The 72,089-nt window shown below is 32.8% G+C and overlaps 1 protein-coding gene across 2 annotated transcripts; it reads right to left on the bottom strand.

Moving 5' to 3' along the window:
- Positions 1-14,890: 14,890 nt before the first annotated feature.
- On the bottom strand, positions 14,891-65,272 carry LOC111700109 (uncharacterized). 2 transcript variants are annotated; one of them, XM_023470928.1, is made up of 44 exons: positions 65,148-65,272; positions 64,461-64,508; positions 61,986-62,065; positions 61,340-61,405; positions 61,150-61,236; positions 59,374-59,447; positions 58,101-58,182; positions 56,145-56,222; positions 52,925-53,006; positions 52,544-52,621; positions 51,823-51,918; positions 49,864-49,947; positions 49,196-49,268; positions 46,909-47,008; positions 44,921-44,995; positions 44,586-44,669; positions 44,168-44,262; positions 43,707-43,765; positions 42,703-42,736; positions 41,981-42,070; positions 41,770-41,833; positions 39,021-39,106; positions 38,523-38,546; positions 37,773-37,796; positions 37,371-37,453; positions 35,952-36,100; positions 35,443-35,548; positions 33,817-33,859; positions 33,479-33,542; positions 32,965-33,028; positions 31,803-31,872; positions 31,188-31,374; positions 30,713-30,811; positions 28,937-29,064; positions 26,257-26,355; positions 24,784-24,896; positions 22,549-22,676; positions 21,891-21,970; positions 20,097-20,173; positions 19,924-20,020; positions 19,260-19,310; positions 18,585-18,846; positions 17,976-18,054; positions 14,891-16,909 (listed from the first exon to the last, which is right to left on the bottom strand). In XM_023470928.1, the coding sequence occupies exons 3-44, from the start codon at positions 62,055-62,057 to the stop codon at positions 16,878-16,880; spliced, it is 3,618 nt and encodes a 1,205-aa protein (XP_023326696.1). In that variant the 5' UTR covers positions 62,058-62,065; positions 64,461-64,508; positions 65,148-65,272; the 3' UTR covers positions 14,891-16,877. The 2 variants fall into 2 exon arrangements, with proteins under 2 accessions (XP_023326696.1, XP_023326697.1); XM_023470929.1 differs by lacking the exons at positions 14,891-16,909; positions 17,976-18,054; positions 18,585-18,846 and adding an exon at positions 18,883-19,039.
- Between the last annotated feature and the right edge of the window lie 6,817 nt (positions 65,273-72,089).

The raw sequence follows: 72,089 nt of genomic DNA, 5'->3' as shown, positions 1-72,089 counted from the left end.
CTAACACGAGGGTTTACCATGATGTACACTGATAGCCAGAAACCTCTTAAATAGGAAGACGACTTTTAGGCTCAAGTTATGACTTTAAATAGTCCAATAAGCATAAAACACGGAAATTGTTCAGTGTAAACAGATAAATTTTACTTAAACAGTGACTTCTTAAGTGTCTAGTATAACTATTTGCTTTGTAACAACATCAAATACACTTATTGCTATAGTATCGTCTTCCTATTGCAATAGTATCGTCTTCCTATTCTACAGTTTTCTGAGTATCACTGTTATCTTCCAAAACGAGGCCCCATAAAACTGTGGATAAGCTATGTATATTTGATGTTGTGATAATGAATGGAATTTTTAAATGGAATTGGTCTTCGATCACTGCACAATAACTGTATGTATTTCATGTCAATTGGAATATTTAAAATCATAATTTGAAATGGAAATAGCTGCACATCATACAATACAGCCAGCTCATATAGTTAAAGAAGGAATTATCCATTTATTGCATTTTGGTCATAGGAAACTTTTATGTGAATTATCAAAATTATCAAAATTTAATGCTGTTATCCTCCTGCAGATACTAAACGAACACTGATGCATCTATTCTTGTGTTTCGCTACCAGCGAATACATGTACCTTGTGACTTTCTGTGATGGTTTGTCGTAACCTTTTCTCCCTCTTCTCACACTCATTATGAATCCAGGCAAGAGTTCAGGAATATATTTCAGCGGTTCAACTAGGAAAAACACAACTAGAACTCCATATTCTTTTTACTTTTTATATATTTTTTTAACAGGAAAAAGCCCTTTTAAACGCAAAGACATGAACAAGATGAAAAATAAAATACAAATACTGTTAAATTAATCAAAATAGGGCTAAAAAAACCTGTACGTTTACTTTACAGAACAAATACAATATATATTTTAATAAATCTAGCGTAGCTTACCATATTGAGCCTCCACATCAAGTCACATTTCGATTTAACAGACAGTNGTTTCCACTGATATTTCATGTTTTTTTGTCAACAGATCTGCAAGATTTAAGGTTCCATCTATGTGCATCAAGGGGTTTTCTTTAGCTCCTGTAGTCCATTCAAACAATCTCAATATTGTCATCACTCTATTGTACACGAATAACCTGAGTTTAATAGCTTGATTGCTGCACCAACTTAAAGCTATTGTAGAATCAGTTACATAAATAATCTCTCCAACCTCCTGGCCCAGTGCAGCTTTAATCATGAACGCTAATTCTGAACAGAGTAAAATTGCAGATAATTCATTCCTTGGGATGGTTTCCTTCATCATCTTAGATTTTGCTGCAAGTAATGAACATGACCAAATCCCTGGGCTTAATTCTTTCCCTGCATACACTGCCGCTCCACCTGCAAACTCAGCTGCATCTGCTAAACATATTAACCTTATTTTATAGGATGATCTGCCTTATCCCGGTAAACAAAACCTCGGTATTGTTATATTGGGTAGCTCTACATATCCTTTTAAGATCTCTCTCCATTGAGCCTGGTCTTGCTCAGGTAGTACTTCCTCCCAATCCTTCCCTTTCAAGGTCCTGGTTAATAACTTCATCTGTAGCTTCACAGGTTCAAAAAAACCGCACGGATCAAAAAATTCAGAAATTTTACCCACTATCAGGCTCCGGGTTAGTTTTACACCAGATAAAAGCTTCTCTGCATCGGTTATTGTTCTTATAGGTTCCAGGTTTGGTTTCCTCTCGCCTCTGCTCTTCTTGTTCAGGTTTAGTTCTCCCAATCCCGGTGATAAATCATCTTTCTCAGGGTCCCATTTATAACCCAACAACTTCATATATTCTCCGTCAGGACTCGCACTCTCCGAAGGTTTCTCTCCACTCCTCACAATGAACTTCAGAGAGAACCCTCCCATCTTCAAAACCTCTACCACTGCATTTATTTGATCCTCTCTTGATTTCTCAGTCTCTGCCCCTGAGAGTATATCATCCACATACCTATTCTCTCTCAGGGTTTTGTATGCATCTGGAAAATCTTGCGCCATCATTTCTGTTAGCTTATCTAATGCAAATCCTGCCTGACCTCCTGTGCTCACAATCCCATACCATGCCTGAACCATGACCCAAACCTCCGGCTCTCTATCCTGGTTCAATTCTTCTCCGTACAAAAACAATGAATAGGGCAATGAGGGATCATCAAGTATCAATTGGTTATACAGTTTACTAATATCCGAGCTCCATACATGCTCCGTGCACCTACATCTGATCATGATGGAGAAGATTGATCCCATTCTATTCTCACCCTTCGCCAGTATTTCGTTGAACTTTGTCATTGTAGGGTCCACCACCATCCTGACAGGCGTTGTTACTGAATCCATTTTCATAACCAGCCTCCATGGATTATAGTGTTGAAAAGGAGCCATCTCCACAACCTTTCTCTTTGCTGGGTCCATCCTGTCCAGTTTAACCATAAACCCCTTATCCACCAGGTCTTTGTGAACCTTCCTCATCCCTTCCTTCACCATCTCTGATTTTCTGCACTGAGTTTTGTATACTTTCAAAGCTTGTAGGTAATTGTTGGGATTCTTGTGTACAGCAGATAAATAGTCTACAGGATCCTTTAAGAATGGATAATTTACAACTACTCTTCTCCTTTCTAAATCTATATTTACACTCTCTTCAATAAACTGTTGCTCCCTTGCTTCTCTTAAAGATATTGCAGTCTTTTTGCTGGATGTTTTGCAGGTTAGACATTTTGCACACTCTGCACATCGAAATCCAGCTCTGTCTTCAGCTTCTTCGTCATCCAGCGCATTCCTGAATTTAGCAATAGGAACATGAGCCTTATGAGAGCTATAACTTGGATCCTTTGGAGCATTGAGATCCTCATACCTGGGAGTATCACACTCAGCTATGACATCATTCAATTTCTCCGCAGGATCCCCCGACTCAGGAATCAAAGAACTAACAACCATCTCTGCCCGTCTATTGTCAATCAGAGCATTGGATTCTTCGCATTTGGGAGCATAATGCTCAACCTCAGAACAATCCAATTTCTCAACATTACCAACAATGTTCGGATCCCATCCAATTATCCCTTCATCTTGAGCATTAGGACCAACGTACTTAGGCTGTAAACATTCCCCTGCAGTGAAACTCAATTCTTCATCAAGCAAACTAACTGTATGTCCTCTGCTCTGTACAGTCATCCTTGCATCCCTTATCTCATCATCATCCAGATCAGTCAGAGCATTGAGATCCTCTCCACTAAGAGCTACACGCCCTTGAGCAGGATCATGCAATTTCTCATCATAAAAAAATTCTGTTTTCAAATTCTTAAATTTCTCCAAGGTTGCTCTAGCACTGTGGAATTTACAACCAGAATCATCCATCAGATCCAGTAACTTTTCATGATCATCCAAGGATTCCTCAAACTGTTCTGGTATCATCCCATTGGATTCCAGAATATCATCTTCATTAATGGGATATGGATTTACTGTCAGACCTAATCCTCTGTTTGTTGTAATCGAATAATACCTAGCTTCTCTGTGTTCAAAAATCTCATCATCTATTTGATTTCTTATCAGAAAAACTGCATTTGACATACCCGTTTTCAGTCCCTCATCCGACTTGGTGAAGGATTTGTGTGGGCCAGCAAATATTAATCTAGAACCATAAATATCCTTGAAGGGGCTGAGGTACACAGCAATCCCTGATGGTAGAATCTTGACCAGAGCCGGATCCAACTTAGTGTTTTTAATCCCTAGCAACAGGTGAACTTTGGACCCTCCAACCCTTGGAGGGAGCAATACATCCTTCTCTTTATCTCCAGCTTGATCCCTATATTCCTGACAAATATCGGACAAATCATAAGTCCCAAACCCTGCTGTTACATCATCCATGCCTACACATACTACCTCATGATACTCTCCTCTGTCTCCAGGTCCTAGGTTGAACCTGAAGGTTCCATGATCTGATCTAACCTTATTCCCTCCTACCACAGTAAGACTGGTTGGAGCACTGGAAACTCGCTGCAATCCTTCTCTCTCAGCTAGGGATCCGTCAATGATGTGAATATTTGCTCCACGATCGAAAAATATCAGCGCCTCTGAGTTCCCAATCTTGACAGTTTGCATCAGATAACACGAATGCTCAAGGATCTCTGGGACAATAAGCTCTGATGGTACCTGGATATTTTCTCCAGTCTCTGAATCTATAGATGGTGCAGGTTTGTCAATAAAATCCTCCTGAACCCAACCCAATGCATTGACTCCTGGATCCATTGAGAAGACTTGATAAGTGTAATTTGCTGCAAACTTGATTGATGAGTCCACTACGGTTGTTCCAAGCTTGCCTAGATACTTCTCCAGGTCCTTTTTCATGTCAGAGAATGGAGCTCTGAGGTTTGCATGCTCCCTCTTTCTGCAGAACAAAATACTCAAAGGGGCTAGTTTGTTTGCTAAAGCCCATGGAGCACAACCTTGACACTTCAGTGTATCAGGTATCTTGGTATCAAGTCCACATCTCTTAGTTGAGCATACATCCTTGGGTTTAAGGCAGGTATAACAAACCTTTCCTTTTTCCATCCTACTCCATCTCTCCATTGGATTGAAGGAAAAAAACTCTGCACATGTAGTCATCTCATGTTGGTGTCCCTTCTTCTACTCCAGGGTCTTTCTCAGTATCAGAACTATTTCCTTCCTCCACTTTATGAACAGATTTGGGTTTGATAGATTTAGGAGATCTTGGAGAACGAGGTTTGAAGTCTCCACTTGGTTTCTCCAGGTCTCTCGATCCCTCACTCTTATTCCTCTCAATGATACACAAGTCCTTGAATATCTTGTATGCTTCTTTCCCTACTGGATTCTTGTAATCTAGACCAGCCTTTGTCATCTCCGTGATCCAATCAGCATGGGTTTGGTTTGGAAGGACCAGAGATAAACTAGATAAAGTTGATCTTGAGAATAAGCAAGCTTCTAAATCTCCTTTATCTATGCCACTTACTTTGCTCAGTCTCTCTAGTCTCTGCAATGCTCCGGAAACATAAGCAAAAAAACTGAACAATGCATTACTGTTATTGCTACTAGGTTTAGGTTTCCTACTCAGATCTCTTAATATGTTGCTAACAATCCTGGACACCCCACCATAATTGCATATCAACCAGGATCTCATCTCACTATAGGAGTCCGACAAATTAATTAATTTACTCTTAATTTCTTCCGACAGATGATGATTGTAAAGACGATTAGCTTTCTGCACCGAATTACCCCAGCCCAGATATGCAATCTCAGCCGCTTCTAAGAACTCATAGACTGTAACCTTTGCATTGTCTGAAAATACACCAACATCCGCTGCATCTCCCTTTGAAGTATTGATACTATGAACCTCTGCCTTGTTGTACAATTCTTCAACCTTAAGACACCAGTTCTCCGCACGATCCATTAATTCATCCATCAATCCACAGTACTCAGAATCCATACCAGAGAACTTGACATACTTCTGGAGAGATTTTTGCATATTCCCTACAGCAGCATGCACAGCAGGTACATCTACAGTTTTGAGCTTCTTGATAAGAGATATATCTGAACCTACTGCACTCAACTCGTTCAACATGATTTGGTTCAGCTGTTTCTCTGTTCTCTCTATTCCCTTCCTTACAATATCTCGCTCATGCTTGATGGACACAGAGGGCTCCTGGTTCCTGATTGGAGGGTCAATCATCATACCAGCCTGAGAAATATCCAGTATTTGACCCGATAGGTCCGCAACAACGCTTCTCAAACTCTCAGTTACACGATGATTTAGTCCCACAGATCCTCTGATCTCCTCAATGTCACATCTCATACTTTCCACAGCTAATCCCGGGGAACTATCGTTTATAACATTTAGCAAGGAATCAACAATCTCTCTGGGGATCTCTTCATTAGTCTTTGAAGTAGCATGAATAAACCAGTTTTGGACCATTTCTATCTTCTCCTCAAGCAGCTCTTCGAATTTGCATAGGTTTGCATCCATTCTATCTAATCTCTGTTCATCAGTTTTCAACCTATGCCAGACCTCAGTAGTATTAGATTTAAGAACCTCTACATCCTCTTCAAGCTTCTTAAATGAAGTTTGGAATTCTTGCAATTCTATAATTTTCCTGATCACACTCTCTAGTTTCTCCTCCATTGTATCCTGCTTAGCCCTCATAGATAATAACCAAGGATTAAGACCTTCAGACGAGTTATCCATCCCCTGTACAGCTTCTAAGCGGACCCTACTACTATGTTGATAGGTCCGTGGTTGGTTTATCAGACTACCGGGGTCAGGTTGTATCCTAATGGAGTTTGACCCTCTTGGCATTTCCGATCCGCCATTATCATCTGCCAGTACAAGAGAAGTACGCCCTCTATCAGAACCCAGAGCATGTTGGATTGAGTTGATTACATCCCCATTGGTGGTTGGCTGATTCATCAGGCTACTGGGGTCAAGTACCACTCTGGTGGACCTTGGCCCACTCGGCATTCCCGATTCACTTCTGTCACTGTCACCCAGGGCTAGAACTCTGTACTCTATTCAAGCCTGGAGCAGGCCTGACTGGTGGATTCACGAAACCAGGTTCATCTTGAAACACAATATCTTGATTGAAACTTCTTGCCGATGAAGGAATATTATCGTAGGGGTTAACTTCATGGGTGACCCATCCTCATTCAGACTGAAGGATGCAGGATTAGATCTGGCTTCTGTCAACTGCAAGGCAACTCTCCTGATGGTATTCAATTTGTCCTTCAGACTCGCATACTCATCTGCTAAAAAGAAGTCCCCCCTCACTGATAAAACATTATTAACCCTCTGCTCAATTCTTGCAGCAAATGTATTATGTTGACCCTCAATAATATCTATTGTCTGAGCTGACATGCTAGTAATCTGGCCCCATTTATAAATTTCAACCTTCAATTGATTAAACTCATCTCTAAATTTCCTATCCATTAAGCTAAAATCCCCTCTAGCCCTCGTACGGATTCTAGGTTCTGTACGCATCCCCCTGTGATCCCGATAAGTATCATCAATAAATCCCGTGGTATTAATATGAGGAGTTTAAGGTACTACTTAGGACCCCCCCCCTCCCCTTCTGAGGTAGATCTCCTCCGACTTGAGCCCGGCATTCTGTATAATAATAACCAGAGTCACTCCCCCTGATGATTAAATTCCTATTATCCTTTATAATCTTTCCGAACTTAAGCCGGCAAACATAACGGAATTAGGAAGTAAGCTCAAGTATCAATATCTCAAATCTTGGATGAATTTTATTTATACTATAAACAAGTTCTTAGAAACCGGCTTCTGGAAACTTCTGTCCGCTCACAGTACGAAGACTCAGGGGTACTTCAGAATCTCTTCAGCGCAACCACACAGGGGCCATCATCTTTATAGAACATTACATACGTGACGTGGTCGCGTAACAATTATATTCATATTGTTATATTCATATTGTTATATTCATATTGTTTTATTCATATTGATTATATTCATATTGTTATATTCATATTGATTATATTCATATTGTTATATTCATATTGTTATATTCATATTGTTATATTCATATTGTTATATTCATATTGATTATATTCATATTGTTATATTCATATTGTTATATTCGTATTGTTATATTCATATTGTTATATTCATATTGATTACATTTATATTGATTATATTCATATTGTTATATTCATATTGATTATATTCATATTATTGTATTCATCTATATATAAATTTGGCTTGTCTGTTTGGGTGTTTGTTTGTTTGTCTGTTCGTCTGTCTGTCTGTTTGTATCCAATAAACGTCAAAACGGCTGAACCGATCGGGCCCAAATTTTTTGTGGGACATCTAGGGAACCCAGGGAAGGTTTATGAATGATTGAAATTTTAAATATTTGTCTCAATCAAAATTCGATCGTCATTAAATTTTTTAAAATTTTGAAAATCCACGAAAATTTTTGTGAAAATCCGCGAATTTTTTTTGTTTTGTTTTACGATGTACACAAAGAGAACATCTTCACAATTAATTTAGAAGATGGGCGCGAAGATCTCTCTAAGGCTAGTATTATTATGTTCATCTATATATAAATTTGGCTTGTCTGTCTGTTTGTTTGTCTGTTTGTTTGTATCCAAATAAACGTCAAAACGGCTGAACTGATCGGGTCCAAACTTTGTTTGGGACGTCACGTGACCACAGGGAATGATCAAAATTTTAAAAATTTGTGTTTAAAAGTTTTTTATTTTTGTAAAATTTTGAAAATGTGCGAAAAAATATTATGAAATCCGCAAATTTTTTTGTTTTTTGTTTTATGCTATACAAAGAGAAGATGCTCATAGATAAAGCCACAATTAAAAGTTGAAATAGAAGATAAAAGCCTAGTCTATATATAAATTTAGCTTGTCTGTCTTGGTGTCTGTCTGTTTGTTTGTATCCAATAAACGTCAAAACGGCTGAACCGATCGGGCCCAAATTTTGTGTGGGCCCTCATGTGACCCCAGGGAAGGTTTATGAAAGATCAAAATTTTAAAAATTTGTGTTTAAAACTAAATAATATAAAGTAGTAATCTCTGTTTGTTCGTTTGTATGCCTGTTTATAACTCACGGATCACTTGACCGATTTGCCTCAAACTTTGATCGGGAAGCCGGCAGAATCACGTTAATGTTCCCTCAGTTCCCTGAGTTCCCAGGAAACTATATTTGTAACTATGAATATCTCTTTGTTAGTTTGTATCCCATAAACGCCAAAACGGCTGAACCGATCAGGACCACATTTTTTGTGGCAACTCACATTACCCAATGGAAGGTTTAAGAATGGTTATAGATGAACAATTCTTTTTCGAAAAACATGCTCGAAAAGGAAGCCTTTCATTTACAAATATACTTTCAAAAACGTCGAAATGGCTGAACCGATTAGTTTTGGGTTCAATGTTTGTGTGGGATCTGACATGGTGCCAGCTAGAGTGGTATTTGTCAGGTCAGGGTTTTGGAAATAATAATTAAGAAAAATTGGTAGGAGATATGTAGATCAAAGCACTATCATGGGGGTCATGAAGCTTCCTTTAGGTTCGTGAGCAATATCATAGAATCGGAGAGAATAATATTTATTAATGAATGTATAGAGAATAGAAAAGAATTGAACTGTATTGGATATATATTTACATATAGTCTATAATGATAAAATTCAATATTTTGTTGCTAATATGATTTAGAATTTAAGCTAACTCAAGATTATTTAACTTTCTTTTAGATCCTGTTTACGCAAAATCTTATTGTTTATTGTTCTTTCTGAGTAAGCTGGTAGAGTTCAATTTACCCATAGATTTTTTATCTGAATCCCCCATTTACCCCCCTTCATAATGTCTTATTCTAAATAGGGAAATTACGGGGATATATCTCCGTAATAGTAAACAAAGAACATGAAAATTGACATAAACCATGAATATTTAAATTTATGTTTATGTTCCACTGTTATTATACTAAACCCCCAATTCAATTATTCTTTCCGGTCTTTAGTAAATCTTTGATCCTATTACTACTATATTCCTTGTACAGTTTTGTTCCTATTAACCCTCTGTTTCTTGCACTCTTCTGTTTCTATTACTCCTCTGTTCCTTGTACACTTCTGTGTCTATTACTCCTCTGTTCCTTGCACTCTTCTGTTTCTATTACTCCTCTGTTCCCTGTACTCATCTGTTTCTATTACTCCTCTGTTCCTTGTTCACTTCTGTTCCTATTACTCCTCTGTTCCTTGCACTCCTCTGTTTCTATTACTGCTCTGTTCCTTGTACACTTCTGTTCCTATTACTTCTCTGTTCCTTGTACTCCTATGTTTCTATTACTCCTCTGTTCCTATTACTCCTCTGTTTCTATTACTCCTCTGTTCCTATTACTCCTCTGTTACTGATACTCCCCTGTTCCTGTAACTCCCCTGTTCCTGATACTCCTCTGTTCCTTGTACTCCTCTGTTATTGTAAATATATACATATACGCATAGAACATATATTGTGTTTTTACTTTATATCGTAAATATATACATATACGTCACTCCGAGTCCATTAGCGCTTGATCAAATCAGGGTTCAGTCATGTGTTTGTTGTCTATTCTGAACCAATAGAAATAATATGGCGCAAATATCTATCTTTCTATCTATCTCATTATCCAATTAGCGATATTAATCCTTCAATCGGTGCTATCAGTAAATGGAAATATTCACTTCTACTGAAACGTAGAGAAAATGTATCGTATTTTTACTTTATATCGTAAATATATACATCTCTACGTACAGATACATGTCGTATTCTATCTTTTTACCGTAAATATATTGATTATTTACACATATAGAAATAAATATTGTACAGCTTAATATTGTATATATACATAAATAAGAGAAAATATGGTTTATTAATCCTAGTTCTTATTTTGACCACTAGGCGTCGCATAATTTTGTTTTAGATTTTGCACTGAGCAATGATACACACGCACTAAATAATAAATATTATAATCTTAACAATTTTCTAAAAAGTTGAATAAAACCCTGTAAGTCTATCTTTCCGGGCAGTAATATTTTTCAATAGTTCAATTCATCTGGGCCCGATCGGTTCAGCCGTTTTGACGTTTATTGGATACAAACAGACAAACAAACAAACAGACAGACAAGCCAAATTTATATATAGATATATATATATATATACAATTTACAATTTACAATACAATATATTTATAAATATATTTTTATACATATATTGTATATATATTTGGTATATTGTATTTTAACTTTCTATTGTAAATATATACTTTTGTTCGTATATATAATTCTTATAAATATTTATGTATAAAGTAGTAACTGGTTCAGATTTAGGATTCCCAAGCAATGGTTTAATTTACTGTCACTTACTACCTGGTCATAAAGACCAGTACTTAAAATTGATGACATAGATTATGAACTTTTGTAAAGTTGATAATACTAATTTAATATATATATGTAACGTGAAAGAGAACAATTGATTTGTTTTATTAATATAAAATTTCAAAGGAAAATGTGTTTATTATATTGAAGTGCAAATTATAGATCTTAATTAATTTATTAGAGTTAAAAATGTGATATCAATGTTAAGCAATAATTTTTGAAACGTAATCTTGCAGAGTTTTTCTTTGAAACACAAGTTAACTGACGTATTGTGAGACACCTAGCGGCCAAAATTGGAACTTGGACTCTGTGGGCCTGGTTGAGAAATTACAAAAGATCAGAGAAAACATGAGATAAAACAGAGGAAACAGGAGAGAAATAAGAAGAACCAGGAGAATTTTCTCCGGCATAAGAATTTCCCTTAAAGGAACTGGTTCATTTGGTGTACCATCCCGTTTTGCCTGGTATAATCTGTATGAAGACGACTTAAGCAAAGACGATATAGGATATAAAACAGTAAACGTAAATATATGTATAATGTCTGGTTTCATAATTGACCAATGATCATTTCACATAGACTCTATGCCTTTCACTTTACAAACGATGATTTTCCGTTTTAACTATAAATCAAATGATTTTTTTATTCAACTTATTCATTATAAAGTTTATTTTTTATTTAATATAAAACTAATGAACACAACAAACAACATGACAAAATATTATATAATCTAATAATTTTACAATTTTATAGTTAACATGTAAGTCGGCTGGTTTGAAGGCTCACTGCTCCTGTATCTTTTCTTTTATTAAGTCCAACCTGGATTGTACCAAGATTGTACTGCCACCACAGTTCTCTACTTAGTAGCCTTTCTTCTTTTTGTACACTTTCAAGAAAAATTACTTTTAGAAAAGTAATTGGCTTAAACTTTTCTACCCTAGGGTGTTGAAGGGCAGCATGTTGAGATATAGATATATTATCTGTATATATATATACTAGGCTAATTTTACCATGCATAGTTACTAATAAACACTTTATATCGACGTACTTCAAAAACGGATAAGTTTGTTATAGCTAAATTCGGAACTATGAATTCAGAACAGATACGCCAGGCATAGGAACCCACATAACAACCCGACTGGACCAGATATCGTAGATTTTACGCAGACCCCGTCGACGCTATCAAAATTTTAAAAAGGAATTTTTTTTAAATATGTTGAAACCCGATATTAGACACCTCCATTTCCCCCCATATTCCTCACCCCCCTTCCCTTTTTGGTCCAGGGACGTAATAAACTTTGTTTTAGCGCAGCTCATTTTGCTCCTCCCCCCAGCCCCCAACCCCTCTTATAAGCTAAGAATTTTTAAGGGCAGATATTTACGCATTTGTGACTCGCTAGGGAATGACACATATGGCAAGATTTTGACCCCCCACTTTGAATTTAAGCCTCGTAAAAGCTGCTGCAGCTGTTTTAACTTCCTCCCCCCCCCCTCCACATTTAGCTGTCAGAACTTTGACAGATCCCTTCCTCCCTCCATATACATTTATATTTTAACTTCATGAGATAGGCACAGTTCCAAATATTACCACAAGAGGTCTCTTGAGTTGAAAGTAAAATTGAATTATATACAGAAAATAAAACTGTTATTGTTTTAAACAAAATTACATTTCACAGAATTAGATATTTGTGTTGTATCATGTGTAAATCGCTAACAATACTGTAACATGTGTAATAGTCCCATTCTCAAAGTTATGATATAAAGATAAAAATATCCAGTAGATCACAAATGTTAAAGTGTGAACTTGGTAAGTACGTCAGTTAACTACATTTACTTAATGCTTGAACCATAAAGTTACCATAAAGTTTGAAAGGAATGTTTAAATGGCTCCGATGGATTTAGCTACAAAATTTTGCTGTCAATCTGCGAAGCTGTCGTTCCAAGCTGCTCACTTCAATACCGTGAGAAACCTGAAACTACATGGGGGATGTGAATTTGATACCTAGACAAAATATGAGGTGCGGCGAAAAACGAGTTGAAATCGTAACAATTAGACGAGGTTTGCTTAAGAAAGAGGTGCGCTCTTTTACATGGCTGAGACGTAGCTCTCCAAGAAGAAAAGAACGCTCTCGGGAAGTGTACTGCAGTTTTAGGAAATAGAAAAACAAATTCAGATCGATTTGTTTACAATTAAGGAAACTGAGCGTACACTTTTTGTAAACAAGACCCACAATGGGGTATCTCTGGTACTTGTATGCTTGATGGGTAGCAGTCAAAGAGAATAGAATATATATTAGAGGGGAATTTAGCGAATCTCTCGGTATGAATTTTTTCAGTCCCTTTCAGCCTGAAAGGGAGTTCAAAGTGTACAAATCATGTAAATGTTCACAAATTATATGCAGTAGAGTACATTAATACAGTATGTTCCCTGGACTATATCATTTCAATTTCAAATTTTTTAAAACTGTTAAATAAACTTTATAATGAATTTGGTGAATAAAAAACATCATTTGATTTATAGTTATAACGGAAAATCATGTTTTTTGTAAAGTGAAAGGCATAGAGTCTATGTGAAATGATCATTGGTCAATTATGAAACCAGCCTATTTCATAATTTGGTTTTCTTTTAATATTAATTTTAGATTTTCTATAAAATGATATTCCAGGGCCCTAAAGGTTATATAGCATAAATAAGTGATGTACACCTGCAGTATGAAAACAGTACAACAAAATGGCCGTTTTACACTTTTTTCTAGTAAATTCCCCTCTAATATATATTCTATTCTCTTTGGTAGCAGTGTAACAAAAACAATAAATAATTAGATTGAACAAATTTTCAGACAAATTTATTTGATTTCAGGTACAGAACATTGATACAAAATGTGTATAAAATTATTACACTCTTTTATATTTAACAAAGACGACATTAAGATATTTTTCTGATTTGATTAAAGTTATACATGATAGGCAATGATACATCATAGATAGTTTCAAAAATACATAATCAAAATATAACACACATAATGAATTTGACAATGTAATATTACACAAATATTTAGTGGTTATAACTTTGTTTCTTGGAAATAGATTCTAGTGTGCAATAGATGGCAACGCAAAATTTGTACACTCTCAGTACAGTTGTATTCTGACGTCACAGGTGTCAATTCAGTTTTTGTGTTCAGCAAAATTATTATTAATAGTGATTATTTTAGAAAATAGTGTTTATCTTACAGTAAAATAAGTGCAATTTCATGTGTTCTATATTTTCTGTTTTATGTAATCTCGGGGGACAAGTCAACTAATGTGAGAAAATTTCGTTTTCCTTGTTTATTCGACACTTGTGACGTCGTGCATAATTGGTCCATTTCTCTGTTGCCCTCTATTGTACTTGATACAGTGTAACCCTTAATAACGAATACATCGGAAGAATTCATCAAATGTCGTCTTGACAATTTTTCAATGAGTTTAATACTATATTACGTAATTTTCATTATTTGCGAAAATAAATAAATAGCCATGAATATGCGGAAACAGTTGTAAAGAGTTCCATATAATCATTTAATTAAAAAACTAAATATCTGCAACATTCCATTATCAGAAAGTGAAGAATACGACATTTGAGGAGTTCTTTCGATGTATTCGTTATTAAGGGTTTCACTGTATAATCTTTTTTGTTTACTGGAAATTATAAAATTTTTTGTTAATTTTCGAAAAAATGCACATTTTTTTCCTATTTTCCCCCAAAATAGCCTTCTTTCTTTCATTGCATTCCATGAAGTTTATAAAACTATGAAAGATTTTTTTTGAGAACATAGTTCTTTTGCATTGATTAATAAAATTTCATAAAAATATATTTTTTTTCTGATAAACAAGCTCTTTATCAAGTCTACTCTTTCAATTTTAAGCTCGATTATATGAAGTAGAGTTTGCTTTAGAAGTAAGGAAATATTTTTGATTCACAGATTTTTAAAGTTCTTTTTTTTTCGGGGGGGGGGGGCAGTAAATTACAAAAAAATCTTAAGTTTTCCTGTAATACAAATAAAAGCTCAGTTTTTTCCTTGCTTGTTTCTGTTGTGAAAATTCATTTTTCTATTATTACATAGTCTTTATCATTGACATTTAAAAAGTTAAATCGTTTATAGCATTAAGAATAAATGAACATATTTTTTTCTGGTAAAATGAATATATCTATTTTGTATTATGAAGGGTCCAATATAAGATATATTTATCTGGTAAAATAAATATATCTATTATGTATTCTGAAGGATCCAATACAGGATATATTTATTTGTATATGGAGTATACATTCTTATATTTCTATACTGAAAACAAATATATATATATATTGTGGAAATATGAAATATAAGAAAAGTAACAAGATTTTTCTATATTTTTCACTTCTTAGAAAAAGGAATGGTTTCAGTAGAACTTTTGAAAATAGGATCGTTAACAGTTTTAAAACTGATAAAAAATACATAATTTTAGTTAGATTATAAGTATTATTATGCATTATAACAATGCAATTTCACAGTGAAACCAGACAAATTTTGATTTAACTATCTATAGATTAATAACAACACAGATAGAACACTAGATGTCGTCTTTTCAAGATTTAGGAGGTTTTTCCTTTTACAATATCCGTGAGGCAAACGCCCAAAGGGATTACGCGCATTCTGCATACAAAGCCAAGACAGAGTGAGAGTCTGTTCTACGCCAGGTGCGTGTAACTCCTTTGGGCTTCTGGCACAAGGTAAAATTGTGAACGAAAAACCCCTTAATCTTGAAAAGACTAAATCTGGTGTTCTATCTGTATTGTTATTAATCTATGAACCTATCACTCAGGAGTTAGCAGACATTAAGAAATTTTGCCACAAACTCTGATTTTCTAATTCTATATCTTAGCACCACAATCTCGTAGATATTATATCTTAGCACCACAATCTCGTAGATCTTAGCACCACAATCTCGTAGATCTTATATGTTTCTCAAACTATAAATTCTGTTTTAACAAAGTTAGAAATATCAAAGGTTAACAACATCAGGTTGCAAAGATATAAGAATAAGCAAATTTGAGTTCGTGGCATAAACTTAATTCCTTAGATTTAAGAATTAAGATGATAGAAAATGTCGTGATTGCATTTGTTCAAGAACTTTTAGAGATTGTTTATTTTTTTAATTTTCTCAAACTATGTGTTCAAAACTCAAAACTCAAAATGCAATTACAACATTTCTTTATCAATTTACACTGGCAACTTTTGTGTTGGATAGTCATAATCTCAATCCCTTGATTTCAATATCCGCTGCGGGCACTTTTAATTTGATGATCTATAAAAAAGTACCTTTCCTTGTCTCTTCATCTTAGTTATTTCTCTATCCCTTGATCAGAGCTCCCTTCAGCCTTTGACTGGGTACGATCATCATGCTGGATATCGAAAACAGATTAAATTAATCTGCAGATTAACAAAAGATCGAGATTAAGCATTGATCTTAATATCCACAATACAAAAGTTTCCAGGTCTGTATGAATGTGTGGAATAGATTTCTTCATATTTCTAGAGAACTTGACATCATAGGCCTTCATCTGTATTCTATATATTTCTCTAATTACTTATTTTCTGGTAATTACTTTACAAGGAATAAGAGTAACTAGAACAGGGAGAAAGGGTATAGGGGGGGGGGGGGTAATACTTGAAGAAAACTAAATGTACTTTGCACTGTACATAACAGATAAACTATACATTTACGTACAGTATGTAAAAACATCAATTATTTTTCTTATATAATTAGTTTAAATAATATCAGAATATTTTTTGATATATTGACTATAGAACCGGGCTCATATAGAAGCTAGGAATGTCTGTTATCTGAATATTTCTTGATATATTGACTGTAGAACCGCGCTTATATAGAAGCTCGGGCATCCTGCCTGTTAGCTGAATATTTCTTGATCTATTGACTGTAGAACCAGGCTTATATAGAAGCTAGGGCATCCTGCCTGTTATCTGAAAAATAAATATAAAATTTTAAAATCACAAAATTTTTAAAAAAAAATTAGACAGAATATAATATCAAATATGAGACAATTTTTTTTTTAAATAGTAGACATGAATATGACACCAAAAATGTTCTTATTTAAAAACACATTTTCTAAAAAAAGTATGTTTTTCTTCCGGTTCTAAGATTTACCATATTTCAAATCTAGGATGGCTCTGTAAATGGTGCAAACAAAAGCCTTGTATCATGGTCAATGGTCATTTTATGCAAGATAAAAGTTTAGAAAATATTTTGTGTACATAACCAGAGAACTCTAAAATAGGAAGACGACTTTTTAAAATAAAGTTATAGGTTTTAAAAGTTCAATAAACAAAAAGTCACAGAAATTGTTCAGTGTAAACAGACCCATTTTAACTAAATTGATTTTTTATTAAGTGTCTAATGTATCGCTAGGACGTCACCTTCCTATTCTATTGTTTTCTGAGTTTGTTCATTGTCATAAGAGAAAACTTAAAGATAACAAAACTTTAAAATGTGGAGTCTTTTAACAGTAAAAAAATAGAAACTGTTGGCGTAACTTCAAGGACCTTTTGGGAGTATGGACGATAGAGTAATTCGTGTGTTAATCTCTAAAATTGTATTTAAATTAGCGGAAAACTGCAGAGTGTACGCTAGCGAACTGTAAGAACTCAAAACAGCTGACTATAACTCGAGAATCCTGAACATTCTACAATTTAACCCAGAACTCTGGAGACACCGCAAGAATTTATAAAATGTCGTTTTCAAAATCTACTGATAATGAAATGTTGCAGATATTTTTTTTTAAAAACTATTCCCACATATTTCATGGCAATTTATTTATTTCTAAAATCACTGAGATTTGGTATAATAGCATAACACCCATTAAAAAAATGTCAAGTCAAAGTTTTCTTAAGTTTTTTTATGTTTCCGAAGTTCTGGATTAAACTGTTTGTCCAGCATGATAATAAAAAATTTGAATGAAACTATTAATTTCACAAAAAGCATGCATCTTGAAGTATCGCGTACAGACCCTTTATAGTTAACGATATTTACCTATAAATATATATCCTGGAGGTACATAACTACTGGGTTGGTCCTGCTCTCGTAATAATGGTTCACGTACACCCAGCGACTAAAGTACAGTACCGTACATTAAATATAGTTTTCAAGTGTACACAAAAAAATTAGATATTTTCTAGATTTTTAAAAATATGTAATCATTGTATGTAAACATTTTTAAGATCTACAGAGGGAGGATTTATGTACACTTTAAGACATTCAAAATACAAAAATCAAAATCTGTTAAAAAATTTCAAATCTGAGTTCCAAGAATGGTCGAGATGAGTTCTGGCTAACCACGAAGAAACAAAGAAGAAATATGAGTTTTAGGAATTTAGTTAAATCCAAATTAATTAAATTCTTAAAACTATTCGCAAATAAACTTAATAACCGGGCTCACAGTTTTAGTAATGATGATAATAATACAATAAATATGATAATGAAAATAATATTATATGAAAAAATGTATTTCAGGAAAGTATACCATTTTATTACGACACCTATTTTATGCCGTTTTATATAATGTTTCATAATTTGAAATTAAAGTTTTTTCTTCATAAGAATTTGAAGGTTTATGAAAAGTAACAAATCAATGATATTCACCTCTGCTAGTCGACCATTTCCTAGATAAGGTGGAGGCCGGGGAGCATGCATTGGGGAGTACTGAGAAGCCTGCGCTGAAGCATGCATTGGAGAGTATGCTCCACTCCCGTATCCTGCATCCTCAGGAGTGGGAGTACTATGACCGGGAGTGTTAAGATGGTTTGAAAACTGCGTGGTCAGCTGACCGTTCCCTTGGAGCTGTTTGGATGCGTTTAAGTTGTTGATTAATTGATTCATCCCAACAGGTTGGTCTTTACCCTTCCTAGAATATTAACAGGTTGGTCTTTACCATTCCTAGAATATTAACAGGTTGGTCTTTACCCTTCCTAGATTATAAACAGGTTGGTCTTTACACTTCCTAGAATATAAACAGGTTGGTATTTACTCTTTCTAGAATATAAACAGGTTGGTCTTTATCCTTCTTAGAATTATAAACAGGTTGGTCTTTACCCTTCCTAGAATATAAGCTGGTTGGTCTTTATCCTTCCAAGAATATTAACAGGTTGGTCTTTACCCGTCATTACATTTTTTGTTGTTGTTACAAACTATTAAGGAAAAGGATAGAAAAAAGGACAAATAAAATTGCATGTACAGGAAGTAATCTCAGAATGACTTTTTAAAAATTTAATTAATTTTCATAAAAAATTATTTTAAATTCGTATCTCTATTTTCTACCTCACATTAATTCCATTTGACTTCTTCTGCTGATTTGAAGACCCAGCCGCCCTAGGATAATGATTTGTTATTAGAAGCCGAAAAATGGCGCTAGAAAATTTGGTTTTGGATTATTACTGAAAGAAAATGGCGGGAGAAAATTTGGTTTGGTTTATTCAAAATCTTAAATTGTGGGAAAACATTTGGTTTAGTTAATTCAAAATCTGAAATGGCGGGAAAACGTTTGGTTTGGTTTATTAAAAATCAAAGATAGTTAGAAAATATTTGGTTTGGTTCATTCAAAATCTAAAATGGTTGGACACTATTTGGTTTGAGTAATTCAAAATCAACATGGCTGGACAAATTTTAGTTTGGTTTATTAAAAATCTAAAATGGTTGGTCAATATTTGGTTTGGTTTATTCAAAATCAAAATGGCGGAGGTAAACCTTTTATTTTCAAACCAAGATTATTTGATTTAACAGAATACATTGTTCAAAATGTCTAGGGTCTACAATATTGGGTTACAAAGAGATTGGGATTGAAAAATTTCCTTGAGTGATGATTATTGTCGAGACACCCTGTAAAGTGAAATACCTTGTTGTGATGATTGTTGTCGAGACACCCTGTAAAGTGTAATACCTTGTGGTGATGATTATTGTCAAGACAACCTGTAAAGTGTAATACCTTGTGGACGGAAGAAGCTCTAAAGAGTCTGTTCTCTCAATTGCAACAGAAGCTAAAGGAACATCTATGCAAGGACTGACAAGACGAGGGGTATTCCCTGGAAAAATGTGTATATTAATTTAATCAATTAATCTTTTAATAAAGATCAATAAAAACATGATGAGTAATATTACCTAATAATTCTACAATTTCAGCCGCTGTTGGACGTTTAGTAGGTTCAATTCTCCAGCAAAGTTTTAGCAGATTTTCTCTAAAAAAACATGAAAATATTTAACAAGATTATTTTTTTTTATGTTTACTGAGCCGGCGATTAAAAAACTTCAAGAAAATACGACTCAGGTCTAAACTGTTATTGGGCCTTATTTACGGCTTAAGCTTTCGGATTTAAGTTGCATCTAATTTTCCACAGAGTTGAGTTCATAAAACCGGTTTAATATTGTATTTGGCGGATTTTCGTGGTTAGAATTGTCGCATTGTCGTGTCGCATTTTTACATTGTCGAGCATAAGATCTCGAAGCTGTCAATTCACATGACACAAGCTGTCGTCAGAGTTGGGTCTTAGATTGGGTTTTAAATTATACGACCCAAGCCGAAACTTTTAAATCTCGAGCTCTGGTCGTCTGATATAGTTATAATTATATATATCAACACAATACTAACAATATCTTTTCCCAGTTTTCTTTTTAAACAATTTTACACACAAGGACTATCATTATATACACATAAACATCTAAAAAATTGTAAATTTACAAGCCTTAGAGGGCGCTTCGCGCCCATCTTCTAAATTAATTGTGAACATGTTCTCTTTGTGTACATCGTAAAACAAAACAAAAATAATTCGCGGATTTTCACAAAAAATTTCGTGGATTTTCAAAATTTTAAAAAATTTAATGAAGATCGAATTTTGATGTAGACAAATATTTGAAATTTTGATCATTCATAAACCTTCCCTGGGATCCTTTAGATGTCCCACAAAAAATTTGGGCCCGATCGGTTCAGCCGTTTTGACGTTTATTGGATACAAACAGACAGAAAGACAGACAGACAAGCCAAATTTATGTATAGATTAAGATTATTAAGTTTTCATTTCCAAATATTTTTTCAACTTTGTGGTTTGACCAAAGGTTGTTTATTATGGTTATTTATTCTCGATGCGCTCCAATATACAGAAAATGTCGTCTCCTTAGTTATGGAAAGTAAAATCAGTAAATGGCGTCAGCGAGTGCAGGGACTAGTGACGTCATTCACGGATTTTACGGGGCAGTTACCATTTTCTGTTGCGCGCAATGCTCCTTGAAATTCCAAAACAGAGAGAGTGGGATTGAATTTTGTAGATCCAGAAAAATAATATCTGTGAGATGCCTGCGTAGAGACTGGCAGCTGGTGGGGTCTTAAATGTAAGACATGTGGTCGCAGCGCTCGGCCCCCTAGCCTGTCCTAGCCGCAGCGCTCGGCCCAGAAAGTGTCATAACTTAACCTAACCCGTGGCCGCAGCGCTCGGCCCAGAAAGTGTCTTAACCTAACCTAACCCTAAATAAATACTAATTTAATTATTTTTCTGGATCTACAAAATGTAATCCCCCTCTCTCTGTTTTGGAATTTCACGGAGCATTACGCGCAACATAGAATGGCAACTCCCATTTTAAAGGTCCATTACTCAGGAGACGACATTTTCCGTATATTGAAGAGAATCGAGAGTAATTAAGCAAATTTTGAAAAACAACCTTGACTTATTATAAATAATTTACAGTTTGAAATACCAAAGGTCTACGAACGAACCATCAAACAAAATTATTCTATTACAAAAGAAACTGTGTAAAAGCTTTCTTTTAGATATTTTTGAAATCCAAAAATCTTGATATTTCAGTTCCAAAACATAAAATCTTAGTTTTCATATATAAAGAATATTAATGCCATTTTTATTATTTAAAAATAGATATTTAAGAAAAATAAAAACAAAAACTTACAACTGAGTTTTGATACCGGATGGAACAGTTAGAGTTATTCCAGATTTAACTTGTTCAAGAACCTGGTTGTTAGATAACCCCTTAAATAAAAATAAAAATAAAAATAAAAAAATATAAAAAGTATTTGTCACTCACTCAATATTTCTTAGCTCTATATCTTTGCAACCATTTATATTTCACACTACAGCAAGAATTGATTTAGTAGCATTCAAAGTTTGAAATATCAAAGGTCATTAGGTTGCCAAGTTATAAGGATTAGAAAATTCGAGTTTTCAATTTCTTTATAGTTTTTTGTTAGATTATTCTAACAGTTTGAATTATGGTTTAAATTCTGTTAGATATATCTTAAGAATAATTAAATGGTGCTTTGAATCTGCTACAGTGTTTTAACATATTGTCACATTGTTTTTTTTAAGGTTTTAACAGGTTTAATTAGATTATTCTAAAATTTTGTACAATTATTCTAACATTTTCTTCAATTATTCTAACATTTTGTGCAATTATTCTAACTTTTTCTTCAATTATTCTAACATTTTGTACAATTATTCTAAAATTTTGATCCATTATTCTAACATTTTGTTCCAATTATTCTCACATTTTGTTAAACCATCTTAACATTTTTGAAAATTATGTTATAATTTTGTAATAAAGTTTGTACCTGGAATGGAAAACTTCCAAATGTAATAATTTCGTAAAGAAGAACTCCAAAACTCCAAATATCGGAGCTAGGAGTGAACAAACCGTCTGCCAGGCTCTCAGGAGACATCCATCGGACCGGGAGCATTCCTAATCAGGGCTTTGATAAATCCACAGAATTAATTCAGAAATTGAGAAATTTTGTTAAATTTTCGAATGAAAATTTGCGAAAATCAATTTTCTGGTTAAAGGAATTGATTCTTTGCCACAAATTCAGTTTTTGTAAAGCCTATACCTTTGCAACATTATGATGTAAACCTTTGATATTTCAAACTTACATTATTTGATCTAATAGCATTCTACGACATTGAGTTGTAACGAAATTAGAAAATCAGAGTTTGTGACAAAAACTTAATTACTTTAAGACATTAAGAGTTGAAAAAGATTATCAAAAACTTGTATTTAAATTTTATTAGCCCAGATTAATTCAACAGAAAAAGAAAATAAAAAGTACCAAATCTACATTTTAATAGAAAATTTCAGTCAACCTAATTATAAAAGTTCCTTTAAACAATTAAACATGATTCAACATCCATTAAACCTATATCTAACAAAAATATATTTGTTTTGTAACTAATAAAACAAGACATTCGTATATATATCTGTTGCCTATAGCCGGCCAAACGACTGGACCGATTGGGCTGACATTTTTTGTGGACACTTAGGGGGGGGGCGTTATAGGCTAAAAGAATCGATTTTGTTAATATTTTTTTCTTGAAATTAAAAAAAATTCTTTCTTTTTTTCACGGGCAACGCCGGGCCCTTCATCTAGTATCTAATAAAACTACCGGAATTTGTCCATGAATATTTAGAAACATTAAATTCTTCCAATAAAAACTCTTAAAGGGACTATCAGCGTATATCAAGTGAAAATTATACATAATGCATCATTGTTTAAAATTTTGAAAACCGATTATTTTTAATTGTAGTTTCGCTGCAAAAAAGACTTGCGCATTTCTAGTACAGGGAAAAAAAGAAATGATCAGAATGAAATTCTTTTAAACCAGGAAAAACGATACTTTATCGATGAGAAAGTCCCTATAAAGTCCATATAAGAAAGTCCCCTATAAAAAAGTCCCCTATAAGAAAGTTCCATATAAGAAAGTCCCCTTTCAGAAAATGCCCTATCAGAAAGTCGCTATCAAAAAGTCTCCTATAAGAAAGCCCCTATAATAAAGTCCCCTACCAGAAAGTCCCTATAATAAAGTCTTAGATTGACTTTGAGTCGAGTTCTAAGTAAACATCTCTGTTTTGAGAAAATACAATGGAACTTTTTAATGAGTTTCTCTCAAAGCTTTCACAATAAAGAACACGTCTGTTGTTTCCACACTTTTCCATTAATACGTACTTTTAAAGAATAATATGTACTTTTATTAATACTGCGTACTTTAAATTAGTACATCTATACACATGCCCAGGGTGGATAGAAAAAATTATTTAAGTAAAAGATTTAAGGTTGAAACAAATTCCCTAATGCAGGTCCAATATAAAATTAAAATACATCTTCACATGGGTTTCAAAAGATCCGTATTAAGAAACACTGAATTCTGAAATTTTGATAATTAAACAAATTAGAGGCCAAAAAACTGTAACATTTGAGACCAAAATATTGGCAGAATCCGATATTTATTTTGGCCACATATCAAGCAATTTTGAAAATTGAAAATATTTAGATGCCTTTATGAACATATATTTTGGATTTTTAATTGTGAAGGTTTTTTTTTGTATTTTGAATGTTTTAATATTAATGTAACTTCTATAACTTGTTAGAACCAACCTTTTGTATATGATGAATTGAGTCTTTGCCGCAAACTCAGATTTTTTAATCTCTATATATATCTTTTCAACCCAATATCGTAGACCTTAGATATTTGAAACTCTGAAATATCGAGGTGTAACCATTAGGTTGCAAAGATATAGGGTTTAGAAAAGAAAATTTCAGTTTGTTGCAAAGACTTCATTAATTTTTTTTGCAGGTTAGATCGGAAGATATATTATATCCATGTGAAAGAGGGGGGGGGGGATATTGAAATTGTGAGAATACGTTTAAGCCTAGAGTATGTTTGAACTTAATAGAAAATCTTATCTTGAAATTGAAATCTATGTTGAGTTAGGTTCCGATCTATACACAAACTATTCCAAACTTAAACTATTCAAAACTATTTCCAATCTTGTAAGATGAGGGGGGAGGGGGTACCTCTTCTACTGAATCTGTAGTAATCGCTCTCGAACATGGCTCGCGTCATTCCAAAATCCGCGAGTTTGACAGCTCGCGAACCGTTCACCAAACAGTTTCGACACGCGACATCCCTAGAAATATCTTGTTAGCAATTGTAACTTTATTTATATTAATAGGCTATCTTCTATTATAATTGAACATTATTTCTTTGTATAAATTGTAACAACAAAAACAAAACAAAAAGGTTAGCGGATTCTATGAAAATGGGGTCATGTGAGGTCCCACACAAAATTTGGGCCGGATCTGTTCAGAAATTTTTGACGTTTATTGGATTCAAACAAACAGACAGACAAATAGACAAGTTAAATATAAATTATATTATTTTAAAAGAAATTCATCAAATTTGGTATATGCCTCCTTTATGCAAAATATATATATATATATATATATATATATATACTGTTCTTTAAACATGTTTTGATTGACATGATTCCTCTTATGCTTTCAAACAAATTTGAGTTTGAAATACATTTCCCGAACTGTTTATTCAAAGTATAAATATTTTCCGAATTGTTAATTCAAAGTATAAACATTTTCCGAATTGTTGATTCAAAGTATAAATATTTTCCGAATTGTTTATTCAAAATATAAACATTTTTCATATTGTTTAAAAAAAATATTTTTTATACTGTTTTGAAAAAATTCGAAAAGAAATTCTATTTAGGGTAGAAAATCTCTTCCATTTAACTTTTTTTAAAAACTCGGTGATGGTGATGGACCGAACCTCTGTAGAATAAAAAAATAGATGTTAGTTCCACATTTATTGAAAATATATTTCGGTCTGGGTTGACCCTCGTCATTGTTTTATTTAAACGTAATGAGTTTCTATGTCTTACATTAAACACTTAAAATCTAATCTATAAATGGAATTGGAAATATAATTGAACATTTTTCTTTTTTGAATATTATTCATTTGGTGGCTAATATTCATTTTACACTTTTGTATTGTATTTTTTAATTGTACTGGAATCCAGAAACAGAACCCGAGTTTCCCGAATGGAATAAGAAACATTCGTTTTTCTAAATATCCCAAGGGAAAGATCTGACACCTTCTGTTTTGATTCGAAATATTATTCCATAAAGTGAGTTTTGTATTTTCTTATTATTTCTGTTTCTTGCATTAATATTTAAACAAAAAGAGGAAATCAAAAGAAGGAAACTCGAAACTCTGATTCACTGTAAGCCTCGACTTTAACGCGTGTCGCAACACCTTGGGCTTTAATTTTACCTCACCAAGTCACTTAAATTTTTATGTAGCCCTAGACATATACATTCTGTAGCTGCAAAGTTTCTAGCTAAAGTTTAAAAGGAATAATTAGCTAAATACTATAGCTCTATTTTTGCGATATATTTATAGTTTGCAGTACATTCTCTGCTGAATTTCTGTTTATGCTAGTTTCAAATACTACTGTACATACAGTGTGTACATACCTGTGTACATATTTGAGATCTGCTAGGTAGGCCAGCCCACGGGCAATATCAAGAGCCATGCTGGTCAACCGACGGTTTGACACTTCATCTAACTCCTCCCTGAAAGAAAATATACTAGGTTGAGAACCTGGTGTCCAGGGGGTACTCATAGTTACTCCCGCCGTGTATTTTTTCTATTAAAGTGGACCCACTCAACCTAGAATCTAAAAACCAAAAGCTAAACATATTCCCATGGTTCTCTCGCGAAATCAAACTGAACATTTGAGGCCAATTAGTCAAGGGTTCATGAGTTATGATCGGACAGATAAACTAAGATTAAAACTTTAGGTTCACCACTGTAAATGGTCTATAATATAATTAATAAAAAAATAACATTCCAGCTTGGAAACCCAGAAAATTCTTGCTTTAATTATAGAAATGCCCTTTTTCATATTTTTGGTAATTTGATAAATATGTCCTTATTCAGGGCATTAACATATTTGAATCTCTATAGCTAACGTTTATAAACCTCAGACATCAAAGAGTTATTGTCCAGAAATATTTAACAATTTTAGAAAAATGACCAATTCTCAGAACACCCTTTATATTCGTACTTCCATCACTTTAAATATGGATGTTGTTTGTTTTGAATATTGATCAGTTTAACAGATTTCAAGGGATATAATACTTTTAAAAAATATACACTGTTTAAACAGATTATCTGCGTACTCTTTCCAAAGAGGGTTTCTTAGATGTAGGGAGGGGGGTGAAAGAAATAACATATTTTTCTGATAAAATTCACGAAATCTACAAATAACTAAAAATAGTCCTGGATTATTTTAGGACATCTTTTAAAGTAAACAAATTGGTTTTGTCAAGAGTTCCTAATTTCCAATATTGGAATTATATTCATACAATCTTTGCTCTTTTTTCTATAGTGGTGTTAATGACAACCAACTTTTAAATATTTATTTTATTGGTAACATCCTGCATTTTTGAGACATTACAGCTTTTCCTGATGGATGTTATTTTCTTCCAAATTTTCAATTTCCGCCAATAAAGACTTCATTCTATAGACTTAAGATTTTTTAGGAGATCCGAGGTAGACTTTCAATTTAAGTCTACATCTTCCTAGAAATCTACCTCCTAGAAATCTACCTCCAAGAAATCTACCTCCTAGAAATCTACTTCCTAGAAATCTACCTCCTAGAAATCTACCTCCTAGAAATCTACCTCCTAGAAATCTACTTCCTAGAAATCTACTTTCTAGAAATCTACCTCCTAGAACCTCCTAGAATATACCTCCTAAAAATCTACCTGCTAGAAATATACCTCCTAGAAATCTACCTCCTAGAAATCTACCTCCTAGAAATCTACTTCCTAGAAATCTACTTTCTAGAAATCTACCTCCTAGAAATCTACCTCCTAGAATATACCTCCTAAAAATCTACCTGCTAGAAATATACCTCCTAAAAATAAACCTCCTAGAAATCTACTTCCTAGAAATCTACCTCCTAGAAATCTACCTCCTAGAAATCTACCACCTAGAAATCTACCTCCGTGAAATCTACCTCGTAGAAACCTACCTCCTAGAAATCTACTTCCTAGAAATCTACCTCCTAGAAATCTACTTCCTAGAAATCTACTTCCTAGAAATCTACCTCCTAGAAATCTACCTCCTAGAATCTACCTCCTAGAAATCAACCTCCTAGAAAATTATGAAAAAGGTAGAATTAGAAAATTGTAAGACATGGTTATAAATAATAAATTGAAATCGGAAGATTTCTAATACAGGGTGTCCCACGAAACATGAAACAGTAAATAGTTTAGAATGTCTCCATAATATGTGTTAAATTCTTTAATACCAAAGACAATAATACAAGTATTATATAGGAGTCATATTATAGTAAAATTAATTTCCAATAAAATATGCTTGAGCAAAAGATTTTTTAAACGATATAAACTGCAAACAGCCTTTAATATCTAATACAGTGCATAAAAGACGACATTCAAAACTATTTACCAACTGTCATATTTCTTGGGACACCCAGTAATTAGTGAATATATATATATATATACGTCAATATATATATAATAATGAAGTATGTTCAGTGTACAATGTACATGAGGTCACGTTTCTAACCTTTTAGCTCACTGTAAATTCTGTTAAAATGATGTATGTGGAGTCTCTAAAAAACGGTGTGTTTAGTTTTTTAGCCCTCTAAATGGGGGTGGGGGGGGTCTGGTTTACCTTACAAAGTAGGCCAAGTATTCGAAAATATGCCCAGTCTCTTTTTTAAAGATTTAAAAAATAATTAGATATAACTTTATTTTTACGTTTTTTTACAACAGAATAAAATAAATTGTGGATTTAAAAAGATTTCACATAAAAAGATGTAAGATTTTTTTAAAAAATCAGGTAAATTTTTCTCTTCCAGTAAGTTTAATGTAATAGATGAGTCTGTGACCTATAAGTCTGTGACCGATGAGTCTCTGACCTATAAGTATGTGACCAATGAGTTTGTAACCGACCTGTGACTGATGAGTCTGTTACCGTTGAGTCTGTCACCTGTAACTATGTCACCGACGAGTCTATGACCGATGAGTCTGTGACTGATTGACAGATGAGTCTGTGACCGATAAGTCTGTGACCAATGAGTCTGTTACCAATGAGTCTGTGACTGATGTGTCTATGACTGACCTGTTCCTCTCATTGACAAGATGCCTGCGGGCAAGAAGGTAGGTCTTGAGGTCACCGTACAGCATGTACTCCATCACAGTGTACACGGGTTCATTCCTTGTACATACCCCCAGTAGCTTCACTATATTCTAAACATCAAGAATATTAATGTGTGAAGTAAGGTGTCCACAGTGTACAAAGTGTACAATGTACTATAACCGTGTACAAAGTGTACAAATGTACTATAACAGTGTTCAATTTACAAAGCACTATATATCACATGTATACATTGTGCGATAAGGAAAGTTAATTGCAGCATTAAATTTTGACAATTTTTATAATTCACATAATAGTTTTCTATGACCAGAATATTTCATTGATTTTTTATGTGAAAGATGGATCCCATGTCAGGCTTCGACATCCCTCTTGTGTTTACATTACCACCCAGAGACAGTACACGGCAGTACAAAAGATTCGTACACCTCTAAAAAATAACTTTCCTTGCATTATAACCTTGGTGCGATATACCTATAGCTCACCTGGCTCTTTATAATATGTAGTACAGTATATGCAATACCCATACTGTATGTTAAACAATATACATAGGACAGATTAAATATATATTTTTACAAGTACAACGTCGGTACAAGTATTAGATACACATTAAACAATTAAATGAAAAGACAATTTTACCGAAAGACATTTTGAGTACAATTCAGTTATACTCAGGAAACTGTGAAATAGGAAGACGACATTTTACAAACATTATGTGTATTGATGTTGATATATACAGTTAAACCCTAAATAAGCCATACATCGAAAGAATTCATCAAATGTCGTATTCTTCACTTTCTGATAATGGAATGTTGCAGATATTTAGTTTTTTTAATTAAATGATTATATGGAGCTCTTTTAAACTGTTCCCACATATTCATGGCTATTTATTTATTTTCGCAAATCTTGAGATTTACGTAAAATAGTATAAACCCATTGAAAAGTTGTCAAGCCGACATTTGATCAATTCTTTCGATGTTTGGCTCATTTAGGGTTTAACTGTACAACTAACGTTTTTTATATAGATATAGGTAGCCTAAACCACAACTTATTAAGTGAAATGGATCAGTGAACATTGTATACAATTACTGTGTTTCATTTCAAATTATAAGTGGATAACTTAAGTTTATCGGTCGTCTTCTTATCCACAGTTTTAAGGGTTATACTGTATATATGTTTGAAACAACATTTTAAAAGAAACAATGTGGCTAGTCCCAACTTAAATTTTGATCCAATTTTGCAAAATATCAATTTTAATCTTGCTAAAAGATATAAAAAGAAAAAAGAAAAATAAGAATAACCAAACAGATTCTAGTACAATAGATGGCAATGTAGAATTTGTACACTCTCAGTACAGCTGTATTCTGACGACGTCACAAGTGTTTATTAAGTTTTTGTGTCCAACAAAATTATTAATAATGGTGATAATTTTAGATCTTACAGTAAAACAAGTGCAATTTTATGTGTTCTTTATTTTCTGTTTTTACATTTTTTTTATTTAATCTTGGAAAACATGTAAATTAATGTGGGAACATTTAGTTTTCCTTAATATATTTGACACTTGTGACGTCGTGTATATTTGGTCATTTTTTGCTGCAACCTATTGTACTTGATAATCTATTTGAGAATAATAATAATTATAATATTGTAAATCTAACTAAACAGACATGTATGAAACTATAAAATAATAGTCTTTACTAAAAATATTGTCAAAATTTAAATTTTGATTTTTATTAATGTTACCCTGTGTTCAAATCTCTTCATCATCTCTGCTTCGCTGAGGAAATCTATTTTAACGTCATTGGTGCTCCCCACTTTTAGAGTTTTTACAGCCACTGCTACCTATATTATTAATCTTATTCATCCAAATTATTAGTTTTATCTAAAAATTAAATTATTTAGTTTCAATAATTAATTTTTAATTAATTATTAATAATTTTGAATTTTTATTAAATTTGCACCCCTTTTCCTCTTAACAGTTTTCGGGAAATATTGTTGCCCTTAGAGTCACAATTTTTCTAAAAATTCGCGAAATTTTATTTGTGGATTTTTCAAAATAATAAATGCCAATATATTTTTTTTCTCTTAGACAAAAAATCACATCTTCATTTATAAATCAATAAATTTTCAACCTTTTTAATTACGTTTAGATTATTACATTCACAAAAACTGTAATTTTATCATTTTTGGCAGTTTTTATTTGAAAAATCTCGCTTACCCATCCTTTCTCATCAAAAAAGCACTCTCCCCCGTAAACTGTACCAAAGGCGCCCTCTCCTAACTTTCGGTTAATAACCACCCGGTCACGTGGTATCTCCCATTCATCAAGCGCAAATGCCGAGGTGGGTTCCATCAGACCAAGTGCGCGCATTCTTTCCTCTTGCGCGCGCATTTTCATCTCGTATCTAAAGTAAGAATGTTTAAATAGAAAAATATGATTTAAACCGCAGAATAAATTTGGATCATAATAATTTTTCATAATAAGTTAAATCTGTAGTTGAATATAAAAGTAATCATCTACATAAGTTAAACTAGTTTTGACCCTTTTCTCATTGTTCACAACTCTAAAAGTAGACCAATCAGATACCAACAATCATAATTGTAATATTCAAAACTTTACTGTTAAATTCCTAGGTTTAAAAGTTTCAGTAAACTAATGAGCTATAAATGAATTTGGATCAAAATAATATTTGAACAAGCCTAACTTATCTGTTTGTGAATCTTTTGAATAAAAAAATAAAAATCTACTATGTTAAACTAGTTTTTAGCCTCAATCTATTACATTCAAAAGTTCTGACCCAGCATGTCCCATGTACGTAAAGCAATGGTTTACCTGTGTTTAAAAACGAAGAAGAAGATGAATATGAGAAGAATCACGAATCCGAATCCAATAATAAAGGAAACTAAAGAAAACTTAATTAGAGATCTTTTCATATTATTATTAGACCCTCCTCCCCTCCCCTTATTTATCAAGAAGGGGTGTATGTTTTTATACGAAGCAAATCAGTCTTTATTGGAAATTCTAATCTAGCTATTGAGTCCAAATTGCTATTGAGCCAAAAATCCAGAAAGATCTAGATAGAATAGAAGGAATTTATTCATAATTATTCTTTTCTGTCTCAAAATGCATTAGTTATAAATTATAATTTTAGAAATGGAATAGTTTAAAAGATTTCAGTTTAAATCTATATATAAATTTGGCTTGTCTGGGTGTTTGTCTGTTTGTTTGAATCCAATAAACGTCAAAACGACTGAACCGATCGGGCCCAAATTTTTTGTGGGACATCACGTGTCCACAGGGAAGGTTTATGAATGATAAAAAAGTGTTTTAAAAGTTTTTAATTTTGCAAAAAAAATTTAAATTCTTGAAAATCCGCGAATTTTTTTTAAAAATCCGCAAAATTTTTCTTCTTTATTTTAAAATGTAAACAAAAGAACATGTTCACAATTTAAATAGAAGATGGGCGCGAAAAGCACTAAAAGCCTAGTTACATACATTTGTTTTCTTGTTTTGATTGTTGGATTGTTAGTTTTTATCACAAGAATTTCAAAAAAGTGACGAAGCCCAAATTTATTTTGATCCGAGTTCAAGAGTGCTTAAAATTTACATTTGCAATATATGTTACATTAGTTTATTTGAAAATTTACAAATTAAAACTGGAAAATCTTCAAATGAATTGAGTCGTTCCCACCAACTGAAATTGTCTAATCCCTATCTTTTAACCAGACCGGTATAAACCTTGGATTTTTCAAACTTAGACTATTAGATCTAACAGAATTCAAAGATTGAAATATTTAAGGTCTACGAAATATTTAAGGTTGCAAAGATATAGGAATCAGAAAATTAGAGTTTGTGGCAAAAAATTTTTTTTCTCAGTGTTTTTGTTTTATAATTTAAAAAGAGAAAATGCTTGCTGTGAAAAACGCATTTTATTGGGAAAGACTGAGGGAAAAATGCAAGATGGATCCAAGTTAAAAAAAGTTTTTAAAAAAACCTATTATCGCCAGCTGACATTCAATATCCAGAGAGGTGGCAAATCCCGACAAAACTCCACACTCCTGCAAAACAACAAAATATTTTTTTTTAGATGAAATCGAAAAATATATTTTTTAAGGATATATTTCATATTTAAAGAAAACACATTCTTCAAAGTAAGGTTAAATAAAACGAAGTTTATAGAAAATAAAAGTTTATCACAGATTGAGAATTGAAATTTACAAAATGTATTGGTTTACAACTTAAATGTTAACATTCTTTGCCCCCTGTTTTAGAGTTATAATAATAATTAATTTAATTATTACTAAATTTTTTATATGGTTTATGGATAATGATTTATAGAATCCAAAAAAAAGAAGTGATATTAAAGTATTAATGTTAAATAATGTTGATTCATTCAAAATTTAAAATCTTAGAGAGAGAAAAAATTCCCGCTTTAACTTAGGCTGTATACTATGAAACTTGTGGTTTATACCATTAAAGACGACATTTGATCATCATCACGATGTTACCTTTGAATGATCTGCAGGTTGGGACCCATCCGGAGTTTTCCAGATTAGTTTCAACGGTGCCCATCTATAACCAGAGCAATAATGTTACANTTTCAAATCTTATTTTTTGGATTTGTTTTCCTCAGAAATAGAGAATACTTTAATCACAATCACGCACCTCTGCCCCTTTAGTAAAAGTAAATTCAACCTATATGAAGCATAAAGTCTGACCGCGTCAACCTTGTTGCACTGGCTAATCCTTTCCATAGAGTTAGGTACAGTACAAACTGGGACCGGAAAGGTTGACCCGGCTCGGAAATTCAAATCTACTACGGCTGCCCGTGTAATTGCTATTGTTCCTGACATATCCGTCTCGCTTCTTCTCCCCCTTTTCATCCTCTCCTGCATCCAGTATATTTTACATTTTTTATTCATCCTGCCAAATCGATATGTTTTTTTGTTTCGCCAAATCATCTATCAAAAATCAATACAATGAAGACGACTTACTATTTAAAGGAATTGAGATTTTGCCACAAACTCTGATATTATAATTCCTATATCTTTACAATTTGATGGAGTACATATTTGAATTTTGATATTTCAAACTATGAAAGATTTTATATTAAATAATCTAAGTTTGAAATATCAAATATGTACCCCATCAAATTGTAAAGATATGGGATTTAGAACATTTGAGTTTGTGGCAAAGACTCAATTCCTTTAGACAATGCCAATAAGCAGTTTCTCTCTGTTTACTTGTTGACTTCTAATTTAAAAAAGTCTTCTTTGTGATAATATAATCTCCGACTACTGTATATAAAGTAGTAATCTCGAATTATCTGTTTGGATGTACGATCAAAACTTATAAACCCCTTGACCGGTTTGCCTAACATTTTAATATGGGAATGTTCTTTACCTGGGTTAAAGGTTAAAAAATTCAATGTGGAGCCTAGGTTTACTTTTATAGAGAAAACTTCCGGCAAGATGATAGAACATTTTATCCCCCAAGGAAAAGATGATTTGTCTAACTTAAAGTAAACTATATATATATATACACTGTAACTAGGTTAGTTCTTCCTTAGCTCTTCAAGAGAAAAAAAAACAAATTATTTTTGACAACTTATCTCCCCCCCCCCCCTCCTCCCACATAGATGAAAGGTTTGAAGGTGCAACAAATGTTTTAAATCCACTTCTAATGTGCATTCTCATTTCCGGTCTGTTAAGGTCAACTTCCGTTCTTTGATTGGAGAAACTTTTCTCAAAAGATATAGGATTTATGTAGGCTTAACCAACCCAAAGCAAAAGAATAAAATCGAAGCAATACACATCAAGATTTAAAAAAAAACATAAAACCATTAAACACAGCAAACCAGGAATTACAACCCTTTTTTGGTGCCGGGCCCTAAAAGGTCAATAACGTCCATATCCCCAAGAAAACTCTTCATTTCCTCCTTCCCCCCCCCCCCTCCTTTTTCTCTTTTCAACTTCCCTTTACCCCTTTTTTCCTTTATTTCTTCATTCCCCCCCCCGTGCGCGCAACCTCACTTCATCTATAAATTTTGAGATCCATGGTTGTAATATATCCAAATGTATCCAGACGTATCAAAATGTATCTAAAGATATCCAAATGTATCAAAATGTATCAAAATGTATCTAAATGTATCCAAATGTATCAAAATGTATCTAAATGTATCCAAATGTATCCAAATGTATTCAAATGTATCCAAATGTATCCAAATGTATCCAAATGTATCCAAATATATCTAAATGTATCCAAAAGTATCCAAATGTATCCAAATGTATCCAAATGTATCCAAATGTATCCAAATGTATCCAAATGTATCCAATTGTATCCAAATGTATCCAAATGTATCTAAATGTATCCAAATGTATCTAAATGTATCCAAATGTATCCAAATGTATCCAAATGTATCCAAATGTATCCAAATGCATCCAAATGTATCTAAATGTAAGATATACTGTGCCTAAAGGTTCATCATTAGAACTATACTCAGGTTCATAAACTCCAATAAGTTCAGTAGTAGGAGAATCAGTCTCATTTTGACCGTTATGCCATTGCTTCGTCATGATCTAAACAAAAAAGATTATTAATGACTAATTTTGTTTATGAAGGATTCAAAAACGCTGAAAATACGCAAATGTTCTTCGGTTTAATGAACGAAAAATATCGAAAATATTAGCTAAATCCATTGTAAAACCAGTTATTTTTAATGAACCTCCATTTTAAGAGTGGCATGTCTAATTAACAAATTATCCTTGAAACCTTTGTCTGATCAAGTATGAGTTAGATATCCACATTTGTAACTTTGACAAAATTGAATAGTTTTAATTTGGGGTTATTCTACAAATTTTCTACGATCGGAAAACAATATGGAATTAGCAGAATTAAACAATAAAACGGCATATCCGATTGAAGGTTTAAAGTACCGGTTTTTGGTGGGTGGGTCGTTATTTTGGGTGGTGTCTATTTTACCTGTGAAAGTCTTGAGTTTCTATTATAGAAATTGATCCTGCCAGTGACTCCCTGGAAATCCACTTTCTTGATAATGTTTACAAACTCCTCGACAGTACGTTTAGAGTGGAGATCTTGGATGTAAGATTTATTCTGACGGATTAGTTCATCTAGAGAAACCGCACACATGTCAAAATAGGGATTTTAAAAAAATCTTTTCACAAACTTTGAATTTGGAAATGCCTATATTATTGCAACCTGACCCTTTGACATTTCAAACATGTTACAAAGATATAGGGATAAGAAAATCAGAGTTTGTGGCTTAGACTTTAAGAGATGATCTGAGAGCTTTCAAACTGCTCAGTCCTCTGTAAGAACTGAGTATTTGCCACAAGTACTCTGCAACCTGGCGTGGTCGACCTTTAATATTTCAATCTATAAATTCTGTTATATCCAACAGTGTAAGTTTGAAATGTGAAAGGTATTTGAGTTTGTGATAAATACTCCTGCCCATCAGAGATGCTTTAAGAAATCACCAGCTCTATTATAAAATACTGTACACTAGCCACAAACTCTAATTTTTTCTAATCACCATATCTTTGCAACCTTTCAGTGTAAACCTTTGACATTTCAAACTTAGTATATTTGATCTCACAGAAACCATAGTTTAAAATATCAAAAATTTAAAAAGTTTAAAATAAAGTTGAAAATCAGACTTTGTGGCAAATGTTCAGTTCTAATTTTATTTTCAAAATCTGACAATTTTAAAACCAAGCTTCCAGCCCTCCATACCTTGGCTCAAGGCCTTTTTAAAGGGACTGTAAAGGAAAAATGAAAGGGAGTATAGATATACCTTAGATATTTCAAACTATGAATTCTGTTAGATCAAGTTATCTGAGTTTGAAATATCAAAGGTTTACAACTTCGAGTTCTAAAGATATTGTGGTTTAAATATTTGATTTTGTTCCAAAGACTCAATTCCTTTATACGAAAATTCATAATTATATGCAATTTTGTAAAAAAGTTCTAGTATTAAACAGATTATATTCAACAAATACGCAACCAATCTGAAAACGACGATATCCGTCAGGTTTGCTCCTTTAATAATTTATTTTTTTATTTTGCATCAGATAGATGTCTTAGATGTATCGTTCAACGCCAAGTTTCATTATATACCCAATTTCATTTATCCTTGACAGTCCCTTTAAGAGTGGTACAGAGTCCCCCCCCCTTTAAGAGTGGTGCCCCCCCTCCCTTTAAGAGTGGTGCCCCCCCCCCTCCCAAGCCAATTCTCAGATATCATGAGAAAAACAAAAATATTTTTCTAATTTTTCAGCCGAATATAATTATAATTAGAAGGAAGGAAATAAAATTGGTTTATATTTCCATCTCAACATTTCTGCGTCATCTTATGCGTCATCTTATGCTGTCTGTGTGTTCCTAAAGCAATTGCGTACAGCCAGACAGCGTCATAAACGTATCCACTGTATTTGTTAGGTTCGCTGTCAGTGTTAAAATTTATCCTAATTCACAGAACAAAAAATAACAAATAAAACTTAAATGTTAAAAAGCAAAATTTTCTTTTAAAATAAAAAAGTAAAAAAATTTGAATTTTCAGAGAAAAGTTAAAAAAACACTTTCAAAGTTTATTCATAATGATTTAATAAAAAACATTCGTTTGTAAAAAGAAATAATCAGCTTAGGTATTTAAAAGATGATAAGTGAAATTACTTTTTATTTTATACTTTAATCCAATTTTAATTTGAAAAGACTTCTTTTAATTTTATAAAAGAATTTTAACAACAACTTGAAAAACTGATGTTTTGCTATTGTTACTGTTTCCTTCTGGGTTGTTGGTCGTTGGCACTGAAACATAAATAAAATTAATTTGATAAAATTTAAAAATGCAACTAATAATAATATTGGGAAAAATCAAATCATGATAGAAAAACATATATATGTTTATATATAATAAAACAAGACATTCGTATATATGTTCCCTATAGCCGGCAAAACGGCTGAACCGAATGAGGTGAAATTTTTTGAGGGAACCCAAGGGTGCCCCGGGGTAACATAGGCTAATAAAAATCTAAATTTTTTTTTCTTCCAAAATTCGAACTTTATTTTAAAAAATCTATTTTCCAGCTAGTTTGTGATAAAACGGCTGGATTTCATTCTTCAGATTTTTGTTTTTAATAAGAGATGATTTAAAGGAAATAAGTTTTTGACACAAATTCAATTTATAAAAATCCCTAAATCTTTGCAACCTGATTGTGTAAACTTTAGATATTTCAAACTATGAATTTTGTTATATCAATTATTATTGAAACTAGAATATTTGAGTTCGTGGCAAGAACTCAGTTCCTTTACAAAGGTTATTGGTTTTCTATTGTCTAAGGAAGAATCGGAAAATTGGATATTATTGTTGAAAGGGTTCAGAGGTCGGAATATACAACACTTGATCTCGAAATTCACATGTTGACCTTTTGATTTGAAGTGATTCAGTGATTAACCCCGGAAAACTGTCTTAATTTATTCGTGAGATCTTTCCGTTCCGAAGTGTTTGGATTAATTTTTAATATGAATTCTTACCCTCCAGTTTGATCAGCTGCGGCCCTAAAAAAAAGTTATTGTTAATCCATTGAATGTTTTCTTTTTGTTTATTGGATTGCAAATTCTAAGAAAAATCTCAAGTTATCAAGTTCTCTCAAAGTTTCAATTCTAACTTAAATTGTTTTCTAAACTTTGTTGTTAATAAAGTTTCAAGAACGGATCCCGGAACAAAACCAAGCAGAAATTGTTTTAACTTTATAAAAACTTAATAAAGTAAAACCTATAGTCTATACAAAAACAATGAGCGACTATGAAAAATATCGAAATGTAAAGAACATTAAGATTTTTAAACAGATAAGGATAAAAGTTTAAACAGGGTTGCCCACAAGTTAGACGCCTTCTACATAATCTTAAATTCAGCACACAAAAGCCTCAATTATGCGAATGCTTTTCTGTTCTCTTTAGATTTTGAATAAGGATGAAAAGGTTCATTTTTGTTAACTTTATCACCCCCCTCCCCTCTATAAGTTGACCTACATGTGACGGGACTGAGCGAATTTAGTTCTGCTAAAAGAGAGACGTCGATCCAACTTTTTCTTCCACTCTAAAACCGTCTCATTCGTCTGGAAAAAGGAAAAAGTTTTTTTAGTGCACTTAAAACATTATATTAGAAAAATAGAGTGATCTGATACATCTTTGATACCTTTCTATTTTGCAGATTTATTGTTTTAACATCGCAAAGGAATTGAGTCTTTGCCACAAACTCTGATTTTATAATCCCTATATCTTTAGAACCCAATGTCGTAAATCTTTGATATTTCAAACTTATATTATTTGATCTAACATAATTCATAGTTTGAAATATCTAAGGTCTACGACATTGGAATCCAAAGATATAGGATTTAGAAAAGCAGGGTTTGTGGCAAAGACTCATTTCCTTTGCAATTTTAGATTTATCAAGAGATATATCCTTCATTTTCCCAATAACATTAGTTTTTATAGAATTTTAAGGGTTTGGACTTTTAAATGGCAGCACACAAATTCTTTGAACATAGATAAGCTTCCAACATTTCAAAACTATATTTTGTAAAGGTTTGCTTTTTTTAACTATTCAACCATTTTATTCTTAGAGAAAATAGAAGAGAAATTAAACCAAAAACAAATGTTTAGACTAAATGATTTTTAAATTTCTAAAACTTCTGAGGTTTTCCGTGGAATCTTTTAAAAACCTGAACATTTCTGAAAACCACGAATGTACGCATCTTTGTATACTGCAGTGTACTGTCTTTGGGCGGTAATGTAAACACAAGACGGATGTCAAAGCCGGACATGGGATCCATCTTTCACATAAGCAATCAATGAAATATTCTGGTCATATGGAACTATTATGTAAATTATCAAAATTATCAAAATTTAATGTTTTTAACCTCCTCGAATACTAAACGAACACTGATGCATCTTGTTTACAAATTCCGCCCAGAGAGAACTGGTTTCAATATGTACGCAGAGTATACGCATAACCTTTCTTTGCATTAAAACCTTGATCTTGCCTAGATCATTACTTATACTTATAATTATCGAGTACTGCAAATCACTGCATGGTGTGGAAGGCAGGAATTACTAAATAGGTGTAAATTCTACGTATTTTTTATTTTCTTTTCATCATAAACAGTAAATACACAAGATTTCATGAGTTTAAAAATTTAGATTTTCATCAAAAATTAATTTCAAACATTTAAATTTAGTACTCAGAAAACTCGGAATTTTAAATTCTAAACCTTTCATTAAATAATTGTTTGAAAACTTTGTTAGGTTGGATGCTACACCGATGAGAGAAAAATCAAATCAAATCATGCTGTTAGAGCGTCCTATCATCCACCCTAGGGAGTCCTACCATCTCACAAACTTAAAGTGAATTTTCAAAAATGAAGCAAGGACTCTTATAGCTTTTATTAAATATAAAAATATAAAATAAAATATTCAATAATTATTTTAATTCCTTACATAATATCGTTTTAAAAACGAAGAAAAAACCACGAAATCGAAACAACCGTTTTTAAAACGGTTGTTTTTATGAAGTTCATTGTTTCGGTAACGATCTTAAACGATGACCCTACCTTAACGATTGTCAACGATAAATATTCATTAACGATCGTTAAGGACAACTATTCGTTAACGATCGATAACAACAACGCTTCGTTAACAATCGTTAACGGCGACGCTTCGTTAACAATCGTTAACGGCGACGCTTCGTTAACAATCGTTAACAGGGACCCTTCGCAATAATGACCTCTATTTGATGACGACAGTACTTCTTTAATTAATTATCTTTACACTAATTATGTCATAATTACCAATCATTACCTTATCCAATAACTAACCAAATCCGACTTCTATGGATATCATACTTCAAATTAAAGATGACTGTACTGTCAAATATGAAGCCTAGGGTTTCCGATTTGCTACTATTTAACTTAATACTCTAGCTATATTTGGGAAGGTGATTTTCATAGTCGACCATTTTGTTTCAAGTTTTAAGTACCACTTTACAAACAATCGGCAATTTGAAATATTTACTTAGAAGTTGACAAAATATTACTTTTTGCTTATGATTAAAATTCTTTTACGAAAGCTACAAAAAAATTTCATAAATTGTCTTGAAACTAAATTGTTTAAAAATTGTTAACGCAATTTTACATTAAAAACTTAAGAATGCAGATCTCGAAAAACTTCTAACTAAATTATGTTTGTTTAACTTTTACTTATAGGATAATGATTCAAAATTACGACATGATTGATGTAAGGATAATTAAAGATGGACTGTCGTCATCAAATGTACAGTCATTATTAAGAAGGGACGCCGTTAACGGTCGTAAATGATCGTTAATGAAGGGTCGTCGTTAACGATCGTTATTGAAAGGTTATCGTTAACTCATATTTATTAATAACAATTTAAAAAAAACTATTGTTATTTGTTTTCTAAGAATTTAAAACGAGTAAGTTTTTTTTTGTACTGTACTGTACTGTACTTTACTGTACTGTACTGTACTGTACTTTACTGTACTGTACTGTACTGTACTGTACTGTACTGTACTGTACTGTACTGTACTGTACTGTACTGTACTGTACTGTACTGTACTGTACTGTACTGTACTGTACTGTACTGTACTGTACTGTACTGTACTGTACTGTACTGTACTGTACTGTACTGTACTGTACTGTACTGTACTGTACTGTACTGTACTGTACTGTACTGTACTGTACTGTACTGTACTGTGTACTGTACCTGCATAAGTTGAGTATCTGGAGCGTAGTGCGCATGTACAAGTGACAGATGACCGTCAAGAGCTCTAAATATAAAATATATTAACTATTTCCAATCGGGTAAAAATGAAAATGTGATATTTTTTTACATTTTTATTTTTAAATTTTAATTCTTTACAATATTCATTAAACAATTATATTACATCAGAAGTAAATATTTTCTCAAATATTACCTTTTCATTTGTTCTGTAGTGCAGTCTGGTAGATGACCAGTAACAAACCCGTCATCTAGCTCCATTGGAATATTGTAGAATTCATCACTTCTACAAGGAGAACATAATTAATGGGACTGTTATTGTTATTTCAAGTGATTCGCCATTTAAAGAGAGCATGATTCACAACAGTACTCTTAAAACCTTATTTGGTCAATAATGTTTTTTTCTGTTCTGGAAATGCGAAAGAAGTTTTTTTCTGAGAAACTACAATTAAAGATTATGAATTTTTAAAAAGATAAATATGAACATCTTGGTCATTCTTCAATGTTATATTGCAAGGAAAGTTATTTCAGAGGTGTACACATCTTTTGTACTGCAGTGTACTGTCTCTGGGCAATAATGTAAACACATGCCTGACATGGGATCCATCTTTCACATAAAAATCAATGTAATATTTTGGTCATAAGAAACTATATATGTGAATAATCTATGTACGCAGAGTATACGCAACTTCAATTAGCTTTCCTTGCATTATAACCTTGGTCATTCTTTAGCATACAATTGCTTTCAAGGTACCATTGCAAATAGAATATTATTTGGATCAACAAATCTATTTTAATTTTACTTTTAAATATTAAACTAATGTTTCATTAGTTGAATCTAAAAGTTTGGATCAGTGTGGCAGGTGGATTTTTCCCACGGATTGGAAATAAAAATCTAAGATAAAAATAATGGCTTACCCTTGGTTTTGTGAGGAAATTGGTCTCTCAGGATCTATAGAATTTAAAATAATGATAATAATAATAATGATATCTACATATAATAATTCTTATTAATCCATCATCAATACTTTTCTTCTTCTCTTATTATATTTATACATTTGTAGAAAATGATACTTTTTCATCAAAAGAAATGCTGGAAAAAATTACTGCAGACTCATTCATATAAATGTATATTTACTCCAAATTTACTTAAAGTTTAATGCATGTGTATTGTGTATTGTTTATTGTTAACTTAAACGAAAAAACAAGTATTTTCCAAGTTTTTTAAAACCTTCCTAGCTAACAATTCTATAACGTAAAACTTTATGAGGCTCAAAATTGTCAAAATTGATCTGGTCATCGACAATTTAGCTAAAACCATACAATACATTGCATTCTTCCATCATTCCATGGCTTCTAGACACTGACTGATTCCAAAGGGAATAAATACTTTAAAAAATAACCCTGCAATCTTTATATGAAATTATTTCCAAACCCTAAAAAAGGTTATGACCCAACCTGCCGTCGGTTTCTAGTCTGTTCCATTTTAGTATTTATTCCCTTTAGAAAGATCCAAGGTTTTTGGAAGGGGATGGGGCGGGGTGCACAAGATGCTCGAGGCGCTTTACAAACGAACATTTGATGAAGTAAATGCGTTTTCTGCGCTGGAAGCGTACTGCAAATACACTGCACTGTAAGTGTTCTGCAAATGTACTATACTTGAAGTGAACTGTACTTGAAGTGTACTGCAAATGTACTGTACTTGAAGTGAACTGTACTTGAAGTGTACTGCAAATGTACTATACTTTAAGTGAACTAAATGTACTGTACTTGAAGTGAACTGTACTTGAAGTGTACTGCAAATGTACTATACTTTAAGTGAACTGTACTTGAAGTGTACTGCAAATGTACTATGCTTGAAGTGAACTGTACTTGAAGTGTACTGCAAATGTGCTTTAGTGTAAATGTACTTGTACTTGTACCTGAATTGTTAAATGTACGTGAGATGTTTCCAGATCTATCTGTACTCTGAACCTTCCGTCTGAAATTATAATATTTATCTGAAGATATATATTTTTTTTACACCTTTCTTTACCATCAGAGACGGGATTAAGTTGACAGCAGTGAACACAATAAGAATCATCAAACTTTGATTTAAAATATTAATTTTTTAACATCTTTTAGAACTCCATCAATCGAATAAAAAAAAATGCGTAATCGTTCAAATGCAAAAAAATGTAAATGTTCCTCCAACAGGAAATCCACCAAACCCCGAAGAATGCAAAATAAATTTTGTTTTAAAATTAATATTAAAAAGAGCACATGTAGTCATTTTTAAACCAAAAAAGTCATTTTATTCTGGTAAAATAAATTTCAGATGATTTTAGAGTTAACAATTTTGGGGAAAATTGAATTGCACAAAATTGAGGAGATATGTTGCTACCTTAATTCATCAATATCAAACCAGTTCTCCTTAAACCATCCTGGTAAGAACCAAACATAGCCTCCGTCTATCTGAGTCATGCCTTGCTTATAGGCCTAGATAATAGACGGGGATAGTTAGATTATTTGGCCGCAAGGTGTCTCTGCTCTTGATATTTCAGGGAGAGATATTAATCTTTGTAAACTATGATGTGAAACTCTGTATCTTGACTATTTGATATAACAGAATTTATAATTGATTCAAGTCAAGTGGTAAGTTTTATATATAAAGATTTGCTACTCAAATTGGAAAACCACGAAAAGAATAAATAAGCTTATGAAAATACAGAACTTTGTTTTCTTTGGTGATCACAAGATCACATTTATATTGGAATAGATTTTTTTAAAATCTTATTTTATTAAAATTGTTTGTTACGAACCTCACACATGACAAGACGAGCTGCTTCCTCGTAGAAATCTCCAATAATAATCTTAGCACGTCTGTCCTTTAGGTCTTTCAGATACTAAATATACAATTCTTGTTCATGTAATTTCACGTATCCCCCCTCTCAATTACAGAATACTTTATTGATTTTTTAGTCTGATAGAAAAAGTTCAGATTTCCAGACAAAGCTGGGTTCTCTTTCCAAGCTAGTGCTTTATAAATTACTTTTTTATCGGACCTAATTGAATTTCTTTCTTTCTATTTCTATTTTCAAAGGAATCCAAAAGTTAATTTTTGGAGAAGATTTTATCATTAGTTGTTTTCACTCACCATTCCAAGATGAATTGTATCTTTTGGAAACTTTCTGTTTACAATAAAAGTTATCCCGCTTTTCTGGAACTCATCCTGATTTGATAAAAATTTTAAAAATTTGTGCTTAAAAGTTTTTTATTACTGAAAAATTTTGAAAATGCGCAAAAAATATTATGAAATCCGCAAACTTTTTTTATTTTTGTTTTATACTGTACAAAGAGAAGATGTTCAGAAATAAAGTCACAATTAAAAGTTGAAATAGAAGATGGGCGCGAAGCGCCCTAAAAGCCTAGTCATTTTATATTTAACTTATCGTAACAATAATTTATCTCCCCATTAGCATTTTAAATATGCAGATACATGCAGATACATTGTTTCTAAATATTTTTATATGATAAAGCTCTTTGCTTATATATATGTTAGCTATATGTTAGTTTATATCTATATATAAATTTGGCTTGTCTGTCTGTTTGTTTGTTTTGGTGTCTGTCTGTTTGTTTGTATCCAATAAACGTCAAAACGGTTGAACCGATCGGGCCCAAATTTTTTGTGGGACATCTCGTGACCCCAGGGAAGGTTTATGAATGATCAAAATTTCAAATATTTGTCTCCATCAAAATTCGATCTTCATTAAATTTTTTTTTAATTTTGAAAATACACGAAATTTTTTGTGAAAATCCGCGAATTATTTTTGTTTTGTTTTACGATTTACACAAAGAGAACATGTTCACAATTAATTTACTCTAAGGCTAGTCTATATATAAATTTTGCTTGTCTGTCTGTTTGTCTGTTTGTTTGTATCCATTAAACGTCAAAACGGCTGAACCGATCGGGCCCAAATTTTTTGTGGGACATCTAGGGACCCCAGGGAAGGTTTATGAATGATCAAAATTTCAAATATTTGTCTCCATCAAAATTCGATCTTCATTAAATTTTTGAAAATTTTGAAAATCCGCGAAATTATTTGTGAAAATCCGCGAATTATTTTTGTTTTGTTTTACGATGTACACAAAGAGAACATGTTCACAATTAATTTAGAAGCGGGCGCGAAGCGCCCTCTAAGGCTAGTTTATATATATATATATATATATGTTAGCTATGGCTGGCCAAACGGCTTAACCAAATGGGCTGATTTTTTTGAGGAACCCTTGAGTACCCTGGGTTAACGTAATTTCCATTTTTTTCGAATTTTTTTGAAATTTGACTTTTTTTCAAAATTGAATTTTTAAAAATTCAACGGGCAACGCCGGGCCCTTCAGCTAGTTTTTAATTTATTCACATAATTACTGGGAGATTAATTTTGTTGATGTATTTAAATGAGAGATTGACTAATCTCTACAAATAATCGTATCACAAATAATCGTGAACAGATAATAAAAAAAATAATGTAAATTTAAACAACATTATAATATAAGAAAGTTAACCATCATTGTAAAAAGAATTTGTTACAAATAACAAACATATTTATATATTTTAATTCCTTTTTCTTAATATGTAAATGAATATATGAAAAGAGAAGACATCTAGCGTTGAAAAACTAAACTATATATCAAAATTCTAAAAGTGAGAGATGAGTTATGATAATAATACTGTAATAACAATAATAACACAAATAATTATACTAGTAATGATAATAATGATAATGGTAATAGAAATAATAATAATAATGATTAGGTCAAGCCGTTTGGTCAGATTTGTATATATATATATATATGATGATTGCATAAAAGCATGAAACAATTTGTTTATCAATAAAATGTTATAAGAAGATTGTTGCGTTTCAACTGATATATATATATATATAATGATTACTAGCTGAAGTGCCCGGCGTTGCCTGTGGAATAAAAAAATAGATTTTTGAAAAGACCAATTCCAAATCTTTAACCCATGGGTTTCCTCAAATTTCAGCCAATTCGGTCCAGCCGTTTGGGCATAACTTACATATAGACATACATACATACAAATATATATAAATGAGCAAATTTATAAAATTTAGATAATGATACCTGCATATGGGAGATGTGATCGCTATATTTTTGTCCCTCCTGGGTCAGAGCAGCTATTCGAGTCCATGAAAGCTTATTTAAAGTTTCAATGAACGCATGCCTGAGAAAATGAAAATTATGTTAAAATCCACGTAAACGTATTTTTATTCTTTTTAAGGTGAAATTAATTTCTAAAATAATTTTTAAGATTATTTTACAATATTCTAATAATCCCTTTAAATTCAGGCGGATTACTCCAACTAAAGACCATTATAAATCTGCTCTCGACCACATTGATCCAAAAGTTCCAAGCTCTCACGTGAGAATCAATGAGAATTTTCCCAAATATTTCTTAGATACTAAAGCTAAACACAAGTCCATGTCTAAAAGGCTCCAAAGAAGTATAATTGTGTAAGCGACATTTTATAGGCAACCCTGAACCCAATCGTAAACACTGATGCAACTTTGTATAGCAGTCTGGATCTATGTGAGTTCAATAAAAGATCACATAGAATATGAGTCAGCTAATTTTCACGGATTACTCTCCGCTGTGGATACTGATCTCAAGCTTTGTGGATTAGTAGCATGCAAATCTGCTCCTTCAGTAAAAGTAAATTCAACCTATATGAAGCACAAAGTCTGACCGCGTCAACCTTGTTGCACCGGCTAGTCCTGTCCATAGAGCTAGGTACGGTACAAAGTGGAACCGGAAAGGTTGACCCGGCTCGGAAATTCAAATGTACTACGGCTGCCCGTGGTAGATTAAATCCTACACATGTTCCGATCTCAGAGCTCCCAAACTCCCAAAGTTTTTGCAAATAATGGTGAGTTAACAAAATGAACCATTATTAATACAATTGAAAGCTGTTGGAGAAACATTTACTAGAACTGCAACATCATTTAAAATATATATACTTTATCACCGTTTACTTTAGATATATATTAAAGGAACTGTAAGCGTTATTTCAAGTCATCCTCCATGCAAAATAACTGTTCCCGATTCAAGATAGAAGATTTTTCTGATCAATAATGTGGAAGATATTGTTGTTTTTCTATGTAGAAAAACTACAATTAAAATAATCAGTTTTTGAAATCATAAACAGTGATAACTAACTTTTTTATTGGTATAGATGTGAATCAGAGTCTTTGAAGGATAAATCCAATTTTTTCAATTTATATTTTGCTTTGAGGACTAGAGACTGAGAGAGACAAAATTGATAGTTTTAAATCTAATTCTATCCTTCCACAATATGTTTAAAGGGTCAAACCGGCTATGTAAGGTAGTTAAACTGAGAATGCAGTCTTAAATGAATTCTAAAGAATTTGTCCACAACACTGTTTAACTACCTTACATAGCCGGTCTGTCCCTTTAAGCTGAGCTGAAAACTTTGGAATTTTGGATATTGAGATCAATGCTTGATCTCCTCTTTTAATAAATTTCAAGATTAATTTATTCTTTAGTTTGTATCCTTAATCTGAGTATCCAATGGACACACTTTTGATTTTCTTCTTAAACCGTTCTTTCTTGGATATAGTAAAGATAAAATCAAAAACCGGTTTTTTAAAATTAGAGAGTCCCTCCCGTTTCTGTATCTAATCTTAAATGGCGCGCAAAATTTTTAATTTATCGGCTTCATATTCGCGACTCTGATTGTTTGAATTTTATACACTTTTCAGCTGATATAAGCACAAGAATAGGTTAGGCTCGATAATAGGAAAAAGAGAGAATCAAGCATTAATCTATATATATCCACCATTCTAAAGTTTTCAGCTCAGAATACTGTATAAAATTCAACCAATAGAGTGGCTATGCAGACATCCGAACACCCAATCAGAAACTAGAATATTTGAAATTTTACACGCCATTTAAAGAGAGAACTCTCATTAGCCGGAACTCTGAATCTGATAGGGAAACTCATAAAAGAGAGAAAAAGAAAGAATTCAGGGGTTTGAAAATTAGACGGTTTCGATACTCCTCCTCGATGGGTAAACCTTAAATTCAATCATTTCTTTAATATTATTTTGGCGGATTTTCACCTTATTCATAGATTTAGACTCCTTCAATTTAAACATAAAAGATCCGCGAAATACGTTTAATACAGAGAAATGGCAGATTGAAGAGCAACGGTTAGCAGCTAAAATTAATACTAAAAAAGAGGCACGTAGTACCCGGAAAAATTAAAATTGCGTTGTTGCCGAAAACTCAAATTTTCCCACTATACTGTATATCTGATAAGATTATCATATTTAGATTATTTGATTTCATCCTTTTCACACCTGACCAATAATTCATAAATAGTCAACTTACTTGTACATCTTGTTTTCTGCAATTGTCCGGAAGAAGAATGGATAATCCTTGCTATTATCATTGGATATTGAACCTAAATCAAGGATATTATATATGGATATAAAGCAAGGATATTAAATGTAGGATATTGAGGCTAAACAAAGGATATTGAATATAGGATATTGAGCTTAAACCAAGGATATCGAATATAGGATATTGAGCCTAAATCAAGGATATAAAATATAGGATAAAGAACCTAAATCAAGGATATTAAATAAAGGATATTAAAAATAGGATATAGAGCCAAAATCAAGGATATTAAGAATAGGGTATAGCGCCTAAACCAAAGATTTAAGGATATATGTAGAGGCAAAACCAAGGAATTTATATATTGGAAATAGAACATTAATCAAGGATATTAAATTTAGGATATGCTACTGCAGTAAAATTTTAAATTTAAGAAAAACTCCAAATATCAAACTATTTCTTCATAGATTTAAAATTAAAAACTCAAAAAAATTTATTCTAAATCAAGTAAAGGATTTATCACAGCAAAATCTTTAAATGGTAAATATTCTTTTTAATCTGCGAAACAATCGGTTGAAGTTAAAGTAACCCAAAAAAGTTAAAATCATGATAAAGCCAAAGAGGCACGAAGCGCTCGAAAAAAATCCTTTTAAAAAAATTACCTTCAGCACTGTAGGTGATAACCACAGTTCTAAAATGTTTAGCTACCCCTGCCAGGGGCTCCACTGTATCAGAACAGGCGGGGCCTGAGCATAAAGATATACTAATAAAATTTTTTAAAATAATTTTTTTATAATAATGACATCAAAGCTTGATGCAAAGACTTAATTCCTTCTAGGTAACAGACACAAAAGTTTACCCTTCAGATCGTTATATTCCGTGAGATTTAGGTGATCAGAGCTGAAAACTTTAGAATTGGATATCCTTAATTGCGATCGTTTAATAAATCTGGAGATTAATAAGAAGAGTAGAACAAGCATTATTTAATCTGGAGATTAAGAAAAAGAGGAAATCAAGCATTGATCTCGCTATCAACCATTCTAAAGTTTTCAGCTCAGTATAATCTCGTTCTATATATGGAGTTCTTGTATTTTCTGTTAATTAATGTTTTGCTTTTGTTTTTCGTTTTATTCTGAGACTGATAAGAATATTTATTTTAATTTTAATGATTGTAATTTAGCAAAGACCCACCAGGCGGGGAGGGTCCCTGGGCCCCGAAAATTCCAAAGTGGAAAAAATTGAAATACTGTAATACTATTAAAATAATTTCGTACAATTTTGTAATTCTCTTCTACAAAAAATCTTTTTGAATAAAATAAAATAAATAGTTAATAATTTAACAAAGGTCTTTCTTCATCAAGACATTAAAAACATAGAACTAAATCAGAACACAGGCAGCCGTAGTACATTTGAATTTCCGAGCCGGGTCAACTTTTCTGGTCCCAGTTTGTCCCGGACATTGGGTAAATCAAGCAGACACTCAATAGGACTAGTCGGTGCAGCAAGGTTGACGCGGTCAGACATTAGGTTGAATTTACTTTTACTACAGGATCAGAGGTGCGTGAGAATAAAGGGTTTTCAAATTTTAAGTTTTGTAAGCCGGCTTTAAAAAGTAAATCTAGTTTTCAGGCAATGCTTGGTTCCCAAGCTAATTTCTTGATAAGTAAATTCCGTTTTTAGGCAAAGATGAGTTCTCATGATAAGTAAAGTTGTAGTCACTCCTGTATGCCGTGTCCATTAGCGCCTGAGCCAATCAGGGTTAAGTCATGTGTTTGTTGTCTATTCTGAACCAAGAAAAATAGTATGGCGGTAACATCTATCTATCTCATTATCCAATTAGAGATATGAATCCTTCAATCGGCACTGTCAGTAAATGGAAATATTTCCTTCTACTGAAACTAATCTGTAGTAGTAGTAGTAAAGCAATAAAGACCTAATTATAAATTGTGTTAAATCAAAAATCAAAGTTTGAAATTTATCAAAGGTATTTCCCAAGGTTGCAAAGAAATAGGGATTACACAATTTAAGGGGGTGGGGGGGGGTAAAAAACAATTCGGCGCGCTTCGCGCTCCACATTAAACAAATTTATCCCCCCCCCCCATCATAAATAGGGATAATAAAATTTGAATTGACACTACTTATCGTCACTGATCATAAAAATGCAAAATGCATACGGGCAGCCGTAGTACATTTGAATTTCCGATCCGGGTCAACCATTCTGGTCCAAGTTTGTACTGCACCGTACGAACATTGGGTTAATAAAGAAGACAATCAACAGGACTAGCCGGTGCAACAAGGTTGACGTGGTCAGACTTTATGCTTCATATAGGTTGAATTTACTTTTACTAAAAGGGCAGAGGTGCGTGTGCATACAGTTTAAACAGTTTATGAATGTTTAATGATATTTTACACTGCACAAATTAACACTTAATCGTAATAAATTATATTATTTCTGAAGGCTAAATCCTCCAACTACTAGTGTAATAAATAAAATTAAATGTGTTAAACTTTAACAAATTCAATTTCAAGTTTAACACATGAACTTTTTAGAGCATTGAAAAATAATAAACCAAAAAAAGATAGATAGATTTTTAGTTTTTTGTTGTAAATATTATACTGACCTAGAACCCCTGCGGTGGATCGAAATCTTTCGACGTTTTTTGTTTTGACGACATCGATAAATTTTTTCATGACAACATCAGCTTCACATTGCCCATCTAAATATTTTTAACATTTGTTTAGAATTTTTCTTTGATTTTGAGATCTTGAAATCTAAAAAAATAACAGTTTGAACAATTTTAAATTTTCTAATTCCTATATCTTTGCAGTATAAAGGTGTAAGCCTATGATTTTTCAAACTTAGATTATTTAATCTGACAGAAATCATAGTTTGAAATATCAAAGGTCAACATCAAGTTGCAAAGATAAAGGGATTAGAAAATATGAGGTTGTGACAAAGACTCAATTCCTTTAGATCTAAAAGAAACATCATTGCAATTGAAAACGATTTTTTAAAATTTTTTTATCATTTTTAAAATTTGTTTTCTCATTTTTCCTTGAAACTTTTTAAAAGGGTTTTATCACTAATGTAAAAGTTTAATTTAATGTAAGAGAATTATTTTTAAGAAATTCTTGAATTGAATTTAATAAGTCCTCGATTTAGCGCTTCTAATATTTCTGATTTAAAAAAACTATTTTACATATTTTGTTGTTAAAAAATGTGTATCAATGCTGTTTAACAGCGTAATTTAAATCAAAATTGAATTCGAAAGTCGTCTTCATTGTATTGATATAATTGCTAACCATTGTATTATATAAATTTTATTATTAACAAATATTTACCTAAAATATCAAGACTAAGATTATATTTTGGAAGAATTGTAGAGTTGGCATTGATATGTTCAATTGCCATCAGCGCAACTAAAAAATAAGTTTAAGCTAAAACATGAATATTTCAAGTGAAAAGGTCGTTTCAGAATGGTACCTTTAAAGTTTTGTCTGATCAGGATAAAACAGATATCAATGTTTTTAACTGTTTATTTTCATTTGCGATTTCTCTACAAAAAAGACTTGAGCCTTTCTTGCTTGCGAAACAATGAAGACATTATTTGAATTAAACATCGTGAAACCCAAAAAGACCTTCCACATTATTGATCAGATTAAGGTTTAAAGAGTACGGTTGTGAATTGTACATGAGTTTATAAAAACTATTTGTTTTAGTACCTGGGGCTAATTCAGGAGCTTGATATCGTTTTCCAGAAATTGGGAATATTCCCCCAATATACAGAATTCCCTTATTGTCAATCTAAATAATAATACTGATGATTATAATATTTATGGAATTTATCACACCTAATATTTCCCGTTGTAGGGTTATTAAGTGACTTTATCGCCCTACAACAGGGCAAAAAAGTAACTTTTTCACCCTGCTTTTAAAATTTCAAATTTCATACCTATCTTGTCTCGGTGATAAAGTTTCTTAACCACCCTACAACAGGGTGATTAAGCAACTTTATCGACCTGCTTTTAAATAATTTGAGTAAAACTGAATAAAACTATACATGTTATTTAAATGGGTATTATTAAGTGCGAAAAAGTTTCGCACTTAATAATACCTTACAATGGCATAAATAGATATAAGATACAGATGGTGATGAAGAAGGTTAATAAATATGATGAAAACATTATTTTACACTTTTTTATTATAGATCTGAATAAGGAAAATAATGAATGAAAATGATAATTATGATGATGATGATAATGTTAAAATTGTGAAAATCATGAGAAATAGATTTCTTCTCAATAAAGAAAGAAGTGATGTCCTGAAGGCGGTAAATCATCTATTTAAGAAGATAAATCATGCTTTTTATCTCTTTATCTATCTATCTCTATATCTATCTATCTTTTATGTCTTTCCTAATCTTTTGCAAATCGATAAATGGGATCTGAGTTGGGAACTTCTGTGCTAGATGATCAAAATCACGAAAGCTTGATCTCCATATCTACTGTGGGTAATTTGAAAACCTTTGCATAATCTCTATATTTCAGTTATTTCTCCCCAGATTAAAACTCCTTTCAACCTCTCACTGGTATCATAGTTTCAGTAGATGTAAATATTTCCATTTACTGATATCACCGATTGAAGGATTCATATCTCTAATTGAATGATGAGAAAGATAGAAAGATAGATGTCACCACCATACTATTTCTATTGGTTCAGAATAGACAACAAACACATGACTGAACCCTGATTGGATCAGGCGCTAATGGACTCGGCATACAGGAGTGCTGGGCACTTTTATCGAAATAAAAAGAAAAGACTGTAATCAAGCATTGATCGTGATCTTAATATCCACAATACCAGAGTTCTCACTCCCACCTATGAACTTTCAGAAAAGTAGCAAATACCAAGGATTCATTTTCCGTTAAAATTTTGCACGCGGTATTTCAAAAATTGTTGGATGCTTTCACTTTTACATTTTATAAGTGTTACGTTATTGGCGGCTTTAGTAAACAAACATACATATCCCCCTATATACACTTTTGTTTAGAAGTTTGAGTTTCAGTGTGACCAGAAAACTGTGGAACAATTGTCATCTTCGTTATTTAGTTATTAAAAAAATTTCTCGAACATTTACTGTAGAGTGTAGACATATCTCTTATTTGTTAGAGTTAGATTCTGATTAAAACTTTCAATATTGTTTGTGAATCTAATATTTTTTATTTTATCAAATAACGCATTAAAAATATCCATTAAGGCTCTCCAAGAATTAATTATTTATTTTTAATCAAACAGTCTACAAAAATGTGTTATGTAAACCAAAGAATACTATAACGTCCACGTTTAATTATTAATAAAAATACTTTCCAAATTACTGTAACCTTTAACGAGAAAGATTTTTATTTTTTCATTAAATTATAATTATATTAGAATTATATTTTACATGGCTTTAAGGGTCCTTCCCACCCCCTATTTTCAGGTGACAATTTTAAATTTAATTGTCGCCATTTTTCATGAAACCACTAACAAAGGAATTGAGTCTTTGCCACAAACTCTGGTTTTTAAATCCTTATATCTTAACAGCCCAATGTTGCCAGACCTTAGATATTTCAAACTATGACTTCTGTTATATCAAACAATCAAAGTTTGAAATATCTAAGGTTTACATAATTTGGTTGTAGATATATAGGTATTAGAAAATTGAGATTTGTTGCAAAGACTCAATTCCTTTTCGCGTTTTTTTTTGGTATAAATTAGTGAATTTTCAACAATTGTAAAAGTCGGCATTTTTTTTCAAGGTTAAATTTTTCACTTCCCACCTGTCAGTTCACCAGACCTGGGGTCATGTGATGTGAGTTTCAACATAAAATTTGGGCCTGATCGGTTGGCAGACGCTAAACTCCAACCTTCGAGTGTGCGAGGTGGGGAAGACTTCACTGCAGATTTTACTTTTTGACATGACCACTTTTTCAACAATTTTCAATTAAATTAGTATTTATTTAGGTTAAGACACTTTCTGGGCAGAGCGCTGCGGCTAGGTCTAATTCTTTGAAGACATTTGAATAGAGAAAGACCTTTTCTAAATATCTTAAAATTTTGTATAAAGAAATAAAGAATAAAAGAATACCCCCCCATCTCCCCCATTTGACGTAACTTATTAAGCTGCATAGAAATGAATTATTTATAATTGGAAAAGAGTCCAGCAAAAGGGACTAATTAAAAATTTCTTTTAGAACTTTTGTTCCATTAAATTCTGTTATGAAATGTGAAAGATATGTATGTTTTTATATTTACTGTAAAATACAAAAAACCTTAAAAATCAAATATTTTAAGAAATGCATGATTTCAATTAGCTTCTACTTACAGTAGTAACCAAAAACTGTGGAATTTTGTCGTCTATGTCCTCTCTTTTAGTTAATACATGTCTCTCTTAAAGAATAAAATTGCTTGAAAACGTCAAACGAAAGTAAACTGTACGGAGTATTGAATACTGTTATATTTGCAATCATAACTCATCTACCAAGAAGCTAACGATAAGAAAAATGTATTGAATACTGTTATATTTGCAATCATAACTCAACTACCAAGAAGCTAACGATAAGAAAAATGTATTGAATACTGTTATATTTGCAATCATAACTCAACTACTAAGAAGCTAACGATAAGAAAAATGTATTGAATACTGTTATATTTGCAATCATAACTCAACTACCAAGAAGCTAACGATAAGAAAATGTATTGAATACTGTTATATTTGCAATCATAACTCAACTACCAAGAAGCTAACGATAAGAAAAATGTATTGAATTTATGGTATGTTAAAGGAGCAATTATCTTTTCTAATACTATTTTACTATATAAACAAAACATTCCACTGTTTTCTGGATACCACTGAGTTAAAATATAAAGATGAGAAAATAGGATGAATTTGTGTATAAGTACCTTGGAGCTGTATTTCTGGAACCAGGGGGATATTATTTCTCTTCCCTTATCTGTTCTTTTTGTGTCATGGAGCAACCACTGAAATTGGTTTAGTTATAGGGTGTCATATAGCAACCACTGAAATAGATTTAGTTACAGGGTGTCATATAGCAACCACTGAAATAGGTTTAGTTACAGGGTGTCATGTAGCAACCACGGAAATAGGTTTAGTTACAGGGTGTCATATAGCAACCAATGACATAGATTTAGTTACAGGGTGTCATATAGCAACCACTGAAATAGGTTTAGTTACAGGGTGTCATATAGCAACCACTGACATAGATTTAGTTACAGGGTGTCATGTAGCAACCAATGAAATAGGTTTAGTCACAGGGTGTCATGTAGCAACCACTGAAATAGGTTTAGTCACAGGGTGTCATATAGCAACCTCTGAAATAGGTTTAGTTATAGGGTGTCATATAGCAACCACTGAAATAGGTTTAGTTACAGGGTGTCATATAGCAACTACTGAAATAGGTTTAGTTACAGGATGTCATATAGCAACCTCTGAAATAGGTTTAATTACAGGGTGTCATGTAGCAACCACGGAAATAGGTTTAGTTACAGGGTGTCACATAGCAACCTCTGAAATAGGTTTAGTTACAGGGTGTCATATAGCAACCACTGAAATAGATTTAGTTACAGGGTGTCATATAGCAACCACTGAAATAGGTTTAATTACAGGGTGTCATGTAGCAACCACGGAAATAGGTTTAGGTACAGGGTGTCATATAGCAACCTCTGAAATAGGTTTAATTACAGGATGTCATATAGCAACCACTGAAATAGGTTTAGTTACAGGGTGTCATATAGCAACCACTGAAATAGGTTTAGTCAACAGGGTACCAATGGGAATCGAAAATGCCACTTTAATGCAAAACAATCGAATCCCTTTTTTAATACAAATGACGTACTGTACAGTGTACACCATATGATGGAAACGTTATAAATTGTACACCCGGCCTTTATTATCATAAAAGATCAAAGATAGGAGAATTACACCGTATACTGCACTCTTACACAATTGACCAAATTTTATTCAATTTCAAAGATTATGTTAAATTTGAAAATTTTAAGAATTTTAATTTAAATTTTAGCTGACTTTCACAGCAATTTTTCAAATGTAATGAAACTTATTACTCGCTTTTGACTTAAATTTTCTGATCCCAATTCCGATCTTTGCATCCTGGTGTTTTGACATTTCAATCTTACAGCATCAGGTTTTATATGATTTAGAATCTTAGCTGAGTTATGTACGGTCATAACCAGAAAGACCCAGAACTAATCAGACGACTTTACATATATATCTCTGGTAATAAAAACGCACAATAAAGGCAGACCACATTTTGGAATTGGCAAGATAGTCTTATTGTGTTAGTATCGTCTCATTAACCATATTTTTTAAGTTGTTTAGTAAACTCGAGGCATTATTTAAAAATTAATTCCCGGTTTTTCTGTTTATCACCATAGATAAATTCTTTTTGACAAAAAAGTAAGAAAATTACATGACTTATCAGTGGAAAAATTGAAAAATATAATCTTAGAAGTGTTTGAGCAGAGAAAATATATTAACTAATTAATAAAGACGACTTTTTACGTGGAGGTGCTTATGGTTTGTTTTCAGTTTGAAAAGGTATTATAAAAAAACTAACCAAAAATCGAATGTTTTTTTAAAAGGTTTGTTTTTACATGTGTATTTTCTCTTGGGGTCTAAATTTTGCATAGTGTTTATAAAGTCAAACAAATCTCTGTTTAGAATAAACTATTTCAAAATTTTTGATCTTCACAGGCCTTTTTGGAACCTTAAAAGTTAAAAAAAAAAAACACAAAAAACAGTACCATCACTTCAATTCCACGTTGTACAGATAAAGGGTGTATGTAACTATGTAAATAGTGTACATTTACAGAAAACATTACCTTACAAGCGATATCTCTGATTGGTACATCAGGGTTTTCTATCTTCATCTCGTTGTACATGCGTAGCAGGGAAACATATTCACTGCAAAATTGTACATTGTAAATTGTATGTATAAAATGTATCATTAACTCTCATAAAAACATGAACCAATAAGGGAAATCTTTAAACCCCAGATTAATATTTTCTGAGAGTTAATGACATTCCCTCGTAAAGAGCTATTTTAAACATGAACCTGCATACATAAGTTTTTAGATAAGCGGGATTTAATGAATATTAATGTTATGGTAAATATAAATACAAATTTATTCATGGTTAACAATTTAACGTGGAAAAATTGTTAAAAATGGTTTTTATATTTAATATTTGAAAACCAATCCCTCTAGGTCTTCAGTTCAATAAATTCAGTAGATACTAAAAACTATCTATTACAGTGATGATAAATGACAGATAAATGATGACAAATAATCTCAATTATTCGTTAGTAACCATATTTGGCCTGGAAAGGGATGGGGGTCAATTTGATTCCCATTTGACCCTAACGTTTTTTTGCGCTAACTTAGAAAGTATTTTAGCTAAAATTTTCTGGCTTTTATAATTTACCCATGTCCCTCATTTAAAGCTAAAGGCTTTTATACTTACTGCCTAAGTCCTCAGGCATTCTGCCTAAATGCCTTATTCTACCTATGCCAGACTAAATCTATAGTTATACCTACTTCCAGTCATTGGATTTCAACATTTTATAGCTTTTTTGGAAGCCTATAACAAAAGCAAGCAGATTGCACAATTTTTGCAAAGAAATTTTGCACAGATTTTTGCACAGACGCTTTTAAAGGGAATTTGCACATTTTCAGTTTTTCTCAAATACACATTTAGGGTTTAAAAATGTTTTTGCACATTTGAATTTGCTGGGTCAAGGGCTTTTCAAAAATGTATAATGTGTTGCAATTTACGCAATTTTTTGTTGCTTTTTGCACATTTTTTGCTTGACAACTTTACAGTAAATATTTGAATTTTTCCAAATTGGCCATTTTTTTGCAGATTATTGAAGTAGGGCTTTCCAAAAACGTATCAAATGTTATAGATTTGTATCACAATCAGAAAATAGAAGGGGGTGGTCAATTTGACCCCCCCCCCCCCCGGGAAGCCAGTCAGTAAAGCAGACGTCAGGCTAAATAGGGTTAAACTTTTCTGTAAACAGTTTATTTTTTATTTAATTTAAAACTTAATTGTAAATGTTAAGCTGATATAAGGAAAACCTATGAATATTGTAACCTGTAGGTAAAAGATAAGTTCTCAATGAAGGAGAAAAGGGACGGTGCACCACTTTCTACATTCTTCCAGACAACCTGAAAGAAATGAGGATATTGTAGTGGTTGAAAATCCCCGAAAGGATATTAAAATATCCGCAAGTTAGTTAATTAGGATTCTGTAAATTGGACACTTTTTACATTTTTTTTCAGAAGAAAACATTGTTTTGGTCTATTTGTTATTTTCCTGCTGTGTCATCCATTTTGCAGTAAGTTATTTTAAGATGAAAACTTTTTCCTTCCAGTTTTTGTCTACACTTTACACAAATTTTAAACCATCCAAGAAAACGGAAACTTTGTACCCTGGGGCCTGGACCGACTTTAGCTAATTTTCCCGAAAGTATAGGGGAAAGTTTCGGGACTGTGTTTAAGGAACTGTAATCGTAATTTCAAGTGACCCTCTATGCTAAGATGGCAATGCCCGATTTAGAACAGTACCCTTGGAATTTCTGCCTGTTTAGGTCTGAACAAAGATAATATATATATAGATATGCAGGCAGGTAGAAACCTCCTTCCTAAATTGCTTGTAGCAGACAACTAATTTTTGAACCTCTGAGAGAAGGTGCAAGGAGAGACATCTATAGCAAATTGATTACTTTCTATATTCCTTTCTCCCCTTGCTGCCATCTGTAGGAAATATGCATTTGTGTTATATAAACATACAGTACGCGTATTGCATCCTGTATAGTTCAAGTGTTGCTATCTGGACCTGTTTGACCAATAAAATTAAATTTCAAGGTAACACAAACATACAGTACGCGTTTTGTTTATGTTATGCTCAGTTGTACTTAGTAAAGATATAGTAGACAAACAGAAATATTGACAAACCTTTGGAAATGATCATTTTAGGAAAGTAATGGAGTTTTTTTTTGAGTTTTTGGGGTTAAGGGGGTGATGAGCCAGTTGTGAGCCATGAAGAGCCAGGAGCAACCGACCATAGTAGTGTTGAATGGGATGTATTGTTCGACCGGATCCTGTCCGCTATTAGGACTTTGTCCTAGATTCGATGTACTTTTTAGTCATAATTTTTATTTAAATTGCGTTAATTTACGTATGCCATTCAGTACAACTTGCACATTTAAACTTTGTCTAGTCAAATTCCTACCTCAGTTTTATTTGCATTGATTAATTAATTTGTTCATTAAGTACAATATGCAGTATACATTGTTGATACTATAGTACGCATTTAGTGTTATCACGCATAAACAAAGTGATAAATTAGCAACAATCCAGAGGATAAAATGCCATGCGTACGACAGAGATGGTGCTGTTTGCACATTTTCTCAAGACCTCAAAATTTATACCTGCCTGCATATCTATATATATATATTATCTTCGGGTCTGAATTAGATTTCATTTTTTTGTTTCTCTAAATCGTTTATTTTCATATGAAGTTTGTTTGCGAAAGTGACTTGCGCATTTCTTGTATTTAAGATGCAAATGAGAAACTCACAGATATAAACATTTTTCAATGCAAAAAATTCTGTAATTCTTGGGGTTTGTTCTTAAAGGGAAGGAAGTAAATAATCTATCGTATCAATACCAAATCCCAAATCAATTGATTTTCTAAACTTATAGAATAGTGATTTTTTTGTCCGACCATCAAATCGAAAAGGCAATCATTGGATATTAATGTTCGATGAAAATAAAAAATGGTTCATAAAATTCAATTTGGAAGGAAACCTTTTAAGATGTCTTAATTAATTACAAATACTCTTAATATTTAAAAACACTTGTTTACCTTAGAAAGTCGATGAGGGCTGTAAATACAAGCAATATCTTCACTTTCTCGCATTTGTAGTGGATCCTTACATGTCGGGAATTTTATCTAAAAATAATAATAATAATAATAATAATAAAAATAATAATAATTGTAATAATAATAATAATAAAAAAGGAGAAGAATGAGAAAAAGAAGAAGAAGAAGATACCTGTGTATATCTATATCTTGTTGTAAAAGTAGACGGATGAGAAGAAAGAAGAAGATAAGATCCATCCTGAATTCAACAGTCAAGAGTTGCTGCCAAAAACCCGCCCTATCCTCTCCACAGCCCCCCCCCCGCCACCCCTATATATCGGTCCCTTTCCAATAAAAGGCAATCCCCACACGCTACCAATGCACTTCTCCTAGCATCTACTTGTAATACTTTTTATTCCAGGATTTTTTAAGAGCATTCTGACAACTGGCAAAATAATGTGTACTGCAGTTTCTGGGAGAAATGTAAACAAGAGGTTAGCCAGAAAAGTAAACTGCAGTACATATCTAATAATGCGTACTGCAGGTTCTGTGAGGAATTTAAACAAGAGCTTAGCCTGGACAGTACACTGCAGTGCATATCTAATAATGTGTACTGGAGTTTCTGGGAGGAATGTAAACAAGAGGTTAGCCTGGACAGTACACTGCAGTACACATCTCATGGGAGTTTAAGTTAAATTTCTGCTATCCCTTATTTCTCTTTAAATCTATTGAATCATCTTTTAGATGAAATTTAAGAATCCTTAAAAGTTCTGAGAAAACATTTATTAATATCCGGCTNGCCCCCCTCTGGATAAGAGTATATTCTGCTGTTGAAGTCCCTGAGAATGTCGTTGAAGATGATCCAGAACCTTCTCCAGGTTAGGTCCAACAAACACCATCAGGATATACATACCAGAGTCTCCAATCAATCAATCAAATAAATTTTTAAAGTTAAAAATAAACAATTAAAACTATGATAGGACATTATACATCCCAATGTAAAAAATTGCACGAAAAATATGTAAACCAGTTAAATCCCCTCTCCCCACCAGTGTTGAAACTATGCTACAAAACCCTATATATCAGTCCTTTTATGGACCACACAGACTTTCACATCAAACCCGTGGGTATACAAATAGTGATGTAAGGACCAAACATATGAAATTCCAGATATTTTGAATAATAAAAAATTTGAAAAGAGGTGTTACAGTTCCAAAAACTAATGATATTCTATGTTCTGAAATTATCAATAATCAATCTCTGTAGGCTATGCTCTCATTACTCCTAACTCTTATAAGATACCTTATGTGAAACAATGAGCAATGAATATTGCATTCCCGTAATGTTGAGCATTCCCTTTTATCATTATTGCTAAGTCCATGGAAAACAATTGTTTCTGATTTTGCTGCATAGTGAAGCTAGCTTATCTTGAATCTAAATCTAGACAGACCCACACACTCCGTTGTCACTAGATACAGCCATTTAAAGTTCGTTCAACTCATCCTTATTCATCCTTATTCATCCTTTCATTCTTTTATCCTACTCATCCTTTCATTCTTTCATCCTACTCATCCTTATTCATCCTTTCATCCTTTTATCCTTCTCATCCTTTCATTCTTTCATTCTTTCATCCTACTCATCCTTATTCATCCTTTCATTCTTTTATCCTACTCATCCTTTCATTCTTTCATCCTACTCATCCTTATTCATCCTTTCTTTCTTTCATCCTACTCATCCTTATTCATCCTTTCATTCTTTCATCCTACTCATCCTTTCATTCTTTCATCTTACTCATCCTTTTTAATCCTTTTATTCTTTTATCCTACTCATCCTTTCATTTTTTCATTCTATCATCCTACTCATCCTTATTCATCATTTCATTCTTTTATCCTACTCATCCTTTCATTCTTTCATCCTACTCATCCTTATTCATCCTATCATTCTTTTATCCTTTCATTCCTTCACTCTTTCATCCTTTCATTCGTTCATCCCCTCATTCTTTCATCCTTTCATTCTTTCATTCTTTCATCCTTTCATTCTTTCATCCCCTCATTTATTCATCCTTTCATTCTTTCATTCTTTAATCCTTTCATTCTTTCATCCTTTCATTCTTTCATCCTTTCATTCTTTCATCCTTTCATTCTTTCATCCTTTCATTCTTTCATCCTTTCATTCTTTTATTCTTTTATTCTTTCATCCTTTCAGCCTTTCATTCTTCCATTCTTTCATCCTTTCATACTCTATTTCTTCCTCATCCTCATCCTTACATCTCTTTATACTTTCTTTTACCCATCCTTTCCTTCTTTTAACCTTCCTTTTGTTATTTTATCCTTTCATTCTACTATAATTATATTCATCCTGTCATTCATTTATTTCGAATAGTTATCTAATGCATTCTTTTTCCGCAAAACCTGATGCTCACTTATTAATTTCTCCGAAAGTTTGCTGAATTTTATAAAACTTTTCTGAGTTGTGTTTTCTAGATTTTTGACAATTATAAAATAGCTTATTAGACGTTTATTAACATGAATGATTTAATATATTTTTATATAAATGCCTTCAGAGTTTTTAAGGATTATGCATTATATGAGATATTGATTCTTATTAAAAAATATTGATAATAGGAAAACATGTCATTGTTACCACTTTTTCAGTTTTCATTCAAAATAACTTGTCTTTAAAATTAATGTTAAATATCGTACATTATTTAAAAAAAACTATTGATTTTATTAAAGACTAAATTTGAAATCATTTTTTTCAGTTAAAAGTGAAAGCACTGAAAAAACATTTGAAAAGCATCCCTTTAAGTAACCCTTCATTTCTACAGTGGAATTCCAATTCACGAGGTACAGTTAAAACTTTGTTTTTTTCACTTTAAATTAGATAAAAAAAACTTTAAACATGTTCCTTCTTGTTCTTACTCTTCCTATTTTTAGCTCTTTCCTGAATTGATCAGAATTCCTGATCCTTAAATCACCCTATTGATACAATCAAAAATTCAGTTTCAAGCAAAGTTTTTTCTTTAGATTCTGTAAGATGCCCGTTAAAAGTTTATAAGATAAAACATACAAATATTTTACACCCATAAAACAAAGCACAGATTTTACAAGAGCCGCAACAAAAAATACAACAATTTTACAAGACGTACGCCACAAAATACAAAAATTTCATTACAAAGTAGGTACCTAAATAACTCTCTACCGTTTTTTATTTTTTAAATTCCAGATCACTCCCTTTCACAAATATTTTTCCAACAAGATTTTAGACCATCAACCTCCAAATTGATTTCTATTATTATTTTTTGATTTAATTTCCTGTTATTTGTTTGAGTATTGTTGATGTGTTGAACAGCGAAGATTCAACTAATAATAAACAAAAATAATTCACCAAACTTAAATTTTTCTGTTAATTTCTGTTTATAATTATCTGACTTAAATTGGCATCTATGCAACATGAATTATAGAGAATAATATCTGTGCTATTTCATATGAATTATCACGCATTTCTAACGTGATAGATTTTACAACGTATAGCCTCGTCATACATTGAAAATAAGAAGGAAAGAAAAAAAATTGGCAACTCAGAAATTGAAATAGTGAATGTGAAAATTTACAAATACGAAAATTTGAGTTTTTACAAAAATTTTCTTAAAGTTATTTGGTTGTTAAGGAACTGTAAGTGTAATTTCAATTAACCCTCCCTGCAAAGATGGCACGTCCAAATTACAACGATGCCCTTAAAAGCTTTGCCTGATCAAGTATGAATTAAATATCAAAGATTTTATTTTCGTTTGCGGTTTCTCTGCGAAAGTGCCTTGATCATGTCTTGCCTGTAAGAAGCAATGGAGAAATAATCACTTTTCGAGTCAGAATAATAATGTAATCTTTCACATTTTTGATCATATTAAGGTTTAATTTAAGGGTTCTTTGAAAACCGGGCATTGACATCGATCTTTGCTTGGTGGGTCATATAAAATTATGTTTACAGTCCCTTTAACGAACCTGGATAATCTGTTATAAGCAGAGCACAGTTTTGTCTGAGATCAGAGCAAAGTTTGGTTGTTCCTAGACCTCCTTTACACTCATTATTCGAGCAGAAATATCTGAACAATATATATGTTAATTTATAGATTTATCAGGGTGGATGATGATGATGATGGTGAAGATGATGATGATGATGATGATGATGATGATAATGATGATCTTGATGTTTTAAATGTACCCACAAAACCTTCAAGAGAAGACCAATTATGAAACTTTTGTCATTAAAACAGAGATGAAAAATTTCTAATTTATTCAGGGTGAGTAAAAAATAAACAGGGATTTTCGATGTTTTAGACAAAACATGAATACATTATATAATATATATACTAGCTAAAGTGCTGGGTATTGCTAAAGGAAAATAAAAAAATTGAAAAAAAGTTTTAAAAATGTCTTTCTTAAAAAATCTAGTTTTTTAAACCTTTGCACCCCCAGGACACCCATGGGTTTCCTCAAATAATTTTAGCCAATTTGGTCCAGCCGTTTGGCCAACGCAAGAGCATTTAATTTTTATTATTAATATTATTATGTATCACGCCAGGCAAGTAAGTTTAAAAAAAAGTTATAAATTCTTATAAAAATATTATTGAAAAAAAATATTATTGAAAAAAAATATTATTGAAAAAAAATATTATTGAACAAAAATATTATTGAACAAAAATATTATTGAAAAAAAATATTATTCGATAAAAAATAAACAAGAAAAAACCAAGAAAATATAGTTTTTTCATTAAGCTTGATAACCACTGAAAGCGTTTTACTGACAGGTTTGTTAGTTGAATTAAATTATTTCTCTTGAAACCCTTTGATGTTTAATATTCATAAACCCATCAAAATTATAATTAACAAAATGTGCGTCGTAATTTCTAGCCATTTTGAAGTTTATAATGAACATATTTACAGTTTGTAATTGAACGCATTAGAATTCTAGAAATTATTGGTTATTATTTAAAAAAAATGTCTTTATCTTTCAAACATTTTTAGTTTAAAAGCAGAGAACAAAAGTATAAAAAAATAGAAAATTAATTAGTAAAAAATGTTATGCCCTGGGTGGTCTCTTTTTAATGGTGAACATATATATTTTCAGCTGAGCTAGGGTAAAATTTTCACTATTAGTATTTTCTCAAGTGTTTAAAAGTAAAATATCACCCCAGCCTAAGTACACCTTTAAATATTTGCGCATTTTTTGCTATGAAGTTCCTGCATTCTTTTGAATGATCATCTTCCAGCATTAATATTTGGGATTTATTTTTAATAAGTACTTTTAAAAGTTTAAACTTTATACTAGATGTTATATAATTGACGTGTCATTTTTGTGTATTTATTTATTTTGATAGTGTTAACATTTGAATTCATACTTCTTTCTTTCCAGGGCATAAAATTATATAAAATCCTACTGGTTGAAGGGGCTCGTAAAGTATTTCCAAAAACATTTCTTTTTCTCGAGGGTTTTCGACATTTTTGATGAGATTTTTAACCAAAAAAGTCTTGAACCCTCTCGAAAAAGAAAAGTTTTTGGCTCAAATACTTTATACCTCGCATCCCTTCAACCAGTAGGGTTAGAAATAGTTAAAAATATAATTTTTAGTTCAAAATTATCTTAGAAGCAAAAATATCAACGCAGAATATAATAACTAGAAGCTGGAGAACTGAAATAATACTGCAGTATAAGTACAAGTAGTGAGGGTAAAATTTATCATATATATTTTAAGTTAATCTTACTAATTTGTAAAAAAGTTCCAAATGTCTAGTTTCCAAATGGCATTTTTGTAAATGGTTTTATTTTCCAAGTGTATGCTCTCACCCAAAATTGTATCAGTAATTTTCCAATTACTCCTTTAAACTATTAACAATTGCAAATCTATGTATCTGTGCTGGGCTAGTAGTGGAGGGTTGGCCAATATAATACTATATGGTTACCATGAAAGGATAAGACTCAGAAACGACGGAATGAAAACTATCTGTTTCCCTACATTCATAGTTTGCTGCAACTGGAAACTTTTTTCTTTCTTTTGAAACTCATTAAATATGCAATAAATATTGGGTCACATGATATTCTGTAAACTTACAGTACATTTTCATTATTAATTAATAAGTATGTAAACTTCTATGTAAAAACCATTATTCATTTGAATTATGTTTTAAATGAATCTGTAGCATGGTTAGGTTAAACCCTTTTGATACGTACAATCAAATTATAAACATGTATGGAGATAGCTTAACTAGGTTATATCTATCCTCCCTAATCCTATAAATACGCACATCTTAAACGCGCCTATTTCAACTGTGCTGTAATACGTAACATGATTGCCTTAATCTTGTGATATTGAGAACGGCGTAGGAAAAGTAATTATGTCTATTAACTTTAACTTGTAACATATAAATCACAAATATAGTCAGTTAGAATCAGAACTCCACTTTGGTACAGTTTAGAGTAATTGTACCCCCGTTGAAATATTTGGGTTGAGATCCTTCTTCAGATTAGGGTAGAGATCGATTTAAGGCTTGTTCGATAGCAAAGGCTTGTATCCCTGTGTGACATTTAGAGTACTGGATTGTCCCAATCATTTGGGATCGATATATATAGCTTGTTTGATAGCTAGGAGTAGTGTATTTTGGGCCCTTTCAGCTAAAATAATAACAATATACACTTTGTTGATTTACTACAATAAAACCCTGTTTTTCTTATATAACATGGGGGTGTTTTCATTTTCGGGATTCTTATCTTTTTTCTCTCCGGGGACAAAAATCACATACCAAGTAACCAACCTCTAACTTTGTCAGAATTTTTGTCTGGAAAAGTGTAGAATTTTCAGGCAGAAATAGAGACCAAAAATTGTTTAATATTTTTATGTTATAAAAAATGTAAAAAAGTGTTGGTTGAACTAAACTTTTTTGAAGGTAGTTATCAGGATATCAGAACAGTTTGGGAGGGGTGGTGGAGGTCGGTGCCTGGGTCCTCAATGTGTAGAGAAAAATCAATACCAGGATAGGAGGACGGAGACCGGATTAGTCAGAGCTGGGACTCGACAACGGAAAGAAGAGTATTAAAATGGTTGACAGAGCGTGAAAAAACTTGATTTTTTTTAGAAGGTAAAATATTGTTTAGAAAGAACAATTAGTTTGAACTTTTAAGGAAAGGTTTTCGTTCGGGATCTCTTTACAATATAAAACAATTTCCAGTCTCAATATCAGGTTGAAAAATGAACATTTTTTCCCAACAAAAATTCTGACAAAAGCAAGAGGCAGGTTACTTTTGTCGGAATCACTAAAAAAAATAAGGATTTAGAGACGGGGAAAACAACTAGGACTGAAAACTTATTAGCATAGTAAGTCGTTCCAGTAAAATCAAAACTAGGAGCTACAAGGATACAAAGTCGTACCAGTAAAATCAAAATTAGGAGCTACAAGGTCACAAAGTCATACCAGTAAAATCAAAATTAGGAGCTACGAGGTCAAAAAGTTTTACCAGTAAAATCAAAAGTAGGAGCTATGAGGTCATAAAGTTGTACCAGTAAAATCAAAACTAGGAGCTATGAGGTCACAAAGTCGTACCAGTAAAATCAAAACTAGGAGCTATGAGGTCACAAAGTCGTACCAGTAAAATCAAAACTGGGGGAGCTACGAGGTCACAAAGTTGTACCAGTAAAATCAAAACTAGGAGCTACGAGGACACAAAGTCGTACCAGTAAAATCAAAACTGGAGGAACTTCGAGGTCACAAAGTCATACCAGTAAAATCAAAACTAGGAGCTATGAGGACACAAAGTCGTTCCAGTAAAATCAAAACTAGGAACTACAAGGTCACAAAGTCATACCAGTAAAATCAAAATTAGGAGCTACGAGGTCAAAAAGTTTTATCAGTAAAATCAAAACTAGGAGCTACGAGGTCACAAAGTCGTATTAGTAAAATAAAAACCGGCAGAGCTATGAGGTCACAAAGCCATACCAGTAAAATCAAAACTGGGAGAGCCACGAGGTCACAAAGTTGTACCAGTAAAATCAAAACTAGGAGCTACGAGGACACAAAGTCATACCAGTAAAATCAAAACTAGGAGCTATGAGGACACAAAGTCATACCAGTAAAATCAAAACTAGGAGCTAAGAGGTCACAAAGTCATACCAGTAAAATAAAAATTAGGATTTACGAGGACACAAAGTCGTACTAGTAAAATTAAAATTGGAGGAACTTCGAGGTCACAAAGTTGTATTAGTAAAATAAAAACTGGCAGAGCTATGAGGTCACAAAGCCATACCAGTAAAATCAAAACTGGGGGAGCTACGAGGTCACAAAGTCGTACCAGTAAAATCAAAACTGGGAGAGCTACGAGGTCACAAAGTCGTACCAGTAAAATCAAAATTGAAAAGAAATTGAGACTAAAAATTGTTTAATATTTTTATGTTTTAAAAATGTAAAAAAGTGTTGGTTGAACTAAACTTTTTTGAAGGTAGTTATCAGGATATCAGAACAGTTTGGGAGGGTGGAGGAGGTCAGTGCCGGGTCCTCAATATGCAGAGAAAAATCAATACCAGGATAGCAGAACAGGAGGGAGGGCGTAGACCGGATTAGTCAGAGCTGGGGACTCAACAACGGAAAGAAGAGTATTAAAATGGTTGACAGAGCATCAAAAAACTTGATTTTTTTTTTTAAAGGTAAAATATTGTTTAGAAAGAACAATTTTTTTCGTTTGAACTTTTAAGGAAAGGTTTTTGTTCGGGATCTCTTTACAATATAAAACAATTCCAGTCTCAATATCAGATTGAAAAAAAATGAACATTGTTACTTTTGTCGGAATCACTAGAAAAAAAAAGGATTTAGAGACGGGGAAAAACAACTGGAATCCCATCAGCTTAGTAAATTAGAGAATCCGTTTTTAAATATTATTCATTTTTAGATTTGTAGCACCAAAACGGAGAGCAGAACCCGAGGATCGATATCCTGCTTGTTTGTTTTACAAATCGTTAAAACGATTTAACTTAGATAGGCGACAGTTCATCCACCTTTTTTATTAATAACCAATAAATTTTTTATATTCAATTCATTCAATTCATTAGAGAGGGAGAGAAATGAACTTAAAACTTTCATTCAACGTTATGGTTGCTTGAAAATAACTCTTTAATATCAAACCGTTTGGACTAATTATAAAGGAAAATATTTTTAAACTGACCGCCTATTTCAGGGACACCCCGTAATTTTCGGGTTTTTCACCTGTTAGAAAAAAAAACTTCTTTTTTTTATTCAGGCTTAAATGTCAAAACTTAAAAAATCTACATCAACGTTTAAAAACTTTGTCAAATTTAAATTTAAAAATTATCATGCCTCTTTAAACAAGTGTGTTGACAAAAACATGAGCCCATTGTGTCACAAAACAAACTTATTAATCAAAATCTAAATTTTTTAAATTAAACATTGTCCTCCTGAATAATAGGTAAGTTTCAAATATATTTTTTATCTTGAAAAAAAACACTTTTACAATATTGTGATGACGGACAGCCGTAGTATATTTGAATTTTCCGAACCAGGTCAACTTCTCCGGTCCCAGTTTCGCCCGGTCATAATGCAGACACTCAAAATCAAGCAAATTAGTGCGGGTTAGCCCCTTTTTTGGTTTGACTGAAACCCGGCTCCAGGACACGGGCTCAAACGCCACTGCTCTACGGGTTCCGGGTAGAACCGAACCATCCCGGGCTCCATGGTTTCCAGCAACAAACCCAAGCCGGTCTTCCCTGGCGCTGATCACTCGCTGCGGAACAGCCGTTTTACTGGGTTGCCTGAAAATTAAATTCACACGCCCCCGACCAGCTCCTGTTGCCTGGTCCGCGAGAGGGAGGTCAGGTCCGCCAGCACCCGTTGAACCAAGGTCTGTCCCTCCTCGTGGGGTCCGTAGTCCAGGATCACCAGCATTGTGGAAAAAGGCGAGACTAGAAGCTTGACAGTTCGACCCAGACGCGCGAGTCGGCTCCAGGCAAGATTCGCTTGCCCCGAGCGTCCAAGAGGTAGAGTGAGATGTTTTGTCCCAGTCCATCGATCCCTTCCAGTCTGAGGAAGGGGGTGTGAGCCAGTCGGAACTGGTCCCCGCTAGGCTCGATCAAACTCAGGCAGGGATAGGAGCAGGGCGGATTGAGAAAGGTGTCGCCCAAGAGATCGGCACTGCACAGAGCCAAGGGGCCCGGGAACAAACTCTGCCCCGGATTGGGATAGGGGGATAGAGTAGCTGCGAGGCTGACATCCTCCTGTCGACGAGGTCTGAATCTGGCCAGCTGGGTCAGGGAGACCCGGGACAGGGAACCCACGGCTGTCGGCAGGAGGTAGTGTTGCCAGAAGGTTTTGAGGCGTAGGGTGATGTTAAGAGGTGAGGGAAGGTCTCCGTTCCAAACCACGCGCGCAGCCGAATCGACCCGAGTGCTGAAACGCACCCCAAACTGCTCCAACAGGAAGGGAGGGCAAGCCAAGAGGTCGGCCATCTTAACGGCTAAATGCTCCTAAAAACAGAGGTTTACCGGATCCGTTCGGAAATAGGCATTGAAGGGGTGGACCGACATGTCGATGGTAGCCAGAGATCCCGCTGCCAGTAGAAGGAGTCTCAGGTGGATGACGGCCTGTCCCTGAGGATTGAAGACCCCTACCGTCCGCGGTCCCAAAGAAGACTGGGTCACCAGCAGCTGACCCACCTGGGATCGGAGGGGGTTCCAATGGGGTTCGGTCCAAACCTCGGTGTCGTCGGAAGGCCCAGGCCAGTCATCCAGAAGGTCACCAACCGTCAGACCCGCGGACACCAGCCAATCCAAGAAGGGACCCTGGTCCACGAGCAGGGACTGTTCCATCTTGAGACGCACCTCCAGCGTTTGGTTTGTCTCGTTCCAGTCCAGCAGATGACCCTGGGGCAGGACTCGGGAAAGCCCT

Source organism: Eurytemora carolleeae, unplaced genomic scaffold (assembly GCF_000591075.1).
Source record: "Eurytemora carolleeae unplaced genomic scaffold, Eaff_2.0 scaffold282, whole genome shotgun sequence".
NCBI classification, from domain to species: domain Eukaryota; kingdom Metazoa; phylum Arthropoda; class Copepoda; order Calanoida; family Temoridae; genus Eurytemora; species Eurytemora carolleeae.
The sequence above is the reverse complement of the archived record's forward strand: the minus strand, read 5'-3'. Positions and strand labels throughout refer to the sequence as shown.

Excerpts from the sequence above, each read along its gene's own strand:
- LOC111700109 (XM_023470928.1), bottom strand. The coding sequence starts at position 62,057 with ATGTATATCCTGATGGTGTTTGTTGGACCTAACCTGGAGAAGGTTCTG. Across the intron at positions 37,454-37,772 it reads AACGACCAACAACCCAGAAG|GATAAATTTTAACACTGACA; the intron begins GAAACAGTAACA and ends TCTGTGAATTAG. Across the intron at positions 26,356-28,936 it reads CTTGTCAATGAGAGGAACAG|GGAGGAGTTAGATGAAGTGT; the intron begins GTCAGTCATAGA and ends ATTTTCTTTCAG.